The 72089-nt window shown below is 43.8% G+C and overlaps 3 protein-coding genes across 3 annotated transcripts in view; all 3 read right to left on the bottom strand.

Moving 5' to 3' along the window:
• Positions 1-920, bottom strand: part of LOC136958705 (very-long-chain enoyl-CoA reductase-like) — a 3683-nt gene extending 2763 nt beyond the window's left edge. Inside the window, exons 1-3 of the mRNA XM_067252781.1 lie at positions 707-920; positions 564-615; positions 316-360 (exon numbers count right to left, since the gene is read on the bottom strand). Coding sequence (XP_067108882.1) covers positions 316-360; positions 564-615; positions 707-868 — 259 coding nt within the window. The 5' untranslated portion in view covers positions 869-920. The remainder of the gene's footprint in view (positions 1-315; positions 361-563; positions 616-706) is intronic.
• Positions 921-7386: 6466 nt separating this feature from the next.
• LOC136958516 (noelin-3-like) lies at positions 7387-9098 on the bottom strand. Its single transcript, XM_067252486.1, has 4 exons — positions 8943-9098; positions 8596-8815; positions 8184-8290; positions 7387-8064 (listed from the first exon to the last, which is right to left on the bottom strand). Exons 1-4 carry the CDS (start codon positions 9087-9089, stop codon positions 7387-7389), a joined length of 1152 nt encoding a protein of 383 aa, XP_067108587.1. The 5' UTR covers positions 9090-9098.
• A 7162-nt stretch (positions 9099-16260) lies between these two features.
• On the bottom strand, positions 16261-70326 carry LOC136958515 (collagen alpha-1(XI) chain-like). Its single transcript, XM_067252485.1, has 67 exons — positions 70095-70326; positions 64248-64412; positions 62934-63147; positions 61689-61851; positions 54651-54776; positions 52283-52384; positions 51825-51926; positions 51467-51568; positions 49775-50056; positions 48572-48637; positions 47959-48000; positions 47569-47631; positions 45729-45803; positions 45091-45174; positions 44527-44583; positions 44022-44075; positions 43867-43920; positions 43469-43522; positions 43295-43348; positions 42504-42557; positions 42344-42388; positions 41549-41602; positions 41419-41463; positions 40591-40644; positions 39785-39829; positions 39352-39405; positions 39065-39109; positions 38902-38955; positions 38769-38813; positions 37636-37689; positions 37428-37535; positions 37033-37086; positions 35049-35102; positions 34434-34478; positions 34268-34321; positions 34095-34139; positions 33876-33929; positions 33706-33759; positions 33388-33549; positions 32680-32769; positions 31228-31281; positions 29360-29467; positions 29102-29209; positions 28559-28612; positions 28287-28340; positions 27140-27247; positions 24849-24902; positions 24649-24702; positions 24512-24565; positions 24339-24392; positions 23358-23465; positions 23189-23242; positions 22814-22867; positions 22424-22477; positions 20653-20706; positions 20109-20216; positions 19935-19988; positions 19779-19832; positions 19009-19116; positions 18845-18898; positions 18714-18749; positions 18552-18605; positions 18174-18429; positions 17907-18019; positions 17725-17793; positions 17328-17561; positions 16261-16818 (listed from the first exon to the last, which is right to left on the bottom strand). Exons 1-67 carry the CDS (start codon positions 70207-70209, stop codon positions 16672-16674), a joined length of 5556 nt encoding a protein of 1851 aa, XP_067108586.1. The 5' UTR covers positions 70210-70326; the 3' UTR covers positions 16261-16671.
• Positions 70327-72089: the final 1763 nt, after the last annotated feature.

The following is a 72089-nucleotide window of genomic DNA, read 5'->3' as shown; positions in this document are numbered from 1 at the left end:
TGCCATTCACTTCTATGTGAACTGCTGCCCCCTGCACTGGCACAGAATCTGCACACACAAACCCAGCTGTTGCAGCTCTTTGGTTGCATCAAAACATCTTCGTGTTACAATGTGAAGCTTGCTGGTGGTCAAGTTGCAATTGCTATGACCAAATGCATTTGCCAAGTATTCAAATCGACTTATGACCACAACAACAGAAAACTGGAATCAAATAACTGGAACAATAGAATACATAACTGCTGATGAGCCCCCAGAAATCAGTTATTTACCATTAAAGAGACTCTGTACATTGATTTGGTGAATCCAAGTACTTACTAGGGTGAAGGGTGAGGGCCTGTCTGGCTGGATACCATTTAGGATCTGTGAAAACCACATCAAACTGAAGTTCAATGAAACTGACCTAACAAAGATGCCTCTGTGAATACTTTTGGGAAAGCTAAGATACTAAAATAGCAATGTTTATTTATTTATTTTTGACAGCTGTGGAATGTAACTTCTTTAAAACTGTGTAATTTATTTACAGTATTACAGTTTTTACACATATTACATGACAGAGCACTTACAATTCTTGTGTAACAGACACTTGATCTCTCCTATGGTAGCATTGGGTTCCACCTGCAAGAATAAGCAAGTTTCCCGACAAGAAATGAACATGAATGGACTTTCACACTGATCTGAATGAAAGATGGCAAGTGAAATCCCTCACCTTGTCTAGAAAGCAAAGCTGTAACTTCTTTGAATCCAGAATCTCCACCTCAAAGAAAACATAGTTTTTATCCTTTTTGACCTCTGCAGCCTTTAATCCATCGCCACACCTGGACTTTATAAACTGAGCTACAGTGTATAGATCTCGTAGGTTAAAACCCATAGTGAGAAAGAGAGAAAGTGCGTGTGAGAAAGAGTGTGTATGAGGGAGTGTGTGTGCGAGAGTCAAGGCGTAGTTGAATGCTTGCTTGCTATAGGTTTGACTGGAGCTCAATATGTCTGGCCTGAGGTAAGAGGCTGGTATTCATTCGATGACCTCACTGGCCTATTTTATTTTGCAACTTGAGGGGATGGAAGACCTCTGACTATGTTTCACTATCAGTTACAACGTGTTTGAACAGAAATGATATAATCCACACCCAGTGTGACGCTTTCGACGAAAAAATCCTTTATCAAATGTAAATCAAATGACATGGTGTCAAATGTGACAAACATAAGCCATGTTGTTTATCTATAACACCCCCCTGTGGCGAGCACCAACACCACATCTCCTATGACTTCCTGACATTCTTGGTCTTTGAATCTGCTAGTCGGCATGGTGCCAAGGGATCACTGCTGCAGCCAGCGTTATGCTGGCAACATGTCATTCGATAACATGGGATCCAACACGCTGAAAGCAACTCTACTGGAGTTTCACACCTGCAGTAACTTTACAGATGTCTTTACTATCTACAGTAATTCATCTGAATCAGTTGATGATGTGAATCCTCTGCAAAATGCATTTGCATGGCATGCATCCAAAACAGATGAGTTACCCAAACCAGACCTGTCTTACCTCAAAGAAAGAAACTCTGTTCATCATCCTGGTCCTCCTGTTTCGTTGGCTCCTTGTTGATCCCTTCATCCAACTTCAGAATCTGCACTCCACCTCAGTCACTATTCTGCTGCTGTTCACCTGGCCGCATAGAGATCTCCAACTGGAAAGAATCTAAGCAGTTTTTGCCAGTGTGTAAAAATGTGCCTATCACACCACAGTCGAACTGATCACATGATCAGCGTTTCCCTGGCCCAACATAATGGTAGGCGGCCTCCCCTGGGGACGGCTTGACGGCTCAGTTGTCAAGCATCCATCTTGTCTAATTGACTGAATCAAAGGTGGTATGCCAACTCAACTAAACGGGATACTTTCTACTGAACAAAAAGATTGATGTATATTGTTCCATGCTCTGTTGTGGTAAAAATAAATAAATATATATATATATTTATCCTATGGGTACTATCCATAGAATACGTGTGATATTTGTAGTCAATTCAGCAAATGTTATGTTACTTGCATCTAGTCCGAAAACATTTTTTATATCTCCCTCTAACACCACTAGAGGGCAGTGACATTACTTTCTGCAAAATTTACTGAAAGTAAAAAATGGGCAATAGCTAAAATAATAATGAACTTGTTCAATGAACTTGTTTTTCAAAAAAAAATAGAATGTCAATGTATGTCTGTATGAGTCATAAACACATTATCAATGTCATATTCCATGCAATCCATACATTTACATTTACATTTAGTCATTTAGCAGACGCTCTTATCCAGAGCGACTTACAGTAAGTACAGGGACATTCCCCCGAGGCAAGTTGGGTGAAGTGCCTTGCCCAAGGACACAACGTCAGTTGGCATGACTGGGAATCGAACTGGCAACCTTCGGATTACTAGTCTGACTCCCTCACCGCTCAGCCACCTGACTCCCATACACAATGGTGATTCCACTTAAACATCTAAGCACAGTATACAAATCTTTTGGAAAACAAATTCCTGTCCATTTTGACCGTCTCTGAAAACCTTTCTCCAAGACTCCAAGAAGCTGCATGTCTGTGTGGGCCCACATAAAGAATCATTGATCAAATGTGTGTTATACTGCTTGAGGCTACGTCAACCAGACTGGATGTTCTCCAGGGTCGGTATCTTTCACATCTTCGCAGTGGAGAATCAACCTCACATATATCTTCTTCTCAGCTTACACACCCCCTCACCATTATTAATCGTTCATAAAAACAAAGTGAAATAAAGTAAATTAAAAACACCATCCTGCCTAAATCCCACTTAGCCATGCTTTACTGAGTGCAACACCCCCAGGAGTCACTCAACAAGCGAGAAGTTGAATTTAAAATTCTTTGTTTGGGGTTTTAAAGTGATGCAAATTGCTGCTCCATGCTACTTCATGGCAGTGCTGACTACAGAGACAAAGAAGAAGAAATAAAAAAATCTGGAGACAAAGTATTTTGATTTCTTATGCCCATCTTAATAGACTTGCGGCAAATACTTGTCTTCATCATCCACTGTGTTCCATTCCCAAGGTGGGGTCATTTGCATTTAGAGTGCACAGATAAAAATACCACTGTCTCAATGTGAGGACACATGGGACTTATAGGAGACAGACAAAGTCTATTTATTGGGTTAGAGTCTTGTGGCAACGGTGAAGGCAGGTTTTAGATGGTGGTGAGATAGCTTCGGACAGCTCTGTCTGGCACGACAGACTGGGCTTGTGTTTCAGCCTGAGGGGATCAAACTAAGCCTAACTCTAATCCACACCTTTGTGTTCACTCATCATTAGTGTGCCCCATCTTCCGCTCCGTTCGGCAATTAACGAGTATTCTAAAACTCTTTGTGTGTGATGTTTCTAGAACTGGGCTCACCCATTAAACATGAAAGTTAGAGCTGTAATGAGCTTCCATGTGGAGAAGGTCCTTCTGATGGAAGAACGGAGGACGCAACTTGTGCATCTCACAGATGTCTAAAACTTTGCTCTCTCGGGCACTGTCGACCTGATGTCCTTCATCCTTCCTCCTTCGGTCATGGTAAACACCGACCCAGGGACTCCGTCACATCCTGATCCAAACACCCTTACTTGCTATTCCTAAGTGATAATCACCATCAATCACAGGCCCAAGGTGCAGGGATGATACAGCGAGCCATTAGAGAGATGACAAATACAGTCATTAGCATGCTCGCGTGGAACCCTGCCCTACTCATGAGTTTCTCATCTGTACATTGTTACTTTCAGGGGAGAATATGAATGACTTTGGTTTTGGCATCAATGGACTTGATATTGCTGTGATCTGATGGGAGGAAAGGGTTGACACAATGAGCACTCTGGGAGATATTCTCAATTAATTTCTAATGGCAAAAAATGACATACAGGCCCATTGTTGCATTCAAACATGTATACTCAATGGTAATAGAAGAAAAAAGTATTACTCTGTAGAGCATGAATAAGTAACAATGTCAGACACGTAGAATTTCAAAGTTCTTCATTTGAAATATGCTAATCAAAGTGAGAGCGAGAGAGGAAGAGAGAGAGGAAGTGGGGGAAGGGAGAGAGAGAGCACGGGGAGAGAGGGCGAGAGAGAGAGAGAGTCTTGAGACATCCTCAGCCTCTGAGCAGTGCTACATTTAGAAAGAGCTGATGTGCACCACAGCAAGTTCAATCTGTCAGCCCATTTAGAATAACCTGACCAGACTAAAGGGGCCCCACCTGAACAAGCTGAGCTCAGTGGAAGTACTAACTACATCTGACTTCAATATCTACAGACACCCTGTGTCAGGGGGAACCACCAACCAAGCCCAGTTTAATGCAGTAGAGACACAGAGACAAGTCTGCGGTTTTCTGTACAAAGCTAATAAAATACAAAGCCCCCAAGTATCACATTCAAGAAAGTATTTTTTTGAAGCTGGCTGATGTGTCATGTGTATCATATGAGTTGGCTGCTTGTGTGGGTTTGGCTTTTCTTCTATTTGAGCTCGCTATGAAAAAAACGTTCACCCATTTTGATCAATATTACGCCATGATTTGTGCTATCTTCTTCTCATCTCCTGTCTTTCAAATGAAGCAAAAACACAACGGTGAAACGACCACCAAGTGATGCACAACAGCATCTCCCCGCCAAGCCGGAGAGCCTTCCTCGAGTGAATCAGTTTAATCTGTTTCGCTCCAGCCCCATGCTATGGCCATGCCTGCCGCGGGCATGGATCAATCTGTGAGCCTCCAAAACACAAAGTTAATTTTAGACGAGAGGCCTGCTCCTCTATGCTCAGGCACTCTCAGCTGTCCGTCACAGTCCTCTTCCCCCCAGCTGACACCTGCTCGGCCAGCGATGGAGGCTGACAGACGGCCTGCCCTTCCCAGCCAGGATCTGTCAGGCATCAAACGGGACGTGGGCTTCACAAGCATCCTCAGGGCATGGAAATGATAACTCAGTGTGCCTACATAAGCACTGTCTAGTCTTAGGTCAGAGCCGGTAAATGCAATAATAAGTGGGGGAGAGCATTTGGCTCAATGTGGAGTGGGCCTTTGACTGTACGTACGCTCAACTGTTTGTCTTTAATGCACTGTGTTTTTTCAGCGAGATTGAGGAATGTAGCTAATGGATCTCTATGGTGGCAGTGGCCCTGCTACGCTATCAGGTTTATGGGACCCAATCACTGGCTGTCAGTGTAGCTCAGAGAAACCCTCACAAGAGAGAGAAACCCTCACACACACACACACACACACACAGACACACACACACACACACACACACACACAGACACACACACACACACACACACACACACACACACACTCACACACACACACACACACACACACAGACAGACAGATATAAATGATAACCTGCTGGGAATGAAAAATAAACAGCCTAGGTAATCAAACACAGTCTTTAGGACCGCTAATTACAAAATGTAAAAAATGCATTCAGCTTGGAAATTCTCCACCAGACAGACAGAGCCGAACTGTGTCTGATCCTGGCTGGTAACATGGTGACATTTCCACAGTTCATTAATTGCTACATTACTTTTGTCAATAAGAGCTGAAAGAGGGATTATGAAGTGATGTTTGGAAATGAGAGGAGGAGGAGGAGGAATTGGTAAAGTATGTGCTCTTCCATCTCAGCAAAGGGAAGACTAAAAATCACCTCGAGCAGGAAAAAAGGTTATGTGCTCATGTGATCGCCGCTATCCTCTAAAAGCACTGTCATCATCTACTTGAATGTACTTGTTCAATATTACGAGACTTTTCACTGTGGTCATGTCATTGACATGGTCCACACAGCTAGACCAAACCCAGAAGCCAACATTCAAGCTCCCATTTCCATGATTATTAATCTGGAAAAGAAAATCAATAATACAGAATGACATTTTTCAAGGATTTGGATTGAGTTCCCAGTTCTCTACAGTGGTCTACATCAAGTCTCTCTGCTAACACATTCCCTACATATCAGTTGTTTGGGAGCACCTGTCATTAGGGATTGAAAATGGGCTACTCATCTTAATACACAAACTGCATGTTGATTTAGTAAAGCATCCACTGACTTGAGTTGAAGACAGCTTTTTCAAAGAGTTTATGTTTTTCCTAATCTTGTTGTGTGAAGTGTAGAAGACTCTTCTAATATATACAACAGTCTTTGATCTCCTTGTTGAAGGATTAAGTCATACCATTCAAATATAGCATTCAGTCATGCTATATTTTCCAGGAGAATTACTAGAGAAAGTTCTGCAGTTGTTTACGCATGAAATGTTTTCTCTTTTTCAGGATTTGTTCAGACTTTGTTGTTATTTAGTGAAACGGAGCCATCGGATATAAATTACTCAAGATGTCCATGAAAATAGAGATGCCCTCAGTGTCTGACTTGATGTAGGATGGGTGATCTATGGACCAGCATCGATATACTACTGTAAGCTGGAGGAGGGGAGTGTGTACGGTGTGTGTGTGTGTGTCATCATGTAGCCTGTCAGTGGCTGGACCACCTGTGGGTGGCCAGATACCCTGCTGTGTAGTGTGTGTATCTGTAGGCTGACCTGCTCTCAGGGTACTCTTGGCTAACAGACCCCCAAGGATGTAGCGTGGGATTACTAAACAGCTGGAAGTCTTTTACTCGAATGCACACAAATGCACACACACACATACGCACACACATACGCACACACAGGCACACACTTGTTTGCTATCACTAGTTTCTCAGGAACTCTTTTTAATGAGAACCCTGCCACACACCGTGCAGCTGTTTCTCTTGCCTGCCTCGTTGTTAATCATTCTCAGGTCAAACCTCACATACATATGGCAACTTATTCGGCAGCTCATTTCTTTGGCTTTGAATATCTTAGGACAGTTCTTATGGAAATTACCATCATGAATAAACCAAGACTGTACACATGACTTAATCAAAACAATAATAAGTTTATTTCCTCAAGTGTATATTGATCATTTATGATAAATAGATACATTTTATGTTATGGATTTTAGAACTATAATGTTTTGCAATAAATTATGTTATATTTAAGAGAAATTTGATGGTTGACAATACAAAAGACACGGATACAGAGTTACAGTAGAAATGCTATCAGGATAGACATACATTCATGCACAAGAGTTGTTTTCCTTGGGCTTACAGAATATACTGCAATGAATAAGGCATACTCTCTCTCATCTGCAGCCATGGATGCAAAAGCCAAGGAACTGTGCAAGTACATGTCACCACCATCCCTCATCGTCCCTTACAAGTTCGAGTGCAAAACATGAGAAAGGGGAAGAGAAAGAGTCAGCGACGACAAGAAGACAGTTGTAGAAAAGAAACACACCAAACATAACACTCCACCACAAAGGAGAACACGGAGACCGTTTATCCTCAGGAGTCGTCGTCCGTCTTAAGGATGTGGAACAGTGTGACGTTGAAGAGCACCTGGTGGCCGTTGTTCCAGCCGTACAGGGCGCGGTCACGGGCGTTGTAGTCCAGCATGGACATGTGGAAGTACAGGTTGTGGAAGGGGATGTCCGTGTACTCATAGCTGGAGGTCTTAGTGGAGTAGGCGTAGTACACCTTGGCCCCCGTCAAGTGGGAGTTGGTGATGTAGAGGGTTCCACAGATCATGAAGGACTCCCCGGCGTTCCTCTTGGAGTACTCCGTGTTCCAGGTGCCGAGAACCTGCAGGGTGTCCGGGTTCAGCTGGCTGATGACGATGTTGCCTGCGTTCTGATTGGTGGCATACACGGCCCACAGGCCCAGCTCGTCCGCCATGAGGTCAATGTCGGAGAAGCCGCCCCACGTGTAGGGGTAAACGTTGTGAAAGCCGGCCGATTCCAAGGCCCTCTGGGTGGCCACTCGTCCGGTCTCAAAGCTGTAGCGGACCATGATGTTGCTCTGGAACTTGTTGTAGTACAATGAGCCGTTGTACACCACGTGGTTAGTACCGGCCCATTTGAACGGCAGGTTGTATGTTCGAGACTCAGCCCCGGAAACAAAGTCTGATATGGACTTGTACTCCTTAACAATACGGTTGTTGGTGTAGCTGTCCATGCACCAAACCTGAGGGAAATACAGGATGTCAGACAAAAACAGATCAGATAGAAGATGCAACGGCTTGGCTCTCTGCTTCTATTGCCACACAAATACAATGTCAAAAATGCCACTCCGGTTCCACACACCCTGTTGTTAGTCGGAGAGGCCAGTGGATCAGTCATCCAGGCTCCGAACCTGGTCCCTGATGTCTTCACTGTCACAGGCCCAGAGATCTTCATCAGCTTGCCACAGGCTGGGGACACAAGAGACTGATTAGATATGTTTCCATTCCTACATTCCAGCAGCCACTTCCCTGCCTCTGATACTGAGGCTGATCCCAGATCAGCTGATCAGATGGAATTTACATACCCTGTATCCTTTTTTGTAAACCACAGAAAAGAACACTCCAAACGTGCTAAATAAGGATCCCTATTTCCCCAAAAACAGCACCCAGTTAAGATGGACACCGTTCAGTAAATGGAGCTAGCTAGCTGAAGGCTCCACACACTATGCGTCAGAGTTAACAGTGGTTCTGGTAGATGGCCTTGGGTGACATACTGAGCTTGCTCATGCAGTTGCGGAGCTTGCTCTCCAGACTCAAAACCCTCTGCTGGAGCTCCTCATAGTCGTAGGCCCCCATCTCCTCCTGGATAGTGGTCAGCACCTCTGACAGGTTCCTGATCTCCTCTTTAAACTGGGAGACAAGTCTCGTGTCCATCTTGTACTGCTCCAGAACGGGGATCAGAGGCAGCAAAGCCTCCATCTTCCCCTTTAGCTCCTGCACGGTCCACAGATGAACAATACAGGCAGTAGTAACTAACTTCATTACTCATTGGCTCAATGTTTTGTTATTTATATTTGAATAAAATGTTATAGCAAACACCTGAAAGAAAACACAATTGCACCTGAAAGTTTTTGTCTGCTAAAGGTTTCCTGTCCGATTCAATTTGTCTGAACTTTGACCTCAGCCCTTTAATCTGACTCTCCATCCTCATGATGTACTGGAAGTCCCTCTGTGTTCGCAGGTTCAGGACCTCGATAGACTGGGACATGTTCTGCACCTTCACAAAAGAAAGATGTGACCACATAAATGATTGTATCTCCCATTTTTTTAATATTGTCATATTTCCATACTTACGGCACACTAAGATGTGTTTTATATCAAGTTCTGGAAAAATTATGGCTTACAGTCTTAATGATGATTCTCTTTAATTGATATGTCTCCACAGAAGCTCACCAGGAAGTGTACTATTAAATGGCCCACAGGGAAAATGGATCAATCTATCTCGTTTCCACTCTCACTCTCTCTCTCTGGTTGCTGTTATAATGCACATCATTGAATTTCTACCAGCAAAGTGGCATCACATACACTCTTTGTGTTCTCCATGCCTCTCAGGGTCCAGTGGAGGTGACCTGAAATGGCCTTACTGAAGCCCTAGGGCCACTTAGTACATTAGTGTCAGCTTAAAACCCTAGCGAATTACCGAGAATGCCCCATGGCATGCTGTAGGGATGAATACGTTGAAAAGTAGGCTAGCCTAATGTTTTAAAACAGACAATTACTATGGATAGATAAGCAGCAGTGGCCATGCTGGCTTCACACATTCTATAAGCTCAAAGTGTGATGAGGAAATACGTGTTATGTTGGTCTGACCCAGTATAATGAAGATAATGTGTGCCATCTATACGGCCATCCAACTAAGATCATTCATAATGGAGGTTCAAAGAAGAGCCGTCCGGAGTTATGGAACCTCAGTCTGTATGAGGATTAGTTCTCGAAAAAGACATTCAGAGTGTGTTTATTCTGTATGTGTGAGTATCAGACGTTTTGTACATTATTTGAAACTATGTAATTGATCAATTTTTGCTGAAAGTATAGGGACATGTTAACTACAAATATAAAACAATGAACCTGTTTAAAATGTGTCTCCTTTATGGCCCTTGTCTTGGCAGTGACAATTTGAACAATGAGGAAGTCCCTTACTAACCAGAGCTTGAATCCCATACACACGTATGCATCAATTAGGAGGGAGTCAGATGGCTGAGCGGTTAGGGAATCGGGCTAATACTGTTGCCTGTTCGATTCCCAGCCATAGCCAAAAATGACGTTGTGTCCTTGGGCAAGGCACTTCACCCTACTTGCCTCGGGGGGAATGTCCCTGTACTTACTGTAAGCCGCTCTGGATAAGAGCGTCTGCTAAATGACTAAATGTAAATGTATCAATTATTGAAGTACAAAGATCACGTTTCAATATCATGATGAGCGAGTTCGCAGAGTGTCCGTACCTTCTCCAGGAGTTGGCGGAGCTGTCTGCCCTTGGCGTCTTTGGAACAGAGATTCTGTTCAGGCGCCACCACTGTGCAGATACAGCGCCCGTCTGCATCCTGAGCTGAGCTGTACACCTGCCAACCCTCCTTCGGCCTGATGGTCTACATGCACACACGCATAAACACACACACAGACACACGCACACATAGACACTCACGCACACACACACACACACACACACACACACACACACACACACACACACACACACACACACACACACACACACACACACACACACACACACACACTGTTGAAAAATATCCCTTCCATCCAGACTCTTGCTCTCCTGGGTCATAAATTCTACAAGATGCTTTAACATTGACATAACCAATTTCACCAAGTTCTGAAGGTTCCTCTTTGGGGAACAAACTGCTTTCTGTAAAAAGAAAATGGCATATAGTGGATTTTATACCCACCAACAATAAATACTGCTTTCTCAGAATGAAGAATGACTTGACTTCAGTAGAGTCTTGCATCCCTCATAGAAAAAGTCTATTGGATGTGAGTTTGTATCTGCTTGGATTAGATGATATCCAGTAAACTGCATACATGAAAGCACTGGGAAATTAGCAACCTTAAAGCAGTAGCATTGAAAATAAAATATTGTTGCATTTCAAATCAACCAACACACTGCAACACAATCCAACTTATGGCACAAACACAATCTATTCAAATGTATGTCTATAAATTAAGCAAGCTTTTCTACTGTAAGGATAATCTCCTGTTTTCTCTTTCTTTCATTTTCTCGCACCCTCTTTCTCTCTCTGCTTTTACAGTTCACAGAGACTTTGAATCCTGACATGAAAGCAGGTCCCCCCTGAGCAGAGTGAGATGTCCTGCCTTCAGTGGAAGAAAGCTCAGGGTGAAGTGCTTCAGCTGCACGAGGAACGAGAGAAACTCTATTTCCTCTGTGTCTGTCGGTAGGTGTGCCATCTCCCTCACAGCAGGAATACTGGAGCACCACGTCTGCACGAAGGCTTGGCACTAAATATCGACATGGTGACCACTAGATTTTGCATGAGAACATGTTGCGAGATTTGGAGGCTACTGATCAGGAGAACAAATGGAGGACCTGGTCCGTCTTGAAGCTCTTTGTGAGCTCACACCACTGAGTGTAGAGTCAACACAAGCGGACAGAGCTTCTTGAATGGTCCATCGTAATTGTTGTTGAAATCACTGTCTCTGTCATGGCCGCAGGTCTTAATGGGCTTGAACCCCCCCCTCCCTTGAACCCCCCTCCCCCACACACACACACACACACACCTCCACAATACTTTAGAGGCTTGAAAGGCTTGTGACCGGGGACAGTTTATTCTGGTGCATCGTGGTGAAATGGTCCCTCTTTTCTCCCCCAGACACACATCCTGCTAACCCTCCACACTGTCATCTCCACATTCATTCTCCCCTGTACCTCAGCCAAGGCGGATGCTCTCTCCCAGCACCCTGCTTTGGGAATGGAGAGTTTTGTTGTTAAATTGTTGAGACAGCTGCTCTTTCTTTGTTTCCAACAGTAATTTAGACTCTTAGACCCAAGATGGTAATATGGCCTCCAAGTGCCTCATGTCATGAATAATCATAAAGAAACATGAATTCTTTACAGCACATTCAATTATGGGAAAGAGATTCCCCGCTCGGGCTAAGATGCACATTAAAACACTGCACACAAATATTTTACAGTGCAGGCATTGCATTGAATCAATCATGCTTCTTGTACAAATGTTTTGATCAATCTATCATTTTCCCTGATGATTTTCAGGGGAGAATAAATCAATTTCAAAGATTGTTTGGTGCACTTCATGATACTGTAATGTCAAAAGTGAAATATTTTAGGTATATTTTATATTTCAATGTTTGCTTTAAATGTTCCGATTTTCCAGGATATGCCACATTCACATTGTGCATAGATCATTTGGAAAGGGAATTTGGATCTTTATTTCCATTTTGGCATTTTAGGGCCAACGGGTCAATGTAATTGTTTCTTACAATGATTTAAGCCACCATTAAAAGTGAGTTACTTCCCTGGCAACCTTCCCAGATCAATATCAGCCCAATAGGTTGATGTGAGCAAAAGCAGGGCAGTCTGTGTGCGTTTGTATCTGTGTGTTTCTGTGTGTGAAATAGAGTGAGAGAGGTAGAGATGAAGCTAGAGAGAGAGAGAGAGATAGAGAGAGAGAGAGAGAGAGAGAGAGAGAGAGAGAGAGAGAATGATAATTCCCAACACAGTACTTTTGTTACAATTATCATTGATTACATAAATATGTTTGAAATTCACATTTCATCCGAAACCCCTTCTCGTAGCTGACTTGCTCTTTAGCATGTTTTCTGGAGAAAAAAACCCCTCTAATTCTAAGCAACAGTGCATCTTTCCAAAAAAACGTTTTTCTCATCACGTTTACGAACTTCAAACTCTTGTATGAAGCCGTCATGTGTGTGTCACATGTGTGTGCATGTGAAATAATTACGCAGTTCTTTATTCTAATCAGTGCCACCATAGTGCAACGAAGGCTGGCACTGATGAAAAGAGCACTGAAACTCACCGCTGAAGGGCAGTATCCGAAGAGGAGCAGAAACAGCAGCGGATTCAGCACCACGGACAGCGCCCGCATCCTATTAGCAAACTATTTGCCCACCTATTCCCAAAATGTTCACGCACGTCGTTTCGTTAGAGTCGCTGCGGTGCAAAGTAAACAATGGAGAAATGCCGGGCGTTTAGTTTCTGACGAAATAGACAGTGAAGGTAGATCCACATTCATCACCGCTTTACGCGCTATTGCCATGTGGGCAGAGAGAAATGCACCGCTAGTGACCGCGAGGGAGAAAAGTTTGTGGCAGCGTTGAAAAAACTGCGGGGTTAAGGACCTGCTTAACAACGGATATGACATCATCAAGTTGTTCTTTTGAAGACATCGCTCCCTCTGTCTCCTTTTCTTTCCCTGGCTGTCACTCTCTCTCTTGCTCTCTCTCTCTCTCTCTCTCTCTCTCTCTCTCTCTCTCTCTCTCTCTCTCTCTCTCTCTCTCTCTCTCTCTTGCACATACACACACGCACACACACAAAAGCAGTTAAAAATGTGAAAGGAAGCAGATTAGACTCAAAGTGTTAGTCAGTGTGTGTATGTTTGCAAGTGTGCATATAATAATGAGTAAGTGAATGATTTTGGTATTCATTAAACCCCTTTGTAGAAGAGTAGAGCTCTTAAATGAGACTTACACATTCATCCTATCTCTGCAGAACACTAAGTGCTGAGTGTGAACTGTCTGGGGGGCTGTCTCCTTCTATGCAGGAGTCACCTTCACCCCGGTGGGAGGGCTCGACACCTTGGCACTCCAATCAATGCCTGCAGGTCTTCCATCAGGCAGGGTCAGACTAGGAAATAAGACAGGAGTCAAGCGGTCTCTTCGACCCTCTCCAGACAAGGAGGCAGAATGGTACAGGGCTCCTCTGAAAAACGTAGGTAGACGACTTGAACTACTTGATAAATGTTGTTGCTGTTACTGAGAGACTGGAGGCCACTTGAATGACGTTTGTCATCCACTTTTCTCCTCATCCACCATCTTATTTGTCATGCACATTACATTTATCTTGAATTGATCAGTGAAATAGCAAACCAAAATTGTAGTCAGACATAGATGGATTACTAATAGATGAACTCATTCACCTGAAAAACCCTCTTTTACGTGCAATAACAATAATGATCTTGATGTAAGGTGAACAACAAGTAGGTAAACAATGACTATTTTACAAAAACAAGAACATCCTGATTATTGACCATGTTTTATTCACATTCAGTAGATATGAGATTCTGTGCTGTAATGTCTTCTCTCCACACTGATGATCAATGTGCCTCATTTGGAAGAGACTAACATTTGTGCAGCGTATCGTTATACCTAGAGCAGCGAGATTAATTATTATTAAGGAAGAACAGATTTGCCTTCAGAGAGTATTCTACACAGGTACAGATTATTATTTATTTTTTGTGTTGGATGGCTGGTGAACATAAGGTAAAATACCAAAATGTTATGTAAGATGCATCCTGAAAAACTGTACACTGATCAGAATCAGAATGCTTTTACTACAAACCTTATCAATTCACCACATGCAAGTTACTGTTTCTTGTGTGGCTGAAACTATGAACAGGACTGTTGAGTATGAGCAGTGATGTTCCCCTTAGAAAACAATACTACTGTTACTATGCATCCTCTGGTGACACAATGGAAACCAACTCAATGTAAATAATGTGGCGTAAACGTGACTTTGTGGCCACCCCTGATGTTTAGAAAACTAGCTTACTGTCCTCACTGTCTGGGAGGTGGAATGGAATGGTAGCCAGGAAAGTGTAGCTCGTAAGTGAATGCAAACTATTGCAATGTGCATTTGGAAAGGTAACAACATTTATTTCAGTCTTACATAGATTGTAAACACAGTTACACAGGTTGGAAAGCTCTTGTCTTGATGCTACTCCAGTCAGCCACACAGTGTGGATGCTAATTAAATGTAGATGTAGATAGAACATGATCCAAGTCACATCTGAGTCAGATGAAGAGAGAGAGCGAGAGAGGCTTGAAGAGATCAGACCACTTGTGGTTCAGCTTAGTTGTGACACATCATACTGTAATAATAATCACACCAATCTGAAGGGAATGAGAGGATAAAGACTCTGAAGACAGGAACAATCACAGAGCCACAGAATCACCAGGAAGTGGATTTCTGCACCAAAATAGGGAACAACACAGCCGTTCAGTCCAACATTGTTCTGAATCCAGTTTTAATATTTTGAAGGAACTGTCCAAAGTACATTGAAAATGTTTCTTTATTCTAACAGAAAGGGTACCGAGGGGGTGTTGTGTGCATTCACCAAGGCACTGGACAAAAAAAGGTACACAAATAAGTTTTTATCCTTTCCCTACCCAAATATATAAACTTAATTGTATAATCAAGATATATACAGGGCTTAATAGCCTAACATCTCAACATTTATCTAGAGCAATTGAGGTATACCATTGGGAGGAATAGAATCTATGTGGTAGAATAAGCCCATGAGTGGTGATATTGCATTGAAGCAATACTAAGACATCTTTACAAAACTACCCTTTATTTAATACTGGCTTTGATAATGGACACAAATAATATTAGATAAACTCTCAAATGACAATGAGTAAACATAGTTTGAAAAGGTAGTTTTGTTCAGTTTTGTGACCTTTTTATATTTTGAGGAAATGGAAAAGGATGACGTGCTCATGATGGTCAATATTTACAAAAAAGGGTCTCTTCATAATTACAATTAAGGGGATTTTTTAAACCGAATTGTTGATATTAACACTGCATTCAAAAACAACTTAGTATTACTTCGCAATTACTGTAGTTCTCAACAGACATTTAAAACAAACAAATATATTTATTGCAAATTTATTTCTATATAGTTACCACACATTTATTCAAACCTTACCAGCTTGGTACACATGCAAGTTTTGAAAGTGGATTCAGAAAGAACAGTATTGTACAAAATAATAATAATAATTACAGTTGGTCAAAATGCACTTTTGTAGCACCTTGGTGTTTTGTGTTCTGCACAAAAGCACCTCTGTGGTTTTATTTGGAGCAGCACCAGGAGCATTCAGACAGGGGGACTGGGGGCAGGTTGGGCGAGGTGGGGACTGGGGCTGGGGGCAGGCTGGGCGAGGTGGGGACTGGGGCTGGGGGAAGGCTGGGCGAGGTGGGGACTGGGGCTGGTGGCAGGGTGGGCGAGGTGGGGACTGGGGCTGGTGGCAGGGTGGGCGAGGTGGCTAGGAAGGGTGGGGGTCTGGAGTGTGAGGGTGGCTAGGGAGGGAGGGGGCTTTGGAATGAGAGTAGCAAGGGAGGGACGGGGGCTGGGGGTCGAGGGAAGGGGGCTGGGGGGTGAGGGGAGGGAAGGAGGTGCTGGGGGTGAGAGTAGGGAGGGAGGAGGGGCTGGGGCTGAGAGGAGGGAGGGAGGGGGAGCTGGGGGGTAAGTGGAGTCCTCCCTCTGTTGCTGAAAGTGCGCCTCTGTCCGCCACGGCATCAAATGTCCTTTTTTTTCTCCTGATGTCACTCGGATTACAAGTTAAAGTCATGTGATTCTGGCCCTACAAGGGCGAGGAGTATTATCCCCTGGACAATGCTTACACGACAGGGCGTGGGACACCTTCTCCGTGCTCAAGCTGATCTTATGGATAAAAATAAAACACAGGTTTGGCGCGAGGAGAGAAGGGGCGAGAGGATGGGGTTGTCAGGTCTCGGTATGCATGTTCCCCCTGCGGCCCTGTCCTTCAGCTGGGAGGGGGCTTGGTTAGCCGAGGAAACAGACTGGGCCGACCTCGAACCCGAACCTCTGCACGGGATCCCCAAAGTCATTCAGCATCACATCAATGATGGGCACTTGGTCGATGCGTGGAGTGTTGATCTCCATCACGGTCTTGGAGTAGCCCTGCTTCAGCTGGTGTGTGTGTGTGTATGTGGGGACAGGGGGGTGGGGTTGAGAGAGAGACAGAGAGAGCAGTTTTAATACAATGCAGTGAACACTGTTAAATCCGGAATCCCAGTCAACCATTCTCATTGTATCATCATGATATATTTGCTGAACCAAAATGGAACCAAACTATCGACCAAACTACTAGTTGTCTAACAGAGCTAACACCCCAGCTGGGTCTAGGTTAGTACTGCTGGGTCTAGGTTAGCACTGCTGGGTCTAGGTTAGTACTGCTGGGTCTAGGTTAGCATTGTTGGGTCTAGGTTAGCACTGCTGGGTCTAGGTTAGTCCTGCTGGGTCTAGGTTAGCACTGTTGGGTCTAGGTTAGCACTGCTGGGTCTAGGTTAGCACTGCTGGGTCTAGGTTAGTACTGCTGGGTCTAGGTTAGCACTGCTGGGTCTAGGTTAGCACTGTTGGGTTTACGTTAGCACTGCTGGGTCTAGGTTAGCACTGCTGGGTCTAGGTTAGCACTGTACCGAGCAGCCGTCCGACAGGGTCTTGATGAAGGGGTTGTTGTCGTAGGACATCTCCTCGTCGTTGGAGCCCAGGAAGCGCAGCGCCTTGTCGTAGTTGTCTGCCTTGGCATCGTACCAGGCCACTGACTGGTGGCAGATGTAGGTGAAGTTTTGCCTGGCAGAAGAGCTCAGCAGCTTGAGGAACGTCATCTGGACAGAGTTGATGGAGTTCTCCTCCACATCCACATAGTTCAACTGGTGGACAGAGATGAAAAGAGATGTGGGGCTAGGGGTGGGCTTCGGTATGGCAATAACAACACGCTTGGTACAGTACAGAAGTTGCTATGTGTTTGTTTGTTCTATGAAAGGATCATGCATAACACATAAGACTTGAGAGTGGATGTGTTGGTCTACTTACGATTTTACCACGTTTAAACTCACTGAACCATGAACCTGGAGTCTCCTTTGGCCAGTTGGATATTCTAACCTGTAACCACAGTCAATTTTCCTTAACCTGACGTAATATGACCTTATGTAATATATGTCATTTTGAATGTGGTTGTATAAATGGTTTCATAGTGAATAACTTCAGTTACTTACACCAACAGACCTGCTATCAGGGTAGATACAGGTCTCTCCTCCTCCGGTAAAGTTACAGAAGACCTTGAAGGAGTCTCCTGTGCAGCCCTGGTTGGGATCAATCCAGTATTCACCTGAGGATTACACACACACACATACAAAAGAAACATTAGTTGTTTAAAAAACACAACCTGCATCGGGGCCCTGTGGCCCTGTGGCCCAGTGTCATAACATAGACATTTTGTCTGCCGTCTAACTAAGGTCTGTTGTTTGAACCCCATTGCCCACCGTCAGGGAAGTCAGGCTGGCTCAGGTGGAGGTCGTTGCAGGTTCTGGCAGGGTTGTCCTGAGTGCCCATGGGGAACTTCATACGCTCGATGTCCTGCTTCAGGTTGTTGAGGGAACCGAAGACATCCTCCATACCCGTCATGGCATCCATGCCATAATCAGCCACGGGCTCGTCTCCCTGCTCGTCCACCTGCCGTCTGTTCTTCCTGGCGGCCTGCTGGATGGGCAGCGGCTGGATGAAGTCACCAGGGGGGCCCTGAGTCACAGAGGCGAGAGGTCAATGAGACTGGGAATCGGAATCCATCAGTGGGGCTGTGGCTATCCTAGGTGTGCTTTTCCATGTCAGTGAAATCTGTGCTGAAGGAGACTTTCGCTTACAGGAGGACCAGGAGGTCCAATCAGTCCGGTGTCTCCCTTCTGACCGACGGTACCCTAGAAGGGCGAAACACAGGAAGCCGTGAGGGACACAGCGATGACACGCAACACACAGGCAGGCAGATTGGGATCACGTGTGATAACAAAGAGAACATGTGAACTTACAGATGATCCCTTGGAGCCCTTGGATCCTTGAGGGCCCTGGTTGAGAAGAAGACAGACAGGAAATAAAGTGAGCGATGGTATTGACACTGATGCTGAGTGGATGCATGTATAGATTAAAGAGTTGATCTTACAGGGATTCCAGGAGGACCAGGGGGACCGAGAGGACCACCAGAACCACCGACACCCTGAGAACAAACAGTAGATGAAACAGTAGATCCAGCCAATGAAAACACTAGTCACAGGCAGGATTGACATGTTCTAAACCAATAGCATAGACCAGTTTGTGTGTACTTACAGCATCACCCTTGCCTCCGCCAGTGCCCTGAGGTCCGGGAAGACCTCGGTCTCCCTTCTCGCCATGCTCACCAGGGGGTCCAATCAGACCAATCAGACCAGGATGACCCTAAGGGGTGGATGGGGTGGGGGACACACAGACGGAAAAGCAATTCATTTCGGTCATTCATGGAAATCACACGACCATCTTTAAAATACATGAAGCCGTAACTGGGATTTTTAGTCATTTCCGGGATTTGAGTATCTTGTAAAACTTCTATCTGCATGCGTATCTTCTCAGAGCTAATCTAACAATGCATGTTGTGAAGTGTACTGTTATACAAAGCACAGTAAATACAAAAACCACCAGCAAGTTTATGAACAGTCCCTGGCAACAGGGCTGGACTAGTCTTTGATCTCCCAGTAAATAATTGTTAGTGGCTGTCATATTTTACTACGGTGGTCCGTCACAGCACCTGCTACACATAGTAATGGCCTTCCATTTTCCCATTGGACTACTGCAGGCTGGAAATAATCCAATGACCATAACAAATATAATATTATTATGTATACATATTAAATGACACAGTTAAATCCTTTTGGGAACTATCGTGCGATGTCTCCATTGTTAACAAAACTTTTTTGTTTTACTAATAAAGAGAGAGAGAGAGAGAGGCAGAGAAAAAATCAGGAGATGGAGATGGTAGGCCTGAGAATTAGCATTGCCTTTGGGCTTTGCCAAAAGATACAGCAATAAATAATCAAACCATTTGAATAAAACACTTCCTGTACCTTCTCTCCCTTTGAGCCAGGGTCTCCCTTCAAACCAGGAAGTCCAGGAGGTCCCTAGACAGAAACAAAAATGATTTGTCAAATAAAACGCTTCTGAATATCAATGATGCTCTGACTGGTCATTTGGTCAGAAGAGAGAGAGCTCCATTCTCCTACCATAGGTCCAGGGGGGCCGTCACGTCCAGCGGCACCAGGAAGTCCTTGTTCGCCCTCAAAAATACAAAGTAAATCACATTCGTTAATCACAGTTGTATTTTGCTGTACAGATAAGTGTTTTAAACACAATCAGGATTCTGATCATGAAACTTGGGTCCATTTAGTTCAACTCACAACAGGGCCAGGTATTCCGCGAAGACCATCAGGTCCAGGCTTTCCTGAAGGTCCCTGGGGTCCAACAGGTCCAGTCTTACCAGTAGGGCCCTCAGCTCCTGCCTCACCCTACAATCACACCACATTAACAACATATAGTCCCACAGAGCATACCAGAAAATGTATCAAATCGAATTAATTCCCCTCATACAGAACACGTTAAAAAGAGATGTCATCAGCACTGCATGGACCTATTTGTTTCAGAATCTCATCCGTTGTGGATGAGACGAGAGAGGCAGCTCTGAAGCGCATATGGAAGAGCTATAGATTTCATGTCAGTTTCGTTGACAGAAACTGAGGATTAAGCCTTTCTGACGTCCAATTAGGCCTTTGCTTTGACAATCCAAGATCTAAGAGAGGCTTCGCCTGTCTCTGTCAAATCAGCTGTAATCCTCGACTCCCTTTTGAATGGATAGGCATGCGTGTGTTTGAAAAGGTGCAGTGAAGCATGCATGGGGAATAGAGATGGAGCAGTAGCGGTATTAGAAAACAGACATTGCCTCACCTTGGAACCCTTCTCTCCTTGTCTGCCCTCAGTACCAGCTTGGCCAACAGGTCCCTGGGAAAAGACATGGAGGTCATGTGATTACCTTAACTGTTGATCTGATGAAAAAGCTGAAGGAAGCTGAGTGGATGTCAGTGTGTTACTCAAGCATACTGTACAAACAACATTTATCTGCCTCCAACTAGCACTAAAGTCCTGTTGACCTGGTGATGGTCCTCTGACATGTAGCAAAGAATGGGTCCCACAGGGACAGCCCAACACCAATGTGAGTAAATGGGACCAACATTCCTAACACACCGCACGGTAGCTAAAACCCACCAGATAGGCTGAAGAAAATGGCCTCTGGCGAAAGACATAAAAGCACCATTTTGTCACTTGGGACCATCATCTAATGGAACAAACAAAAGAAACTAGTCTTAAATGTGGCTTCTGTATATCAACAGGTGTGGAGTCAGGTGGCTGAGCGGTTAGGGAGTCGGGCTAGTAATCTGAAGGTTACCGGTTCGATTCCCGGCTCTGCCAAATGACGTTGTGTCCTTGGGCAAGGCACTTCATCCTACTTGCCTCGGGGGGAATGTCCCTGTACTTACTGTAAGTCGCTCTGGATAAGAGCGTCTGCTAAATGACTAAATGTAAATGTGTGGAGCCTCACCATGCTTTATTGACACACAGACCAAAGTCAATTTAGAACAGAGACTGACTTGACTGTCTAGTTAATTGCCCTGATGAGATATGAACTCAAATCTCCCGTCTATAAAATCATTTTAAGAGGACATGAAGGTATATTCTAATTTGTTCAGTAGCCTGTGCCACCAGTGCAGAATTAACCTACCGTTAAAAATGCTTGCCAGGCAGAAACATTCCCTCAAAAGCTTCCAACCCATAAATGCCTAATTTCTGCATTCAGGGCACAGAATGGCCTTAGACATGCAAGATTAATAAGTCTAATGCTTTAGAGCATTCTAAGCTACAGGCAATCAGAGAGCTATACCACTCCTGCTCTTGGAGATGGTACCTTTCAGAAATTATACATCTTCTGAGTCAACATGACAGAAAGTAAAGACTGCAGCTTTTGAACAGTCTGTGCTCCACATGTACTGGCCAACTCTGAGTCAGAGAAATGAGTCAAACCTATGAGTGGGAATTGGACTTCATTAGAGCACACATGTATTTACTTATGTGCTTATGTAGAACTGACATTTACATATCAAAGAATGCAAATAGACTAAATGAATGAAGTGAATTTTCGAGGTGGAATATCCTCTTCATTACTGATGTTTTCCAACATTTTCATTGGACTGTGTGGGTTTAGGCATTTATTGCTTGCCATAAAATGTAATTTGCTGCAAGTGAAGAAGGTCATAAATATGTTATATTGGTAGGACAAAAGAATCAGATTTGATTTGATTCAACAAGACTAGTGCATGGTGCCACAGCTTAAAGTGCCACAGCTAAAAGTGACCATATCCTAACTTTACTGCTTTATGTACAGTATTTGCAAGTCAAGCATACATACATATAGAATACTAGACCTATTTAAATGTTAGCTTAGGTAGATACTTGATTAGTCAAATGGAGAAAAAAAACATGTAGACGATATTGAACAAAGCGAAACATCATGCATATATGCTACTTCATGGTTGGTTTCATCGAAAATGTGTTGGCTTTGCTGAACTGCCGGGACCATTGACAAAATACAACCAAATGCAACACGTATAATAACAGAGAGACAAATCCTCTATGATGTAATTTCTTTGTGTACTGTACTCACCCTCTTTCCAGGAGGACCAGGTGGGCCGGCCTCTCCAGAAGGACCAGATGGGCCCTACAGAGGAAGAGGTGGAGGCAGACAAAGCCACTATTATCTAACATGGCTACAGACACATAAAGCCTTTTCTCTCTTTAAACATTTTATTCTACTCATCTTTGTTCATTTGACATTTACCGTAGCTGCTACTGAATATTAAAGACACTGATTATGCTCGACACCAAACACAAGCCGTGCATATATACATGCATGTATTAAGGATGACCAACTGTTGTATGTACAGTATAACGTCTTCACAGTATGTGTGGGTGGAAAGAGATTGGTCACATTTTCCATCTGTTTACACATGAATCTAGTCCTACATTCATAGACTATGAATAAGAGTGAACTCACCGGCTGTCCAGGCTCCCCGTCATCTCCTTTGTCTCCTGCCAAGCCGTCCACACCCTGACAGAACACAACACATGCAAACACAAGGTCACAGCATCCCTCTGATTCACCTGGAAACACTTCTGCTGGTGGGAAGTCTCAAACATATTACTGATGATGGGAGGCCTGGAACCTTTCATTCCAGACAATACAGAATTCATCCACCTTTTCAGCGCCGATCCTTACATATTCATGAGTGCATTTGATACTGCCTCCAAGACAGATTGCAGGACAGTACATCCACACCGAGCAGATTGCAGGACAGTACATCCACAGCGAGCTACAGCTCTGCAGATTTATTCAAGAATTTATTCAGATAAATTCTCCAGCAGCACTTACACCAACGCCTGGCTCTCCAGGGGGACCTGGGTCTCCAGGGAATCCGACTGGTCCCTGCAGAGGAAAACAACACATGTTCAAATCAGATCAGAGTAGACTCCAGCGTTAAAACAAGTGACAGTACTAATAATGGCATCAGGTGAGTTTCTGTCTAGGGGTTCTGACGTACAGGGTTGCCTTTGGGGCCATCGTCTCCAGGGGGTCCGCGGGCCCCAGCGGGTCCTGCAGCTCCTGGTGGGCCTGACTCTCCCTTCTCCCCTGTCTCTCCTCGTGGGCCCTGGAGACAGACAACACAGCTGTTATCACGCTGGCATCAGACCTGCCACAACACTGTCAACATCACACTGGGACCGGAGCATTCATAGCCATGACAACGGATCTGGCACTACAGTTTCTTCTGACTGTGCTAAATGTGTGGCTTTGTGTTTTTGAGATAATGTTTTGGCACATATTAACAGCTTTAGAAATAACTGAATTAAAATGTGGTCACAAAAAAAGTAGTATAATTAAAGTACACATCACAGTCATCATGTTGTCTTTATTGCCAAATGTACCACAGAAAAAACCCTTCCTAATCAGTCTAATAAACAGGCTTTTGGAAAGCACATGATGTAAATATGAATACAATTTCAGTGAGAAAGTGGAACATCATAACGCAACAGCTTAGCCATTGAAGGAGCAGGTGAGAATTTGTGGCTCAATCAAAATGTCTAAAATTATATTCAACGACCCCCTTAAAAGGGAGCACTCTTGGTTTGATTAACAGATTCAAACTGAATCTGTCCAAATATGACTGCGCTAATTATCTCTCGGAGTCTCCAGACTGCAGGCTGGACTGTGGATCATCCAAGATATGATGGGGCACGGTCAGGGGTAAACATCGCTACTGCTAAAAGTGACAAATGGCAAACAAACCTCCGCACTAACTGCACACTCAATTGTACGACCACATTAGGAAGTCCCATTTACATGAAGTAGAGCGATGCATTGTTGGATATGAACACCCCCGCAAATAAGCCTCACAAAACATACCTACATGAACACTTTGTCATCTTGGTCATCTGTTTTCACACTGCTAAAAACCAACCTACACTAATGCAGCCAAACTAAAACTTTCTAAATATGTGTAGCGCCAGATGGATGTACTTACTCCAGTACCAGATTCTCCAGGTGGTCCAGGATTACCAGCCTCACCAGTCTCACCCTATAGAAACACACAAACATCACCACGCTGAAGACCAGACCAAGTTCTCCAGTGGCCCCCAACAAACCAACGGTGTAAAAGGACAGACAGACAGAAAGGACAGTTTGGTTCATTCTTACCTTTTCCCCATTGCCTCCCTGGGAGCCTATTCCACCAGGAGGTCCAGGTGCACCCTGCAGAGAAAGCACGCCCTCAGTTATCTACCTCTCCATGGAACACACGTGCCATTATGGCCTGCCATTATAGTGACACTTACATCAGCTCCACTAGAGCCCTGAGGACCTCTGGGGCCAGGAGGACCAGGTGGACCCTGCCGACAGAGCAGAGAGCAGTGAGACCGAGATAAAGGAAATCTGTGGTTTCTCTATGAGTCATCCGGAGGTGGAATATTAGTGTAAGGTGTGTAAGGTGAACATGAACGATGTTAGGTGATAAAGTATAAATACGTTTTTTTACCATTGGACCGACATCACCGTTCTCTCCCTTCTCACCTGGGGGTCCAGGCAGTCCCTGGTGGAGAGAGTCAGCTCTTCAGTATTCATCAAGAAAACATCTTCAGTGTGACAGCCCTCGAAAAGAGCCATGAGTATAATACTGAGAGGAACTTGAATTCGATATGAACCCTGCTGTATAGGTCAACTACCACGTGTTTAGATGTAGTGTACCACTACAACATATTTAGCATGTTGTGGAAAAATAATTTCCATTGAAAAAAAGCGATTAAAAAGCCTGCTGATGAGGATGTGCTGTGAATGGAGAGTGGGGGTCCTGAAAGCACGATGGCGCTGAAAGCATTAGCACACCTAAATACGTCTAGGTAAAAACACCCAATTAGTCAAATTGAACCGGTAAATAATTAAGGGTTGGCTACAGGAGGCCTGGGCGTGAGTAAATCACTGACTGTGCTCCATCCATCATTGTCAAAAGAAAATGGAAAATAAAGGGGCGTATCTCAGCTGGGGCAGAGAGTTGTGTGATGGGCGTGCCTCTCCAGCCTGATTGACAATGTAACTGTAAGAACGAGGTACGTTCTCTGAATTAATATCCCCTGGTATAATTGCTGTGATTGTCTGTGTTATGGGTACTCTGTTGATCCAGGGAGTGGAGCATGCCTAATCGATAATTGAGCATGTGCAGCTGTAATAAGAAGTTACCATAAAACAAAACTGACAGGAATATCAGTCACTGGGATAATACATAAGGACTTTCAAGATATTTTCTTGATTTATGTCTGCTGGACAGAAGGCTAATTTAGAGACTGAAACATCAGTTACAGTCATAGTATGTAGTATATAATGTGTCGGATATGACACACACACACACACTCAGGTTTGTTTTACAATCTTAGTGAGGACCAACATTTCACTTTAATTCTAAATGGTGTGATCCCGAACCACTAGCCTCCAACCCCCGTAACCCTTTAAGTAATTGTAACACTAATTGTACTATTTGTACTCTAAACCCCTCAAAAGTAACACTTGAAGTTGTGTAACCCCAAAAACGTCTCCATAAGGTCATTTCTTTTGTGTTTACAGTCTTTGTGGGGACTAAATCATGAACATATATTTACTTATATGTTGGCATTTACTTACACTTCCAGCATTGTACATGAAATATGATAATATTCCATGAGCAATCGGATCTGACATTTACTTTCTGCTGTCCCTGAAAACCTCAATATGAGGCATACATCTGGTTGGGTGGAATTCTAATGTCACACTGTAATCACTCCAACCTTTGAAATGCTTTAAAGTAAGTGATCAAGTCAGTCAAAAAAAGCATTACTGCAACAGATAATTGGACTGAAAGGCTGAGCTCACAGTGTCTGCTGCCATGTATTGAAAGGACATCTTAGCCAAACATAATTAAAACAGTTCAGATGAAGTGCATTTTGCCCAATTTAAAGCCAATTCCACTAAATAACATTATCTGGTCTCATTGAACTGATGAGACTCACTCAAATCTCCTCCTTACTCAAGTCTTGGATAATTGAACGTCATGCTGAGTAGTGGGGTTTGACTTTTTCTTTTTCACTATGTTTAAATCTAGATTTATCTATGATCATAACCAGTGGGACTCTTAACAGGTGCTCTTAAATATGATCATTAATCAAGGTAATTGTCTAAATCGATCTTAGAGAGATAAATGTGCCTCAACTGGGAAAACAGAGTTTAGCTGGACTACATGGACCTCTGACAGGTAATCACAAATCAACGTTAACTGGCCCTCCAAGACTGTTCATGGTCCTGGTCCAAACTGGTCCTACACTTTATTTCCGTCTCTCCCGACTGTCTGTGCTGTTGGTCTTTCCTGAACACCTGATGAGGTCTGTCATGGCAGCTGAGATCCTGTCTGGATCTGGGAAAGCCCTAGGTGGGGTATGATAATGAGAAAAGATGACTGGAAACCAATGATGGGTTTCATTCCATTCGTAAAAGAGGAAAAAAGTCCAGAAAGCAATGTAGATGGATTTCCTGCATTTCCTGCTTTGGTCGAGTAGAGGGTGAAGGGATGCTTGAGGGATTTCTTTTGTTGCTTTGGGCTAAATCAGCTCAACAATGAAGCTGGGTTGGCATCCATGAAACATGTGAATGTTTCTGTCTGACTCTAATCTACATGATTCTGGACATATAAAATGTAGCACAGCAGTGTTCTGGGGTGTAACGGTTTTCCATACTGTGGGTGGGTGGCTGTGTGTATCTGTGTCTGTCTGTCTGGAAGTACGGTGAACATTGCCTTTAACTCACCTGCAGTCCGATAGGTCCAGGTAGGCCAGGGAATCCTCGGGAGCCTTCATCTCCCTTCTGGCCAAACATGCCCTGCTGTCCCCTGGGTCCTGCCTCACCATCACTGCCCTGTGTTGAAGAGGTCAGAGGTCACACACACAGGTCACAAACACCACTGAATTCCAGTAGCCCTCCAGCCAGAGTTCTTCAGTAAGGCCAGTGAGGGGTATCATGCTGTAGCCCGAGGCTCGATGGAGATGGAGCTTGAGACATTTGCTGAAGTAATCTCTCCCTGAGAAGCAGAGGTGCAGCACGGGGAAGTGATGGAAAGAGGAATGGAGAGATGTAGGCTGCAGGGAGTTTGAAGTGCTGACAAATAGGGGGTTTTCAGTTCAAACGCATGGCACATGTCAGCACTTGAAAGTGCTCCAGGGTTGTCAAGTTGTGCCCTGGGACCGTTCTGGTACCAGGGAGTTTGGAGGGCAGGTACAGTTTTGGGTGAGAATAAATCACATTTAAGAATTTGAATATATTCAGAGATCTAAAATAAAATGAAAACATATCCAGGCTTGAGGGATTATGTAAAGTTGTTGTTTTTTTTTTAACAGAAAAACACCCTCCATGGTTCCACTTTAACAACAAAGTCAGAATCTAAAAGCCCTGTGCCTTCAAAGACCATGTTGTGCTTTTCTTACAGCTCAACAAAAGAGTGATTTCCACTCCTCTCTACAGGTTCTACAGATACTGGAGTTGTTTTGGCAATATTACCAAACAGAGGCAATAAAGACAGAAGGCACATATGCTAACAGCTAGCTTTAGTGATGTGTTATAGTCAGCCTATGTGCGCCATCTAGCAGTAACCATGTATCCTACTAGGCAGGTCAGAACTTGATTGGAGCCCTGCAGATGGTGAAACAGAGCCCTGCCAGAGAAGCTAGTTACAGAGCCCTGCTAGCACTGAGCAGGGACATGGCCTCAGGCCACGAGATATTCCACAGACTGTGGATCGAGGTCTGAACTTTGTTCAGGTGCTGAGGAGAGCATGTTATCTTGTCCTGAGCTGCTTAATACTGTGGTACGTCAGGTCTGTGTGTCAAAGCCACAAAGGTATGGTTAGACTTTGAGCTTAAGGGCAAAAAAGTGCCCAAAGATTGGAAGCACGACTCACGGCTGGACCTGGAGCTCCGACCACACCCTGGATCCCCGCAGGACCGGGAGGACCCTGAAGAAGGACAGGCGGACGACAAGGACACAGTCAGCAGGGACAAACAGACACACCGTCCGCATTTAAAACAGGACGCTACTCGCAGACAGACAGTATATGCTGATGAGAACCACATACACAATGTCATAGCAGGGGCAGAATGCTGTTCTTATACTGTTTATAAATGTAAGATTTGAGTGTGGAGGAGGACTCAAGGAAAGAAGAAATGGACTCACTTGTTCCCCCTTGTCGGCCTTGCTTCCCTTTTGTCCTGGTTCACCCACTTCTCCCTGGAAAACAAGTCTCACCATCATCTCACATCTTTTTCATCTTCCAAAAAGTCTCTCCGCCTTGTTCAGTCTAGTGTCATCTTTTACAAATGTCACCTTTCCCCTGATTGCGTGGTAAATATTATTCCGGAGATTTTAATTAAATTGGCCAACAAAAAACCTTGCGAGGGTGTTGGCAATTAATTGATTACTTGGCTCTTAGCACCCACAACTGGCACCCTCATTGACAAAGGGAGGTGCTGGAGAACGTGACAGGGATGTCTGATGGTCACCACTCCACAATAGTTTATTAGCTTTAAACATCCAGTCGGCCTGAAGATAACTTGTCTGAACTTGTTTGTGTCTTCTTGGTGTGCGTATTGGTGTGCTGTTTTCATGGGTTTAAAACTAAATTCTTCCAAAACAAGCCTTATGTTTACACTTATGGTTAAAAAATTCACATGCAATGTATTTTAGAACAGGTTACAGGAACAGAAGTGGTTAACGCACCTTGTCACCATCCTCTCCCGGTGGGCCCTGGGGTCCGGCAGGACCAGGAAGACCAACCGGACCTTGGATGCCATCGCGACCTGCCGGGCCCATAGGACCTTTCTCTCCCTGGGTTTAATCACATGACAAACACTGGCTGTCAGCACACCTTCATTTACATTATCCTTACATTTCAAGCTCCGTGAGATTGTGTGTGAGCATATGTGTGTTTACTGTATGTGAAGTGTACTCAGGAAGAGTGTGTGTGTGTGTACTCACCGGGCCTCCCTTCTCTCCTGCTGGGCCAGGGGGCCCCTGAGGGCCGTTGCGTCCAGTCAGACCAATGGGACCACCAGGGCCGGCTGCTCCTCTCTCTCCTGGAGACCCCTGTCATACACCAACACAGCACCCCATTAGATTCACAATCAGTACCGGTCATAGCACATTTGGCGCCCTAGGCAAGATTTATCACGAGCACCCCCCACCCCCCCATATGATGTGGCACGGTTGACGCCCTTTGCTGGTAGTGCGGGAGGGTTAATTAGTGGATGCATTTCGGAAAATGCCACGCCCCTCTTCATGCCGCCCTAGTCGGCTGCCTATGTCGCCTATAGGAAGGACCGGCACTGCTCACAATCTCATAACACCTTCACTGAGAACTTCCCTTCCTTTATCCGATCTGTTCAAATTTCAAAGCCCGACCTCATAAAGGATTCTTACAATCACCCACCATTCATACTCTCATATGTAGGCCAGCTAGCCTGTGCTTTATATATGGGGACAGAATGAAAACATCTGTCAAGCACGGCCCATTAAAGACACGTTTTCTCTGAAGGTCTACCATGAAAGAGACAGCACTCAACTGCTCTGGGCCTGCATTCAGAGGCTCACTCAATTGAAAGTAAGAGCTTTTACAAACACTCATTGGGACCTGGTGCATTTTCCCCAAATACTGAACCAAACAATGACAGAGTGAGGCTGATTTTGCCATAGCAAAACAATTTTGCTATCAATAAGCACCTCTAGATCAACTCTAAGAGTCATGGTGATCATGAAGGTAATACATGTAAGGCAGAAAAATACTGTTAAGATACACACACCTGCACCTGCATCCAGCCATGCACACACATACACGCACACACAAACGCCCACCACACACAAACACAACACACATACACAAAATACACACACACGTAGTGATTCAGCTGAACATTTGAGCAGCCACCTGGCACCCTGGGGCCTGGTGTGTTTCATGGCAAACATCTCCTGACACACAGCCAGCCCCTGACTAAACACACACACAAACTTTCCGAAAACAACTATAGGCAACACACTCCTCTAAGCTGCTCAACTTGACTCATTCTCTGGCAGGAAATCGATTGAGGAGAATAGCAGATAGCTGGTGTGCGTGGGCACGACACCGAGTCAGACCTCACTCTTTTCGAGGGGATTTTCTGAAATCCTGCTCTACAAAACAATCACGTGTTCTCAGTGAATACCCCACTTCTAAACCAATCTCTCCCACTTCAGACAACTATCTCCCATAGCACTGGGATGAGGTGCTGAGGCAACATTCTCGATATTATGCATTCCGTGCACTGTCTGTCCTCCCTGGTCTAATCTAGTACTGCTCTGTCACTGCTGAGGCACAGCAATTAAAGGGAGCTTGTGTTTATCGCCTGAATAAAATGTCAGACAGTTCAAAGCTGCCTGTCAGTCAAACAGATTCATGCATTCCCTGCAACTCTGCATCTTTGTCACAACAGCCACCAATGGGTGAGATGTATTCAAACTAAACATTTCTGAGAAAAATGTTCCATTGTTAAATATCCTTGTGCCCTTACTGTAAACTCTCCCCCTAAAGAAAGAAATAAGGATTGCCTGTGCTTAGAAGACCCAGAGGTGATATTGAAAGGCATGTCCATAATGGAAAAAAAAGAGCCCTAGCCTGCAGCAGTCGATACATTTCTCCTGTAGACTCTCGACTTTTGCCCATCTAAAACACAAAAACATTATTTCAAGACCACCACCTGCTTGGGTTCAGTTTTTGAGAACCACGATAGTGGTTGTCTGTCTCAGAACAATTCTTGTTTCTTCTGCTCCTGTGGAGGAAAGTGAGGAGGTGGCCATGGTAACAGGATACTTACGATGGGACCAGGTGGACCCTGTGGACCTTCACCTCCCTTCAAGCCAGCTGGACCCTGAAACGACAGGAGAGGAGGACGTTTCTATCAAACTGACCGCTAGGCAGGGGACAGCTCCATCTTGGCACAGTAAACACAGCTGTCAAATGGGTTTTCAAACTGTGTGTGTGAGTGTTTTATTGTTTATACGAAGAATATGCAACCGCAAATATTGTATCTACATAAGACTGGGTGCTACATTGATTAATCTACAGTATAGTAACAATGGACAGGTTGAATACAGGAGTGCTAAACCGACAATAACTCTGTGAATAATTCATCATTAATAGTCCAACTGAGTGTAAAAGAATGGGAGGGCCCTAGTGGCCAGATGCTTGCCTGCAGTCGATCTATCTCTGGCCTCCTGTCATCCATGCCCAGACTGCCCATTATGGTGCTGGTGCTGAATCATAGCACCAGAAGCTAAGGTGGCATATGGTAAATGCTGCTCGCCAGAGGCAGTAAAGGCTTTCATTATAATGACTAATTTACAGGCGCACACAGAGCCTCAGACCGAGCCAGGGGGTCCTAAACCTGCCAGAAGCCTTCCCCCAGCCCTCATCTCTTCAGCTCCCCATTTTACCACAGAGTATTAGAAACCTGGAAGTAGCACACTTGCCTGGCACCAAAAGTTATTTATTGGCTCATATATTGCTCCTACTGTATGTGAGTGTGTGTGTGTCTGTGCAATGTGCTTGTTTGTCGATCTGTCTGTGGATGTGTCTGTGTGCATATGGAAGAGTGTGCGTGTGTGGGTGTATCTATGTGTGTTTCTGTGGAAGTGTGTATGTGTCAGTGAGTTTGAGTGGTACAGAGGAAGGTCAACCCTCTCTAACTCAAGGGGCAAACACATAACTGCAGTAATAAGTCTCTGTGGTGTTGTGGGCTGTTTTAATGACCCGCCATGAACAAAGTCAGGTCAGCAACCTCAGCCTGAATCCCCAGTCAATCAGTGTCACCTTGAACTACACTTCCTCTCTACTCAACAGTAGAAGAAGAAGACGTGTTTGAAGGATTCATGTAACATACCGTAACCACATTAACATATGTCATTATTTCACTACATTGCATGTCCTTTACTCTGATTAACTTAAAGAGAGACGATGGCTTGAAAAGCAAACATGACAAAAAATGTTATTGCCCCTTCCAAATGAATTTCACTTCAATGAAAATGCATTTAAGGTCAAGTCATCACTACGGTTGCAAGAGGACAAATGATGATAAAGCAGGACAATACGGTGGCCATAATAGTATGTGAGTCTCACAACCTCTCTCTTCAAAAAGACTCAAGACCACTGCGCTTGATTGAACAGCTGGTACTTAGCCTATCACATGCTGTTTGGAGCATGTGATAGGCTGTAGGTGTTGTGGAGGAACGTTGCTGGGTGTTTGTTTGAAGGGGTTGCTGGGTCTTACCATGGCCCCAGGAAGACCTCTCTGTCCTGAGAAGCCCCTCAGACCTGCAGGGCCCACTTTTCCAGGCCCCCCCTGGGGACCTGGGTCACCCTACAGAGAGAGAGAGAGAGAGAGAGAGAGAGAGAGAGAGAGAGAGAGAGAGAGAGAGAGAGAGGGGAAGGGGGAGATAGAACACAATGTCGCATGCCTTTAATTGCAAACAAATAAAAGATGACTTGCCCTTGATGTTCTAGAGCCCTGTTGACTTTCACTTTCACTTAAGTAATCACTTGAGATCTTTAACCAATCAATTCAAGAAGACCTTCTTTCCCATTCTGTTTGGCTCTTTGCCTAAATTCCAAGGCGGTGTTTGTGCTTACATTCAGCGACTTTAAATGAGCCAACTAGATTCTAGCTAAACCTCCAGCTTTCACGTATTAAGTCTGTTTCACCTGCACACATCTAAAAACTATAGAGACTGTAGACCCTCATCAAAATACTACAATATTTACGAGCTCATAACTAGTTAGTGTACATGCAAGATTTGATTAAGGCATTGACGTCAGTGCACTGATGTAATCAAAATTTCTCCATGACAACAATAACATTTGTTCGTTCTTAATCTCGCAGCTCAGTAGTAGACTACCAAGCCCCCTATTTACTACATAGTGTTCAGGCAATGTGATGAAGCCCAGGGATGTCTGGTTCAGAATCTAGATGCTAGTTTACCTTCCCTCCCTCCTTCCCAGCAGATCCAGGAAGACCTTGCTCTCCAGGGGGACCAGGAGAACCTGGGTGTCCTCTCTCTCCGATGGGGCCTGTCTCACCAGTTGGTCCCTGAGGGCCTACGACTCCTCCTGGGCCTGGAGGGCCAGTCTTGCCTTGGAAACCCTGGAGAGGAGAACACATGGAGAACAGTTTCAACATCAAATCTAGCATGTTTGCTTGTTAGTTTGTTTAGTATATTTCAGGCAAACATAATTCCATGACAGGTATTAACAGCCTTGTCTAGTTCAAATCGAAGTCAAAAGCCTCTGGAAAACTCACAGTCTCTCCTCTCTGTCCAGGGTGTCCAGGCAGGCCATCTTTCCCAGGTGGTCCCTGATGGTGAACAAGTAGTTAGTTAGCAACGGTGGCCAGAAGCCTTGAATAATATACTTAAACCATAGCTTGTTAGATACAATACTGAATGACCCATAGGCCCCTCCAATACTTACATTGGGGCCTTTAGGTCCAGGGAAGCCGACTGGGCCCTGAGGGCCTTGAGGCCCCTGAAAGAGAAAGATAGAAGTGACCACATTAATATACGGATTCCAAAAACAACAATACAAAACCATCATGGAACTTCCCAAAAAATACAAACCATAATGGAGTACAAGACCACAAACTGTGTCTCATGAAACTGAATACAAACCAAAACATGGGCTGGCACTCACTCTTTCTCCGGGTCCACCTGGGGGCCCATCATTTCCTGATGTGCCCTGAGGAGGAACAGCAGAGGTACAGTTGAGATTTATACAGGATTAAAGACGGGATTATTGCAGTACTGTGGCAGCTGAGTGAATGGGAAGCAGAGGTAGGTACATGCTAAAGTTAGAGTTACACTAACCTTAGCGCCCGGCTTTCCTGTTGGGCCTCTAGCACCACGACCACCACGGGGACCCTACATATTTGACAATACACACACAAACACACCCACAAAGGCATTTGTTTAGAATGGCAATTTTTTTTATACAACTTCTGATTTGCAGGTGAATTGTTAGACAGATGTCTACCGTAGGACCACGTTGACCTCTTGGACCAGATTTGCCAGCGATACCCTATAAAAGAAAAAAACATTCAAAAGTCTGTCAACAGAACTTTTCAGACTAGTGAAAGAGCACAGCTGTATTTTATTTTGTAAAAATCCTATCCAAGTTGTGAGTTGAAGACATTTAAACACAGCAAAGCCTATCAAAGACCGACAGTTAAGCAAAGGGGGTTGAGTCATGGTTGAAATAGAATCCTCCGGAACATTTTTTAGAAAATAAATGATTTCATCCCTGTGGTAAGCACATACCCAGAGGCCCTTGACAGCTTAAACTACCTGTCAGATCTGGCATTTTGGGTCCTGAGGTGTCTACTCTTGATTGTCTGTCTGAGAGAGGATAATAACATAAAGCCCACCTCCTCTCCTCCAATGCTCATCACTCCTTGCACCTGATACCCCTCTCTACTGGATCCCTGTGTGCTGGGACCTTGAGTCCTTCAACTGCCTTGATGACATCAGCTCAACTTCCATGTCTTTTGTGTTGGTGGTGAGTTGTATCTTATGGTTGAACTTCATTCTTTGTAGGCTAAAAACTGGATGCACTTATGGAGTAGAGTGTGGAATAATTTAATTTCCTTACCCTCCCTCCTTTCTCTCCATTTGATCCAGGGAATCCGACAAAGCCATTGGAGCCCTGTGAAGAAAGAGAGAGAGAGGGAGAGAAAGAGAGAGAGAGAGAGAGAGTGTGTGAGAGATAGAAAGTTAGAATTGGAGAACAAAGAAGAGTGCTATCTGTCCAGTCTTTAACGTCCAGTAGCGTTCCACAGAAAATAATTAAGAGATGCTTGCCCTTCAATGGCCCAGCACAGGAAATGAAACTGAAGAGTATGAGACTCAGCGGTCATGTAATTTAAGTCCTGTATGGAGCTGTCCATGAATCACACTGTTGGACTAGTGGAATATCAGGCATCTACTGGTTATGGATGCTATCAATAGTTGTTGCCATTGAAAAGGCCATGAGACCAGGACCTCAACAGAAACTTCCCATCTCACCAACAAGCTACCTGGCAGTTGGAGGCAAGGTAGCTTGTTTGCACAGTTAGGGGACAAACTAGGAAGATAAATTAGGCGTGTAGAAACAAATAGAGACAATGGGATGAAAAACACCACCTCCTATTTTAAAGACATCAGCAATTTAGCTGCTGTGCTATCACAGACAATGTCCTCTAGGGCTGATTACCGTGCCAGTCAAACAAATAGCCTGGCAGAAACTCCAGACACTGCAGAATGACAGTCACCGAGTGTATGAAGAATGTAAGATAAAGCAGCTTACCCACACAGCCTTCCTTCACGCAGCATAAAAAATAATAGCAAATAAACCTTTTTTTTTCTTCAAGTTTGCTTTTCTATTTCTGATCGATTTTGCCAAGTGCAGAGCAATGAGACCCCCTTGTAATAAGGTTTGCTCATTGCACTGGAACCAGATAATCCAGGGCCATGTTCTGTAAGTATGGCTATACTAGTTTGTATAACTATCATGCAAATCATTGCTGTGAGGAGAGAAGCATGGTGAAACATGAATTCTATAAATGGTAGAATTGGTAATCAGTAATAGATGGTAAAATCACTGTATTTCTCTCTTCTACTGTGTGTGAGGATATGTATTCTGCTTGTGTGAATGGGTTATAATGTGCAGTGGCATGGGCTGGTGGTATGAAGGACAACTTCATCCCAGGCAAAGTAGAAACAGTGGAGACAGCAAGGAGAGGGATCTTTGCTACTTAATCGTTTTTCCCCCCCACACTGCAGTCCTGCTAAACTGAATGGTGAGGAGATAGGGCAGACGAACAAGCCTGACTCGCAGCATGGAGATAAGACAGTCGGAGCAATAGAAAAACGGCTCCCAGAACGAACATGGGAGAAAACTGTTAACCGAGGCCGCCAGAGTGAGGCTGCCAAGGAACAGTGGGAGAGATACCTCATGCATTCCTGAGGTTGGAGAGAGGAGAGAACGGCAGGTCCGAACTGTCATTGTTGTGATGACCGTTTCCCCTCACCTTTGTCAAAGGCAGATACATCACACCAGTCTATTTGCTTATCATGTTGACTTGGTGGAATTGTCACAGCGGGGAAAGTTGAGCACGCTTACACACACAGAGCTTTTCTTGCGTCATCATTAACTCCAAACTCGGAATCCTTGCCTCTGTTCTATATCTGAAGGATTGGGGTGCTGGGACAACTGTGAGGCAGATCCCCCCGGGGGAAACTGAGGGCTGCCTCTCTGGCTGTGCGTGTCTGATGTTTCACTCTGAAATTCTGCCTGAAGCAGGTACAGAAACAGCTGCTACAGCACATCCTCCTTATAGCCTCACAGCCTCAACACTGCACGCTTGGACCTGGGCCTGGGCCTGGGCCTGGGTGACACAGCATGTGTTGTATCTATATCTAGGCCAGCAGCAGAGATGAGGAGCTGGGAGTAGCTGCTGAGTCTAAAACATGTACATGACCTCATCTTCAGGGGAGCACACTGAGGGGAGTGGTGAGAAGGGGGAGGTGTCTGGGGATGGGCCAGTGATGTACATCAAGACACACACACACACACATTCATAGTTTTTATTATGCACCTTAGGGCCTTGTCTTCCTGGGTAGCCAGGTAATCCCGGGACTCCGAGTTTGCCCTAAAAAGAACATAACATTAACAACATCACAAGAAGTTCTGGCTCGCTTTAGGGCTGACTTTGCAGGCACTGAAAATACATTAATATTTAAGCACTGTAAAATTGTTGAACAAACTTCTTTAAAATATTTTTTTGTTAAATTGTCAACTCCTTTTGGTTTATAGCGCTTACATGTGTTCTATGTATTTAGTCATTCAATTAATTATTGAGCTAACGTAACAATGATGGTCTTTTTGATGCACATATATATATAACTATACTGTTCATTTTCAGAGCAAGACACAGTTTTGATGTTTGCTGAGTTGAATCTAATAATGAGTGGATCCCATCAGATCAGGTACCTTCTCTCCAGCAGAGCCGATTGGTCCAGCTTCCCCGTTGGGGCCAGATCGACCCTTCGGGCCCTCAGGACCATCCTCTCCTCGGATGCCCAGCACACCCACCTCACCCTGGACACACACACACACACACACACAGACACGTATATATTATTCTCTCCTCTGACAATGGGGAGGGGGATTTTCTTGAGCGTTAACTACAAACAGTCACCTTGTCTCCCTTGAGACCCATGTCGCCTTTGAAGCCGGGAAAACCATCTTCTCCCTATAGAAAGAGAATAGATATATTGGTTGATCCATCAATGGAATTGTGTTCTACCATGTACACTTGACAAAGATAAAGCTAACATGTTCTTTACAATTCAATAGATAAGTACTGACACCTGCTGGTCACAAAACCTAAAATAGTTACATTCTAAAAACAGATTGTTTGCCGTTTCTGTAAATGATTTGCCAATAAAAATTATTTATAGTATTTTTATATTATTTTCACATACGGTGAGAACGTATACAGTACAATAAAATGTGATAGTGACAATAAAATACAATAAAATGTCTAGATCAAGTGCTTGCAAGCAGTTCTGACACCTGCTGGTGAAACATCAGAATGCAGTTCACCAATGTTTGTGGTGGTTTGTCTGTCAAATAAGATAGTATGGTGAAAATGGCATTACGATGTGTTATAAAAAAAATATATACACAGAGATAGGATGATGAACTACACAGCTTTAGGACTGCCTCTGTGTCGGTTCACACTTCTGTGGAAGTAACAGATGACCACTAACTGAAATATCGATAAAATCAAAATATTTATAAAATCAAATCCACATTTATACTGTAATCTAAACCCAGAGGGGTCCCTTTTTTGCTGACTCAGTGGAATAACTCATAAACAGAGCGAGAGGTAAATATTCAAAGCATTTCCACATGGACTAGCAGAAAACAATGGCTCCAGATCAGCCAGCAGTCGGATCGCAGTAAAAACAACCTCATTCCAGATGAATGTGATGCACTCCATTACCCCTCAATGGTGTGTGCTTCTAACAAGCCTTATAGGCTCTTAATGGGGTTTCTACTTAATCCCATATCAGTGGATGGCTCAAACCCACCAGGAAGATGCATAGCTATATGCTTGAATAGTATTTCAGTTCACTTATACACACGAATCCTCCCCGAGCACACACTCACAGGAAATACACACAAACAGTCTAACACACACATGAACAAACTAATCCATCCTAAATGGCCGTTATGTTACGTATGCATTAAGAACCTTAAGAACCACCGTTTTGTAATGAGCTTGTCGGGGAGGGGGGGGGGGGGGGGTCAGAGGGGCTCGCTTACCTTCTCTCCTCTTCCACCTTTAAGACCTCTGATGCCCTCAGCACCCTGTGGAGAGACAAAGCATGTCAGACAGGAAGGAAGAGGGGGCAATCAACAGAGTTCAAAGGTCAAGACAGAAGGTCTTATATGGTACCTTCACACCACGAGGCCCAGGGTAGCCGATGGAGCCCATTGGCCCAGCATGACCCTAGGAACCCGGCAGGAGAGAGTGAAAACAGCTTAGTCAACTGTCACTCCATGGAGTTGTTTTGATGGAATTGTTTCAAATGATCCGGTTTAGACAGTAAGACACTTACAACACCCCCTTTCTCTCCTGGAGGACCCTCCTTCCCAGGGTGACCCTGAAAGAGAGATTTTGGGATAAAGTCTGTTACAAAATGCATCAGCGCTCTCCAGAGTTCAAGTATGAGGATCAAGATCAAGCCCACAGTAGTGGCAAGTGCAGGTGGAAGCAACAGTGGCAAGTAACACACAGTGACACCTGTTAGATCTAGACAGCACTTTTCACATGATTTGACTTGAAACAGAGGGACAGGCGATTATGGTTGTGACAAACTGCGAAAGGAAGTGAAGAAGTACTCACCGGAGGGCCGTCAGCACCGCCCAAGCCAGCCAGACCCTGGCGACCTTGAGGTCCCTACATGTGGCAAAACAGACAGAGGAAGGCAAAGAGGTGAACAGGATGAGACATAATAAAAAAAAGAGGGATAGAGACATTCATGTGTAAACACCACTAACCCACAGTTTTAGCTAAAAGAGTTTCCCCAACGAAATAGCTAACCAAAACCCCTAATGAAATGGTTTTCAGTATGTGAGCTATATTACGTAAGTGTACAGTACAGTATATGGAAGAGCCGGTTCCAAGTCTTTTCATGGGTGTTCTTCCTATTTGTGTGCAGAGAGCCTGGAGAAGTATATGGCGTAGAGAGCCTAGACTCTGTTGGATCACTTATGAAACCTATCTCTAACAGAAGAGCAGGAGGAGTGTGGGGTCGACTGTGTGCTTTCAGACTTACTTTTTCACCAGGAGGACCAATAGGGCCTTGAGGTCCGACCAGACCCTGGAAGACAACAGAAAATGACTTGAAATTTTAGCGACCTGTTGTTTTATAGTCACATACCTGAACTTACTAACAAGCTGAAGTAACTTGTCTTACAGCTAGGTTTGGAAATCAGGACTTTTCGATGACCTCTATGGCTAAGGATACTTGATACACTACTACCATGAGGCAAGCTGTTTCATGTTAGATATGAATCCAAAATCGAATTTCCTCCAATGAGCTGTCAAGTTGACAGTGACATGGGGTAGACAGCACCAAATCCATCCAAGATGTGTGTCCATTACTTATACTAACAGAACACATTATAAAGATGACAGCCAACTGTTCTGAGTAGCTAACAAATCCTGGAAGTCCTGAAAAACATCCCACAGTGTGCCCTACGTTCAAGAAACGAGGGAGTGAGGGACGAGGGAAAGTTAAACACAGGAAGATCTGAGTGATTAAAGAAACATGAGTGTGACCATCTGAGGTCAAAGTACTCCCCGCCGTGCCATAGATATAGCTGAGAGGCTTGAGGAGGACAGAGAGAGAGAGAGAGAACAAGCGAGCAAGGGAGAGAGAGAGACAGAAAGAGAGAGAGAGAGAGAGAGAGAGAGAGAGGGAGAGAGACAGAGAGAGAGAGAGAGAGAGAGAGAGAGAGAGAGAGAGAGAGAGAGAGAGAGAGAGAGAGAGAGAGAGAGAGAGAGAGAGAGAGAGAGAGAGAGAGAGAGAGAGAGAGAGAGAGAGAGAGAGAGGGGAAGAGAGACAGAGAAAAGACTTACTTGTGGTCCGGGGATACCTTGCTGGCCAGGAGGCCCTCCTTCTCCTTGTGGACCCTGTGGAAAGAGAGAGGAAGCCCGTGTCTCTTTAACAATATCGTTTTAATGTAATCACATCTTTCCCTTAAGATTTGTGAATTCATCCTCATTCTATGTATGTGCTACCATGGCAGCAGTGAAGTTAATCCTAAAGATCTACAGTTACACATAAGGGAGTGGGATTTCTTCGGTAAAACCATTTCAACTGTGTGAATCAAAGACACAGTAATTCAAACCCACTGTCTCACTGCCCTCAGTGTGAATATTGTTTTTATCCTTCCCATGCCATGCTCGGATCCTATGTTTGCCTGAACAGACCCCTACATTAGATGGCTTTCACTCTGAGTTATAACCTTGTGCAACGGTTTTCTCTCTGTGTGGCAGCGCATCCATCTGGTTGTGGGTTCAAAATAATAGCACTGACTGGAAGCGATGTGTTGTTTCACATCCCTGCTGACGGCTCACACAGACTTATTGTGTCACAGCCTTTAAACACAACTGTTACAAGGCCTCTGGGAGCAACTGTGTGTACAGCTGTAAAAGGCAGATCCCCAACCTGGATGATTCACTGGGCTTATAATAACGTTTCAGTGCCTATGGGTGAGGGGGTTCTAGGCTTGCTGGAAATGAGGCAAGAAGTCCATGTGTGAGGGAGTTCCTTTTGGGAGTTTTTTCTTTCTTTAGCTCATCTTTATCTCATCTGCAGGCACAGTACAATCTGTATGAATAGTTCACTAGATGTTCACCTAACTCTACCGGTCTGTAGTTCCAACTTAGTTACTAAACACTCACCATATTCCCTTTAGGTCCTGATTGGCCATCAAGTCCAGGTAGACCCTGTAAATAGGACAACTTGTTAGTATTGTGACAGAACTGTGTCTTTCAATTGTAGTAGTCTGACGTTGATGCGAGGAGAACATACACGCTGTCCTGAAGGTCCAGCAGATCCTCTGGGACCCAGTAGCCCTCTAGGACCCTACAGCGCCATGGAAAGAAGTGTTACACCAAATACAGATACATATGTAGTAAGTAAGATAGATAAGTGTTATTCTTGAAACGTTATTAACTATGGTGGTGGCAGTTACTAGACACTTCACTGAAGGCATTAGCAACCGCTGTGGCTTTTTAATGATGAAGTACATGAAATACTGAACTCTGGTGGTCAGATATGGTAACTACAGATGGTAGTAAGTAGGGTAGAGAGAGGGGAAAACTGAGCCTCTTTTTCACTATGTTCTATATCTACTACCTTCAATTGTAATTTAGTGAAAAGAATGGTGTGCAAGTATTTGGGTTGAGTGAGCCTTAATAAGATGCACGGAGCAGCGACCAAGGTCTTTTCTCACACAACGCCATGGTCCGTTTCCAGAAGGCAAGGAGAATGTTGCCTTTTCTCATGGGTAATGTGAGAACAGCTAATTCTCCTTCCTGACAGCATGACCCTCCCCTAGTCTGTACGGACAGAAGTTCCATGTCTGATAGGATGGCTCTAACAGACAGGAATGCAACTGAGTGGAGAGGAGGAGGGGCTCTTCTGCTGAAGTAATTGCCTCTAATAGATGTGGAGGGGAGGATGCAGGCATGTGGCCTGGAACCAATGTTGTTCTGAGGACAGAGACGGGGGCGTGAAGGTAAGCTAGTCATCACTACGCTGCGGTTATGGGAGCTGGTGCTCTGTTAGTCTGTCTGACCGCAACTTTAGGGCGTGTAGGCTTACGCTCTCTCCAGCCACGCCCCTCTGCCCGATCTCTCCATCTTCTCCCTGGAGATACGGAGGAGGAGAAGTGGGTCAGGGAGGAACACAGGGTAGAGGGAGAAAAGGTATGGGGCCGAGAAGCCGTTAGGGTGGGATGGTTGGTGGGTCCGGGGTCACTTACTCTGGGGCCATCCTCTCCTGGTGGTCCTGGGGGGCCGGTGGAACCATGCTCTCCCTAGAGACAGAGAGAGAAACAGAGAGACAGAGGGGACATAGGGTGAAAGGGTGCAAGAGAGAGAGAAAGAGAGAGGGAGAGAGAGAGAGAGAGAGAGAGAGAGAGAGAGAGAGAGAGAGAGAGAGAGAGAGAGAGAGAGAGAGAGAGAAAAGGAGAAAAAGAGCCAAAAAAGAATATAGAAACAAATCAGAATCACAAGTATGGCCAACACCCTCACATTGTTTCCACTATATATATAGAGAGAGTTCTGGGACGCCTATAGGCCGGCAGGGCTGCCTCTGGGTGCCCTGTAATTACCTGGGACAGGATTAGGAATAAGAGCCCAGCGCTGGGTCTACAAATACACCCTCTGTGATCGTTGGCCCTTTAGTTCCAAACTCAGCAAAGGCCCGCATTCCACAAACTCCAAACTCAGCAGAGTTCTGCTAAGGCGTTCTCCTCCACAGGCCCGGTTCAAAGGCAGCTGAGTGGTTCTGGAGGCAAGGAGCGGCCCACTGTAATTGGGTTGCTGTTCTAACGAGGCCTAATGGTTGAGGGTGCGTGTCGCCTGGCCCCGGAGGGCAAAACCTACTGAGCCGGGGAGGATAGACTTAACTGATTGGTAGCTTGACTTGTTTTTTCTTTGAGAGTATTTTAAGGCTCAGTTTAGGCCTAAGTCTGATGTGGCTTGGCGAGTCAATGGCCCCAACGGTAATGGACAGGGAGATAAACGAGGTGAGTCCGAGGACACTTCTTACCCTGTGTCCTTTCTCTCCAGGGAGACCCGGCAGGCCATCGAAACCACGGTCACCCTGTGATAGCAGATACAAGAACACACAGGTTGACAGGAGTTGGACTTGTTGCCGTAGATCACAGATTGCGCCGTGTTTGATGACTTGGGGGTTGTGAGAGAAGAGATCTCCAGTATTTACCTTGCCTCCAGCCTCCCCTGGCATTCCTCTGGCACCATCAGCTCCATTACGGCCCTGTGGGTCAGGCACACACACACACACACACACACGTCAGGTTCCAAACTAGTTACATTAAAAAGAACATCTGTACAAATAATTGAGAACTTCATGTTTTTAGGACACCATTGTCACACTGTAGCTATTTAAATTGCACAGACAGTAAATAATTGAATGGAAGGTTGCTGGTTTATCCTAGCCAAGGAGAACACAGTGTGATCTTCTTAACTACAAACACTCAGAATATTCCCTGCAAAGACAGGCCACACTGCCAAATGGATGTTGGCTAGGAAGAACGTGAAATACTATTATAGTATAAACACATACTGGCAGGGTTTACCAAGAGGGACAGTCATTCTTACCCGCTTTCCTCCTTTCCCTGGTGGACCGGTAGGACCCTGAAGACCCCTTGGGCCCTGAAGAGATCACAGAGTTGTTACCGTTTGTTGTTATCAAAGGAAAACATACAATACTGGTCAAGAGATCATTGAAAGCCAAGTGAGGAGGAAGATGTAACCTGAGGTCCAGAGTCGCCACCTTCACCCTTATGTCCGGGAGATCCAGGTCCACCCTATACGACACACACACACACACACACCATTACTGGTTGCCTGTGATACATTTCTGTTTGATGTTAAACTAAACTAGAGAAATACATCATCCTGAATAAATACTCTTCTGCCATTTTGAAAATAACCTGAATTACAGTACACACTTTTTATTCTACGGTGGTGCTATATAAAGACATTAGTGGTAATGAGGACATGCAGCTGCCAAAATGAGTCTCAGGGATTCAACTGGTATTAAATAATACTGTGTGTGTATGTGTGTGTGAATTTGTGTGTTCGTGAGTTACTGTATAGTCGATAGTTTGTGGCAGGCTAAAGAAAAGTGCTCTCATCAGCCTATTTTTCTGCCTGGTGAGGAATGAGGGGATGATATGTATACTGTGCTGGTGTGTCTCAGCACGTGTGCATGTTTGCGTGTTTGTTTGTATGGGTGTGTACGAGAAGGTGACTCACCACTGGGCCGGACCTTCCTGACATGCCCATTGGCCCTGGAGATCCTCTCATGGTCAGCTGTGGATCAAACCAAATCAGGGACAAAAAACAATCACGACAAAGCTTTTGCTTGTACTGTAAATCAGCCGGGTGAATTTGGGCTGCAGTAAAATCTGCAGATGTGAACGTTATTAGAAACAGCCAGTTACAGAGAGGTGATAAGTGCTTTCTCTACGGAAACGATGCACCTGCTACTCCATAGACTCTGCTCAGCATTCTGTACCGGGCTTGGGTGACGTACAGTCTAAATGTGCTCCATGTGTCCATATAACACACCTTGCTGAGCGTGACCTGTTTTCACCACAGTTCCTGAGACCCCAGAGTGTGTGAGCACTCACTCTGGCCCTGTATTCACGACATCATCAAAGCTTGTAAAATGAGGAATGACTGGGCCAAGAGTTCCATAGCCGTAATGAATGTTTAGAACACAGGTGGGACACTCTTGCTAACGATTCGCAAAGAATACCCAGCAGTCGTTAGCTCATAATACAGCAAACTCTCCAAGTGTTGCTCAGTGGCACTCACCCTGGCTTGGGCTAGGATGGCCTGGGCCTGAGCCTCCTGTGCTGAAACCACAGGTCCCTTCTGGGCCTCACCTCCAGCACGGAACTGTCAGAGAGATGGGGGGAGAGAGACAAAGAGAGAGAGAGAGCGAGAGAGAGAGAGGGTGAGAGAGAGAGCGAGAGAGAGAGAGAGAGAGAGAGAGAGAGAGAGAGAGAGAGAGAGAGAGAGAGAGAGAGAGAGAGAGAGAGAGAGAGAGAGAGAGAGAGAGAGAGAGAGCAAACACTTGTTCATGAAAGGAGAAGTCTTCTTTTACACAGTCGGCCCGCTAATGGGTCTCCCCGTCGTGTGTGTGTGTAGAGCAGTACCTGTAAAGCTGTCAAACTCTGCCACACAGACAGACTGTGCTCTGCCATTGAGCAGCCCAGGGACTCAGTCACTGGTTCTACTCCATTACACTGCCTGACATTTACAAGATAAGTGATTTGCCGCTCTGTGAGTGGATGTTGGTTAAAATACTTTGAGTTAATGGTGATGCAATGAGGTATACTGTTAAATGACTGGAGTTTACTGCCCTGATACTGCAGGAGCCACACAGTTTAGAGACATTTATGTGTGACAAGGAGGATTAGGTGGGCGTGTGACGGGTGGGCGGGACTTACAGGCAGCATCAGAATGGTACCTGGAGGACCAGGAACCCCATCCGAACCAGGAATTCCTGCACGGCCAGGTGGACCCTGGACAATAGAGGAGGGAAGGAGAGAGGGAGACAGAAAGAGAGAGAGAGAAAGAGAGAGAGAGGCAGTCAGAAAATACATAGGATGAATACCAAAAAGCGTTTGCTTTGTGACAATGAACAGAGTACACTCTCTTGGTGTATTTATCTGACCTGTGACAATAAGCATTGAGGCTGGTCAGCGTGTTAAGCCTTTACAGTGGGTCAATTAACCACCAATGTGGATCTATCATTGTCCAACTTTATCACATGACTAAAGAGTCAACTTGAACACATTCTATAAAATATCCCAACTTTAAACACCCACCCTGTCGTTTACATACAAACATCAGCTTGGCTATGGTATACTTTGCTGGTGGTGAGATCAAATAGGCCAGATGCTGAACTGATTATATACAGTTTTTTCCAACAAATAAAGAAGCAGGCTACAGTTGAGAGTCGTCATAAATAACATGGACGGAGTTTCCAGAGCTCAGATCTCTTTAGCAGGCTCGTCACGCGCCCAACTTTCAGACTGATGCTTCAAATCGTTCCCATGTGTGAATGACTGACTGCCTCCACTGCCTCCACTGCCACCACTGCCTCTGCTCATCCAGGGGGGGAAAGCACATTCCTCGATGGCTCACAGAAAACACTGCGCCATCTAGTGTTCACAGGGACACTGCAACGCTGGACTGGTGGGGATGGGATGGATGAAGGGGGGGGGGGATGTGTGAGAAATGTGCTGATCAAACGTGGAATCTAGGGGACCCCGGCTTTCCGAAACCCCACAATACCACACGGATGCGTCACTTTTAATCACCCTTTAGCTTTTCAGTGAAAAGCCTCCTCTGGGGAGGAAACGGAGGGGAATTGAGGATCAGCTAAATATTTTCGGACTATTTTGACCTTTCGAAACAAAAAGACTTTTGTATCGAAGGAGGCCACGTGAGCGATGAGGTGGGTGTGTCTGACTCTCTCCAAGGAGGTATTCCTAGGGTTAACCCCTCTAGCTTGTGAGTGTGTGTGTGTGTGTGTGTGGGGGGGGGGGGTTCACCACATATGGGAAAACAAGTGGGGATCAAGAGTGGGACGTCCACTTACACTCTGTCTACCAATCAATCAGCGTAATGGGTCGGATCCCGCAGTCCTGAGAAAAGGATGTTGACACGCTGAGGATCTGGCCTCTTCATGTACTTCAAGTCGTGTCTCCATAATGCTTTGCTATGCGAGCCACCAACGAAACTGTGTGTCTCACCACTCACAAAATGCCGGGCATAATGAGAGCTGGGTTTACAGGCATATCTGGTTTCTCTATCCCCATGTGTCTTCCTCACCTAGCCCACTCCCTCACTCCCCCCCTCACTCGCTTCCTCTGCAGCAGAAAACTGTGTCCAATTATCCCTCCCCCACCCCCCCATCCTGTACAAGATTGTACAGAAAGCTAGCCAAAAGAGTATTAAAGTCAGAAACAAATAAAAAATTAACTATTACTGTTTATTTGCTGATGTTTTCTTTTCTTTTTTTTTTAACTAAGGCAGAATGGGTCATTATTATCTTACCAATTCTTACAATGTTTTTTTGTATGTTTTATTTTTCAGCCAATATGAACTCAATTTGGATCACACGGCTTTTTAAATTATTTACTGCAATTGTTGCTTTGTGGTTTAGAAGGGCGTGATAGTTAAGGTGCCATGCGGTAACTTCCATGGACAAACCAAAAGAGTTTCACTGTGGAGCATATGGAACATTCTAGAATCCCTGCATGACGGCAGCTCTCAACTTACCCTCTCACCATGATCTCCATGGGGGCCTGGGGGACCCTGCAAGCCTGGGGTACCAGGAAGACCCTGGAAAGACACACACACACTTAAGCCATACATATCACAAACCACAGCACACCAGCTTACCACTGCAGACTAGCTACAGGAACCAGCACTACCACCACCACATTTAATCTCTCAACCGTAGACACAGACATACACACATGCACACACACAAACACACACACACACACACACGCGAACACACACGCACACACACACACACTTCCCACTGTCTTGCTGCTCTCTCTTTACAGGCTAGCAGGACTCAAGTTTTTTCCAGTCAGACATTTTCCCCTGCTTTAACGGTTCTCCATGTGTGGAAGCAGACGGGGAGGAGAATGTGATACTCACTGCCTGGCCGGGGACTCCTTGGGGTCCTTCTATAAGCATCCCCTGGATGAGGAAAAAAAATGGATACAGTAGCTTTTAAAGCAGGCAGTAAACCTACAGGCAGTGCAGTATAGAAGAAAATAGAGGGGATTCCAAGGAGAAGAGACTCAAAGAAGATGTCTAGGGGCTTATTTCACTAGCTAACCAGCTGAGTAATCACTTTCTTTCAACTATAGGGGAATACACAGTGGATAATTTCACTGTAGCCACCCTGTTAGTTCAGTGAATCTGGAGATTCATCCCTGGTAGCTATGACACAGTTTGTAAGAGGCATACAGTATGTAAAAACAATCACTTCATCCACTTGAAAAGATTGTGAACTTAGCAGACTGGAAAACAAGGTCCTCAGACTAAGACCATCTTTTTGTGTTAGACCCTTGACATCGTATTCACTATCATTGTATATTGTAACAGACTCGTATAGAGAAATGCTTCATGCTGCTAAGGAGATGTACAGTATATGACTAAATGAATATTCCATTGGGACAGAGTTTACACACAACAGGGAGAAGATGGGGAAGAATATAGAAAAATTGCATGAATAGGACAACAGTGACTGTGGGGGTACACATACCGGCTCAATGACGGCTGGCTCGCCCTTCTCTCCCTTCTCTCCAAGATAGCTGGTACCGCCAGACACCTGCAAACACAACAAAGACAAGATGAACTCCTCTGAAAGTGATGAGCTTGTGTTTACCCCAGTACAAAGGCAGGCCCAGGGTGCAGCTTCTGAGGCAACATCAAAGACTGACAATGGCACCAAAGTTCTGCGTTAAAACCAATAAACCAGGGACCCAACTGAGTGTCCTCACTTTAACAGGGGACAGTGTCCAATACAGCATATTTAACATGTAAAAAGAGCTTGTCAGAATTCTGAGTAGTGCTACTGTTGAATTAAATAGTTTTAATAGCTGTTTCTCCCATACTTGTTCCATCAGTAGGAACAGTTAACCACAATAATTGGTAAGTAGAGTAAGGCTCTATAATTTGGGCTTTGGTCTGACTCCTATGTATTAATCTTTTTTCAACCACAGACAGAAATAAACCCTGCACATAAAGTTAGGGGAGCTACCTGACACTATTCACACAGTGACTTCATGCAAGAGGAACTTAGAAACCACCTAGTGACTACAGGCCTGGAGAATGTGCACTGTCTACATTCAGGAGGGGCAAAACAGAACACCCAGAAAACAAAATGGAGTTTGGTCCAGTGGAAAGGACCCATATGAGGCCAGATACAAGATGAATGCCTGGGCAGACACAGACTGAGCTTGTGTTCAGACAGGGATCATGTCACTTCCTGTCTCGGAGACAGCAACGCTGTCAGGGAGAGAGTTGACCACCCTGGTGAGAGCTGCGGGGGAATTGTCCACTCTTGTGGTGTGGTGTTTGAGAAAACAGAACTGCTGACAAACCACTTGGTCATCTGTGTGTTAAGTTTCAGATAAACATGCTGGATAAGATGGTGAAATAAAAGGGGTTGACAGGAAGTCACGGGCCAGGGGCTCAAGGGGTGGGACGTGCATTTCTGAACACTAGGTCAACACGTGTGTAAAATGAGATGGAGAAGGTATGCGTGCGTCTACCTTAGAGAAAGAAAGCGTCGGCATGAGAGTATCACACACGGTCTAGTGTGTGACCATTTTTGGGAGTAAGCAAACCATTGAAAAACAAGTGGAGAGTACAGTAGGTGTTCCCAACCTTGGAAGGAAAATTTTAGACCTTTCTGAGCCACGGAGCCACCTCAGCAGCCCACCACATCAAGAACCCTACTTACACTGCTCTCTGTGATGTCCGTCTGAGCAGGGACCCCGGGCCCAAACTCATCCTCGCTTGTAGGTTTGGTTTCTCTGGGGTTCACATAATCGCCATAGGCGTCATAGTCATACTGAGGATTGTCCAGCTCTTTGGTGTCTTCCTCCTTCACGTAGTATTCCTTGAAATCATACGAGTCAGCTTCAGGGTCCGCGCTATCTATAGATTTCCCGGGTGCGGGCGTTTCCACGACAACAGTTGGTTCCACCCCCACTTGCCTCACTCCGATTTCCTCTTCGTAGTTCTGAACCAATACAGGCCGACCATGGTGTCAGGTGGATGAGGGGAGGGAACATGGAGGGGGGGGGGGGGGGGTTAGTGCAATTATAAAGCATGTGAATAGATTAAACCTTCACTTGATTTCACAGTTCAAGCATTCATACTGATGCTTCAGCTGTCTCAAAGTTAGACCTCAAGAGTATTTTTGGACACAATGTTATGTCCAAAAATATAAAGTTTCATAGTAAATAAGAAAGCAACCAGTAATATAATGTATATTACAGTATTTACATCACATGTGACATGGGACATGATGAGGGCATTTAGAACAATTTTATTTCAAATCAATAAAAGGCGAACATCATACATGTTTAGAAACAAACATGGTTAATGACTTTGGTTAATTAAAAGTTTGTCTAAAGATTGAAAGACATAATTCAAGAATAATGTGGTAGTGATAGGACTAAGAGTTTAGCAGGGGAACATCCACGTTGGCTCATGATATTGTTCTTGTTCCCTTGTAACAGTAGACGTTTGAACCAAAACCCCACTTCTGGCATGGACCCAACAACCTCTAGGAGGTCAGATGTGCCTCCCTGATGTGTTCCCCTCTGAATAGGGATGAGTATTGATAAGATTTTAACAATTGCGATTCCTTATCAATTCCTGCTTGTGCAGTGCTTGTTCTAAACAAGAACCGGTTCTCGATACCCATCCCTACCTCTGAACATTCCTATCTCTCTACCCAGGGGGGATGGACCAGAACCATGGCTGCTCACACAGGTAAGACTCCAATCACTATAGGCTTTGTTCCATCACAGTACATATTTGTACCTGGGGGAACAAACATGTTTCACAATGGACTGGCCGTGCTTTGTCTTCACGAGGCAATCCTGCTGCTTGTCTAATGAGCATCTTGTCCTGGTATATGTTACCCCCTAAAGGGATATGATGAAACACAGACATTTGGCAGGCGGATGCCTGCCTGCATATTGTTTCAGTTTAAACCCGGATGTTCTTTATTATGCCACGTTTTATGTGATGGTTTAGCACAAATTAAGAAAAGATCTGCCAAGTTCTGGGTAGGAGACAACATGGGAGATGAGAGATGCGCTCGCTCGTTTTCCATTGGTCACAGTTCATGAGTTTTCTTTTATCTATATCACCATCAAGATAAGACTTATTTGTTTAAACAGTAAGCTGCTAACTTGGTTCAACCTCCAAGGAAGCAAATGTCAACAGTAGATTTGTTCAAACCTTTTCCATGTGTACTTTATTGTAATTATCAAGTGCATATGCTTTAATTTTGTTCTGGGTTTATCATTTTATATGAACTGCATCCTTTTGGTATACCATTTTTGGTCTTTCTCCTATTTTTATTAAAACTGTTGAGTTAAAGTGTGCTGAGCGTTTTGTGGTAGTGTTCAGACAGTACCTTGGCTGGGCTGGCTGTGTCAGTGGGGTTCTCAGGTTGACTGTCGTCCACTGCTCCGTAGTCTAACCCACCACCATAGTACTCTTCATCTACAATAGCCTCCTGGAGAGAGAGTGGGAGACAGAGAAGATATTTTTTTAAGAATTTCTCAAATAATGACATTCCCCTTAAAACACAAACTTTCCGTAGATGCTAACTCTAATGGTGTGCTAATGCTGACAGAGTGAGAAGGTTTATCATTTTATATGAACTGAATCCTTTTGGTATACCATTTTTGGTGTTTCTCCTATTTTTATTAAAACTGTTGAGTTAAAGACTAAAGTGTGCTGAGCATTTTGTGGTAGTGTTCAGACAGTACCTTGGCTGGGCTGGCTGTGTCAGTGGGGTTCTCAGGTTGACTGTTGTCCACTGCTCCGTAGTCTAACCCACCACCATAGTACTCTTCATCTACAATAGCCTCCTGGAGAGAGAGTGGGAGACAGAGAAGATATTTCTCAAATAATGACATTCCTCTTAAAACACAAACTTTCCTTAGATGCTAACTCTAATGGTGTGCTAATACTGAAAGAGTGAGAAGGTGGGTTGGGGGAAAAAGGAGTTTGGGAGGCTTAAGATGAAAGGTGCTGGGGGGGTGAAAAAGAGACAGGCTGCCTATGATGGGAGGAGCTGTGATAGACAAGGTAATGAAAGATGGCCACACTGCCTGAGACAGGGGCAGGCTAGGGGTCGACATCAATGACAGGAAGAGACCACATGACAAAACAATGTGTGTGTGTTTGTGTGGGGGGGGGGGTCGTCTGTGGGTGTATATTTTACCTCTTTTTCAGGTTTGGTTGCGTCAGTTGTGGCAGTTTCAGTGCCTACCTCTCCCTCAGCGTAGTCATAGAACTCATTGTACTCTAAGTCATAGGAATTGTACTAGACATGAAAGGAAGAGTCAGAGCAAGCAAAGAGTTAGTTCACACATGTAAATAAAGTCCTTTTTCAACTCAAAAGGATTATACTATGTCAGTCAGACATAACATTTACATGGCTAAAGGAGGTCAACTTGAAGTCACTTCCAGAAAAACAGTTAAAAAAAACATTTAATCCATTATGAGTGAAATAAAAAACATACATACTGAATATTTCACATAATGGATGAAATGAACTGGTTAACCCCGTTTTGTTTTATATAACCTTTTGAGAGGTTCATGTCTGTAACCATGAGAATTGCAGTAAAGTCTCTGTTTGCATAAAACAGGATGTTAGCGGGTTAATGTGGTGCCAATGAAAATGTATACTCCTCCACTATTTCTCGTACAACAAATGATAGCCTCTGGCCCATTCTAATGGGCTCTCTTAAACGGCGACCATCTAGTGCATGTGTGTTTTGTGGGTAAAACTGTATACCGTAGTAAAGTGTTGACTTACAGATGAAAGGTTGCTATAGAGCCTCATGCTGAAAAAGTCCACATTTTCAAACTTGTCTTTTGATCCAAGCATAGGTGTGTTGAATGAAACAACAGATCAAACATCACAGATTGTAAAACATAATGAATGAACCAACGTTGTCCAACTGCTCATTGAGGTCTCTTTAACCTTAATTTCCTTCCATAAAAAAGGCAAGGGCAGTCAAAACAAAGGCAAGGCAGATTAAGTTAACAGGCGAGCCCCTGATATCTCTCTGTCTATCAGAGGGGGATAAATATTAGTCCCAGTACAACTGCTGAGCTCGTAAAAATAATAAAAGACCCAAGGCCTGATGGGTTGGCTGTCTTCCACTGGCTGTGGAAGAGAGGCCAGAGAGAACAACTGGCCAGTCAAAGACAGAGCATGAGACAGAGAGAGAGACAGAGCATGAGACAGAGAGAGAGACAGAGAGAGAGACAGAGAGAGAGAGACAGAGCATGAGACAGAGAGAGAGCCAGAGAAAAAGAGAGAGTTGAGTGGACAAGAGTAGATTTATGGACCTGAAGTGCTTGGCCAAGCCTAAGGCCGTTGCCACCACAGGCGAGAGAGCTGGATGAAAGGCATAAATATTGAAGTGTGCTCATAAAAAAGCCCCGCCCCCCTTCTCCTCTACTGTTCCTCTAGACATGTGGCTGTCTACTGCAAAGGATTATGGGGTAGGGGTCAGGGGCATATTTGATTGAGGCCGGGGTCAAAGTCATGCTCTACATATTTCCATGACTTTTCTTCAGAATGGTCCCTCCCCTGGTCAGAAATACTTATTTAGAGATAAATACAACTGGCATTACTGTCTAACATACTCATTATTGTTGGTTTAGTCATGTCAGGTTTTGTGTCTTGGATTCCAGCAGAGAATGAGCAATGAAGCATCATTTTACATGACCTCTCTAGGAGCTTCTAGCTACCAATCTTTGGACATATTTTCATACACAGAACTGTGTTTTTTGCCTGATTTACCATTGTGTTGTAATTGAAATGTACCTTTAGCTGCCCAAAGATATAACTCTGCTTTTCCAGGTATTGGGAACTTTCACTGTGGAAGGAAAAGCTGATATTTCCCCAAGAGAGGAGGCAGAGCCTGGAGAACTCATTAGTGATATAAATCACAAGACCACTCCAAAGTAGGCTCAGACTTCATGGCAGGGAAGAAGGAAAGTTTCCAGTGTGAGCTCATCAGTTATTTAGTGAAATACTGTCGGAAAATGTCAGGCAGAAAGAGGAATTGAAATAGTGAATAAAAAGCCTCAGACTTGAGTTTGAGTTAGAAGGATTGGTTAAAGAGTCTTTGTAAGATTCTATGATTGGTCCAGTGGAGACAGTTAACCATAAAACTTAAATTGGCCAGATGAGTAAAAACACAAGGGTTGCTTTGAAATACAAGTGCATCTTGTACCAGTAGCAGATTCACTGGATTGAGAAATGGCAACAAATACATGGAACACATTCATTTTCTGTGAGAACTTGGAGGAGATGATCTCTGTGACGTAAGCCTTGCCAGATTGGAAGTCCCTGAAACATCCCCTCAATAAGCCCTGTTACCTACCTCCACACACTAGAGTTTAATACTATGTTTGCAAAGTGACAAAAGTACAAGCCTTGTAGCCTTGTGACCTATGCCACTGAACTATGTGAAGAGTCACATGACCAAAGAACCCCCAAATGCCCCTTCCAACCTCTGTAACCCACCACAACCCACATTTACCCTCCCTCCCTCCCCTCCCAAGACACTGACCTCATCCTCAGGTTCCTGGGCCTGTGGGATGTCCTGGTGGGGGGTTTCACAGTCCGGGCTGTAGTGTTCACAGTAGTCATAGGCCGCCCTGGGGTCCGCTACAATCAGCAGCTGCTGGATGTCACCCTGGAGGAACATGAGGAAGAGAGCATGTCAACACAGGTCACTGTTACCTTGAGGAGCTCTGAGGCTACTGGGATGTGAGCTGAGCACACCTCTTCTCTGAATAGACCCCCAGTAGCTCTACTGTACTGGTAGGAGAAGGTGAAAGGATGACAAAATGTGTTTCTGGTCTCGACTGGCTAAGGGTGGTGAAGGGTCCTTCATTCGAAAAGTATTCAAAGAAAGTGGGTCATTTGAACCTAGATGGCTCGTATTGCTAAAATCCAAATGTATACACGCGGTACAGTATAGAAATTGCGAAACGTAACACATTTTCTTACAAGGGTGGAAAACAAACAAGCAATTGTCCGAATACGTTCGAGATCCATGTGTGGAACAACAGCCACAGTAGCCCGGGAAGATCAAATGCATTCATGGGCCCTTAAGACTAAACCGGGCGCTGTCATCAGAATATCTAGCAGCGGTTTTCCTCCTGGTCTGAGACCACTCACACGCTCTCTGACAGACTGAGTGAAAGAAAGAAAGAATGCAGACTGGGCGCTCAGCTAAGAAAACAAGAAAGGGCGAGGGGAGATTGTGTCAGACTGGTGTGTGCACATGTTGAATAGGGCGGGTGTCTGCAACCGTTTCTAAAACCCTCTTGTCCAGTCCCTCGCCTGGCCATTAGGAAGGGAGAGTCCCGTTTCACAGCATCATCCTGCTTTACTGCACGAGGAATGGGAAGATAAATAACCAAGTCTGTACTTATGTGAAAATATCTGAGGCCGCCTGTTTTTCATGAGCATTTGGAAAAGGAAATTTGATCCCCACTCCCACCCTACTGGAGGCCAAGGGCCCTTTGTTGCATGATCGTATCCCAAGGAATTTCTCCACCAGGAACTTTCTTAGCGGCTGCTGTGGAGAATGTTAACTACCATCACCCGACCAGACCACAGAGAACCTCAACTGACCTAGCTTGACCTGGCCTGCTGCCAAGGGTATCGAGGGGTTTCTGGACGAACACACATCGTAGCATTAATAAGTAAGGGGATGAACCATCAGGTAAATACTCTAAGTGGCTAGGCCAGGCTGATATGCAGTCAAAGGAGGGCCCATGCCCAGGCGAGCAGGGTGGCCTCTTTAGAGGAAACACATCAATGCAGATTACATTCAATTACAGGGGCTCCATCTGTATGGACTTAACCCTCTGGAACACATTATATATTCACAACCCTGTGCTTCCATCATGCGTGGCCAGTAAACTTCAACAGCTAGCCTTCCTTGGGTAGTTGACAACCCCCTGAATGACAGCCAGTCCACATAAACAGACATGATTTTTATGGACATGCTCTACCTATGGAGTCACAAACACCCAGACCGGCTCCTACTGTACCTTTCCACAATTCTGTTCTCTACAAGTCTTTTGTATGAAAGGAAAAAGCTATCAATCTTACGGAGAGATAGCTGCATCTCATTTGTGATGGCAAGGCATCTCTTTTTCCATCTGCCTGTCTGTCCCCATTCCCTCCCCTGTCTCAGTCTCTCCGTCTTCCTGTGTCTGTCTGTCTGTCTGTCTGTCTGTCTGTCTGCCTGCCTGTGTTTGTCTGTCACTGCCTGTCTGTCTGTCTATCAGTCACTCTGCCTGTCTGTTTGTCTTGTAATTGTCTGGGTTATGCATCTGTCTGGCACCTCCTCCAGACGGCTAAGAATGCAAGTGAAAATATGGGGTGCTGTCCTGGCACTGGACAGAGGCTTGGCAGAGATACACAGACAGATGGATCGACTGTCAGATCTACAGTAGCTAGTCCCTGCACTGTGTAGAGCGTGTGTAAACTCACAACACAGCAAGTCAGTGCAGTGTTTCCCCTCGACTGAGTGATGTTTTCATCCATTCTAAAGTATTGCAACATTGTTTAAATCCCCTGGGAACAAGAAAAGCCAATATCTGGCAATCTGCCACCTCAGCTGGTCACCCACAAGTGGGACATATTAAAAGGCCTCAGCAGACCATGAAATCCCGCCCTGGCACGACCTTTCTAGTATGACATGAAAAGTGGGCTCCAAAACGCTGCTCAGAAAAGGGCACTTTGAGTGAGATCAAAGAGCAGAGAGGTTGACCAGACGGCATTACCTCATAGCCACCCTTCTCACCCCCCTTCAAGAGCTTGACCCCAAACTGGAGTCATCTGTGGTCCACAGCTGTTTGCTACTGCTCTGCCAAGCAAAAGGTCAACAAGTTATTGTTATGTTTTTCAGCGGTGGAGGTAACTTTGTGACAATTCTGCCATACAATCATGGTATTGAGAAGCAACAGATATCTGGTGTGTTTATGTTAGATTCACAACTATCTCATGCCACTGCAATGGATATAAGTATGAATGATTATACCACAGGTTAGAAGGTTCTTAATGTTGTACCAAAAAGTGTCATGTACTGAACTGGGTTTTAAGAAGAAACTGAACAAGATACTGTACATGCCTTTAGGTTCGGGGTCCAGGTGCATATTATAGCAAAAGTAAAGGTAAACAGTCTAGTAAAGACGTAGTGAAATTAAAGCATCTGTAAAGTCTGGAAATATGCTCAAGGCATCATGGGCCACGGAAAAACAAGCACACTCACTCGAAAAGGAGGTGTTGGATTTGGTGAGTTTGCCCAAAACAAATCAGTTCATTTGACATAAATACTACCTTACAACACCCGCACTCAATTCATCCTTGTGTTCTCTGTATTGACATGTTAGTTGAGACCTTTGTTCACCTGGCCTGACCAAGACTCCTCAAACTCTGTAATTACGGCCCAAGAAGAAGGCCAGGTACTTCGGCCTGTCATCTACCTGACCTGGCCGTGACTCTCTTCCCATGCAACATGGGGCCTGCTAGACAGTTCAGAGGCAGCACTTAGAGTTACACATCCACGCACTCCTCTTACACACATCCACCCCTTTCCCCACACCTACAGTATGGCCATTTTCCTTTTTTTCTTCTCTTCTCTGCAGTCAAGCACCTGAGTCATTTGGACATGCATCTGTTTTCTCTCTCAGTCCTTCCCCTTCTCCCTTCCCCCCTAACCATCCACCCACCCCTGAACTCAATGTTCCAAACACCTAGCCTGACTGCTCCCTGGGAAGTGAACAAGCTCCATCAGAACCCTAGACAGGCAAGGACAACTATTGACCAAGAAATAGAAAAAGACAAAGAAGGAGTCTAATAATCTCCAGATTTTTCCCAGCCTTCATCAAATGCAGCCTTTGTGGTCAAAGCTAGGTTTAATGTTTCTTTTTAAGTATTGGAAACAGACCGATGCCATGTGCAGATTTCATATTCATGCCCTTTCCCGGGTAGTAGCTCACAAAAAACATCCTTCCAATTACTTTTTTGGACTTTTGTAGCTGGCCACCTCCACACTCACATTTGACATGCTCTCTCCCATCAGCAGCAGGAAGTCATGAGCACCATAGAGCTCGACTTGCAGCCTCTGCACTTTGTACTGGGACGCTCACTGGGACGGTTTGGCTGAGTCAAGAGGCTCCGGGAGGGGGGGAGGGGGGGGCAGAGCTGAGATTTAGAGACAAGAGGACGGTACATCAGAGGGAGGAATGGGGTGGTGGTGGCTGTAACATCTTATGAGGCATGTCCAGGTGCATGATGAATGGTCAGTAATCTAGCTGGGGATCAACAGGAGGTTCTCCTCTCTGAGGAGGCGGCGGGGGGGGGGGGGGGGGGGGGGCACAGAGACCAGAGCAGAAATGCAAAAGAATGTCATTCACCAAACTCTAACTTTCAACTTGCACTTGAATTGATCATTTGATAGCAAGGTTGATGATTGCAAGTCACATGAATCAACTCTTTGTTAAATAAAGAAGCTTGATTGCAACCACAGTGAACATGTAGTCGTAATTTAGGGTCCACGAGGCATGGGTGCAGTCTGTCTACAAAAATATAATCTTTATACAGTGATACTAATTAAAACAAGGATGTCTAAGTGCATATGCCAACAGTCTCACTGACATGGAATGTGACAACTCAGGGAGAGCTGTCATATTCCATGGAACAAGATGTTCCTGCCAGGACAACAACTTTCAATCCACCTGCTAGGAAACTTTCTCACTCTCTTTCTCGTTTTCTCTCTTCCCTTTAATTTCCTCTCTTGGTCTTTGTCTCAACTTTTATCTTTCTTTCTCTTTCATCATTCTATTTCATCTTTCTCGATTACTTTCTCTCATCTTTGTTTCTCTCTCTAACCTTCTCGCTTCCCCTGTCTCTACTATCAACAACTCCAGACCGACAACAATTAAGTAGCCTTTGTCCCTACTAAAGGACAGAGAGAACGAGACAGAAGGGTGCAGATGATTTCAGCTTGCACATTTCGTGGCTTTGGTTTGAAAGAGGAGAAAACTTTTAGGGGCCCAGTCAGAGGCCATATCTTTTAAACAGCTGTGAGGATTGAGCCAAGACAAAGCGCACACTGATCATATTTTCCCCTAGCCTTCACTCTTCCTTCTGCTTCCAGACCTAACACCTGGTTATGCAATCTGCAGCAGTAAGGTAACCACATGCTCGTGGCCACAGCTACAAAAGAGGCATATTCTGGAAGTCTAATCAATGTTTTCACAGTTTACCCTACAAGGCTCTAATGCTCATGTTTCCTTTCCCCTTAATCTGATAAACACCTTTACAGTGAGCCATGATTTGTTATTGATTTCTCATTAGCTAAACAATTCTCTTGTATTTGACTAAACTGTGCATGGTAGTTACATAATATCAGTTAAGTAACAAGCTGACAGACACAAAACAAGATACTGTAGGGTTCCTATCAAGGGGCCAATGTCATTTCCTAAACAGACTTTGTCACACAAGGGCTGTTAAAACCAATTCATCATCTTATACAGTGTACCAAAAAAACATAATGTGTAGAAATGTGATCCTTACAAAAATAAATCAAATCCGTTTTCATGTTCTGTTGCCTAAAAAAATACATCACAAGGACAATACCCTGATTACAGTGAGTTGATAATAGCCTGTTCTGGGTGATCTTGACTGATTGCCACACCACAGAATGTCTAACACATTTACATTTAGTCATTTAGCAGACGCTCTTATCCAGAGCGACTTACAGTAAGTACAGGGACATTCCCCCGAGGCAAGTAGGGTGAAGTGCCTTGCCCAAGGACACAACGTCATTTTGGCACGGCCGGGAATCGAACTGGCAACCTTCTGATTACTAGCCCGCTTCCCTAACCGCTCAGCCACCTGACTCCCCATGTTGAGTGATAATTGGTATCAATTGGGAAGCAAGGAACTATTAATTATCTGCCAGCACAAACTATTTTGCCAAATGTCCCAGAGAAAGTGAGACTGCCCACACTTGACAAGAGATTAATCATTTTCATTAATTAATCATGATAAAACTTGAACACCTTCAAAAATGCATCGAATTTCAACTGTGTACTATGTGTTCATACAAAGTATGTTTACAAAATTGTAACATTGTACATTTGTAATACTAATGGAGTGCGTAATAGCAACACATGCTTGGTCTTAATATATAACATTTCTAACATCTTAATTGATTTACAAAGCTACAGCATATTTAATCCATGCTGTTGGACCTCCTTCAAAATGTGCTTAAAGGATTAAGGTTACTATTTGGCTGCTCTCAACATCTGCATTTGCAAGCACTTAGTATACCATGGAGACTGTGCAAGACATTGGCAAAAGACAGGCCACAGTGACTGGATGGCTAACACATTTCAGATCCTTCTACACAACTATAACCAGATATTAGTAGATATTTCTGTGTATGCAAGTTTTTTTCTGGGTTGTTCATTAGTGTGTCGTTTGCTTACAAATAGCCAGATTGCAATCAACAAACCCAAGGCTATTAAAGTTGAAGTGGAAATAATTACAGTTTAAGAAATAGCTCCACAGCCTGCACTATGGTCACCACAGCTACCACTGGCTGATTTGCTCTGTCATAAACCACTTACAAACGTGCGAACACATCTACCCCTGGGACAAACAAAATCATGTTCCCCTCTCCTTGTTTCTAAACAGAGAAAATGCTCAAATTGCTTTGTAATTCCACTCCATTTGTCTTAATTTATGTTCAAACACAGAACACCCAAACAAGACCAACATTGGCCTCAAACCAGAATTAAAACTATCTGTGGTCAAATCTAATTGAGTAAAAGTGAACAATTTTACATGCTTACCCTTGGTTCTCATGCCAATATAGTCACTACAATGTGCACAAACAGTAGAAAACCATGAAAAAAATTCATATTGGATATTAAGAGCCGTGAACCCTGTTAATGGTCTCTGACCTCTCAGTTATAGGGTCAGTATTAAGTAGCATTACAATACCACCCTGAACTAAGTGAGGAAGTAAAGGATCCTTTTTCAAATGGCTCAACTGTTCAAAGACATCTCTGACCTGCAGGCAAGTATTTAGCAGGCTGTTCTTGTTAGCAAGCATTCCAGGAGCACACATCAAAGTTAGAGCCATTGTCTTTTTTAGAGAACATCCAGCTCACATTTTCCATAGTGCTCAAAGCTACAGTACTTGTGATAAAACTGACTTAACCATTTTGATCTTTACAAAAATTATAATCTGCAACTGACGGAATTTGTTATCCTTTATATTTCAAGCCATTTAGGCGTTTGTCTCAAATCCTATTCGATTCCCAAAAAATTGGCAAATAAACGTACAATTCGATAATGAAATAACTATGGGACGTCCAACAATGAACATATCCAAAAAAAGTATGTTTATAGAACTCCAACTCTACATAATTCCAAGCCTCCAAAGAAAAATATCTGTGGAATCAACTGAACTAAAGCAGGAACAATGACTTAGGGTGAGCCAGACTCTCAACTGAGGCTAGTATTGGAAAAACATGCAGTATCAATGAGAAAGAGGAACCACAGAGGGCTTTACCTCAAAGACATCTTCATCAAGGATTCTCGTTCCAAAGACAGTGATGCCCTCTGTGTTGATGACAGCTCGGTCACTCCTGCCAAGTGGCCTGGTGAGCTTCTTCTTACAGTCCACAATGAGGGTCACACTTTTCTTCTCCACACTGATTGCTACACGATGCCACCTACATAGTTCAAACAATAAGAGATTATCAGGAAGATCCACAGTATACTGTAAGATGAAAAAAAGCTAATTAATCAACAATGGGTAAACTAATAGGAAGAAATGTACTTGACTCTCATTTACGCAAGCAAAGCAGAGAAATTGTCCATTTATAAATATATATTTTTTATCACCCATGAGGATCACATTTCATTCTGCTTCAGACAATAGCATCAGACATGTTTTAACCAAGTGTTTCATATTAGCTCCACTGTCTCATTGTCAGGATAGTCATTTTATGGTTATGCAATTTATGATGGTTGAGCCCATAGTTTTATTGCAAATCAAAAACCACACTGTGAATCATTTTGGAAAAAGACAGACTATTACCCAGACTATTTTGGGAGGACTGACTGATGATTTGATTACTTTTTTTCAGCTACATTATTGTTTGTTTGACTGATAATGCTTAATGTTTTCAATGTAGGGGGGGTCAGATGGCTGAGCGGTTAGGGAGTCGGGCCATTAATCAGAAGGTTGTTGGTTCAATTCCCGGCCATGCTAAATGACGTTGTGTCCTTGGGCAAGGCACTTCACCCTACTTGCCTCGAGGAGAATGTCCCTGTACTTACTGTAAGTCGCTCTGGTTAAGAACTTCTGCTAAATGACTAAATGTAATGTAAATGTAAATACAATAACACATATATTGGTATAATAGCTGGTATAATATAATACTGAACTACGTAATGAAACTATTGCACAGTATTTGCACTGTAGTATTATTGTAGTATCATAGTACATCGCAGTATTGGTTTTGTTCACCACGACTGTTAGCTGAGATGTGGTTACTTTGCAATGCGCCAAGTAAATGCAGACTGTTCCTTGACTCTGACCACTGAAATACTGTAGGCTAAAGTCCTAGTATTGTAAAGTAAGCACAACCTCGCCATCTTCAGAAGTTACCATAAAACATGTCTGTGCAACATTCAGTGGTTTATACAGTATGTCTAAAACAGTCTAATACAGTAGTTCACATGTACACATCAGACACCAATAAACAAAGTGATCACCAATATCATCCCTCACCACATCATCGTCACTTACTTTCCGTCCGCGAGGTTGATTGTGCGGAAAAGGGGGTACTCCTCGGGTGCGGGTTTGCCATGCTGGTCCTCATACAGGAAGACAGGTGCGCGGCCCACTTCCACACCCAGCTGCTGGATGCCCTGCTGGTTGTACACAGACAGCAGGAAGGACTGGATGCCAGCCTTTGGCTTGATGGTGAACAGGATAGAGAAATCCTCAGGGAATACTCCTCCTGGTCCAGGGAAACAGTACAGGGTGAAGTCAGATTGGTCTCTGGTAAGATCTGCAGTCATAGACCCAAGAGCTAATACAGTAGATGGCTCATACAAGCACTGCAAAATTTATAAGTATTCATGGTAAAGTGTTCTATTTATAAGTGAGAGAAGTAGTGTTATGTAACAATTATCCAATTTTAGCTCAAGAGTAGTCTTTGATGAGGCATACTAAAACTAAACCACAGTTTGTGTACCGTTGAAGAAAGTATTTTGTTTGAAAATAACCTTGGTTTAACCTGAAAAGAATTAGAAGTTAAGGCAGCGTTACATTTACTAGGTGTGTGAAAAAGATCAATTTTACAAATGTAATCATTAATAAAGTTCACTGATAAAATAATAGGCTACAGATGATTTATAAGACGAATTGCACTATTCAGACTGAGAACACTATGACAGCTTGTTTTCCAGTCCTAAAAGCATATGGTTTGCTAGCAGGATTTGCTGCCAAAAATCACAGAAATCTAATTGTTAATTTACTCTTAAATGTTGTGCCTTTTTGTCTTTGTAATTGAGCCAGTTTGGAAGATGACCAGCGCACACAGACTGGGAACATTTATTTAACGAGACCCTGTTCCCAGTAAATGTGTATACAGTATTCATATTTTATAGGCCAAGTGGGCAACTTTATCTGCCATACCTGCCTTTCCAACAATAAAAGATTGCAGACACAAATTTACATTCAATGAAGTCCTCTTTCCCCATTCATTCTTAACCTAAGACCATTCTACTGGGAACATTGCCGAAGGGGATGACAACTGGATATATGACTGAACACAAGGAATGAATTGATATGTGTCCAAGTTATACAGCTAGATTGTTTGCTTGAGTCATGATCGCTTCACCTCTGTAATTTATCATTGTCACATTATTGGATCACAAAGTACAGTTTGAACCAGTAGCCAACTCAATGAAAACATTGGCAAATAGATGTAGATGTGTGTACAGTAGTCACAAAATATCGCTGCAGGCAGGATCCACCTACAAATGTCAGTCTTGATAAAAGTGTAAAGTCAACAGCCTGCCATGGTGATGACATGTTGGTGAGGTGAGATGTTACCTGGGAAGAGTTGCTTGGTGGGAGCGCTTATCTGTGCCTGCTTCCTCACTCGGAAGGCTACGTCGGGTTTGGACCCTCTCCGGACTGTACAGAATCCTGCTGTTTTCTCGACACCCTCAGGAGAGCTGTGAAAGTCCAGAGCCTTGAGTACATCCACAGGGTCAGCTGTAAGAGAAAACAGATCAGTACTGAAGGAGTTTCCCTGTAAATGCTGTGGTAACACGCAGGAGGAGGAACAGTGCAGCAACGTTGTCTTAAAAGAAACATTTGTTTTATTTTGTATTATCTATTGCCTGACACTGCAGAGAACATACAAAACACAAAACACAATAGTCTCAATTCGAAAAGTAGAACAAACACTAAGATTGTAATATATGTATATTTTTACCACACCCATTCCCTAGCTACTGCCAGTTTGCCAAATCTGTCAATTCATCCAATCAGTTTTTTATTAGAAACTTGAGCAGTGTCGCAGTAAAAGTCTTAGGAGCCGTCATCAAGCCCCTTGTCCTGGTTCTATCTACAAAGCTCCAGGGTCTCGTGATAAAACCCTGTGGTGCTGCTCAATGGGCCTTTGGTAGAGAGGCAAACACAGTGGGGGGTGACTTTTACAGGCAGTTTAACTCTGCAGCCAGGCTCATGATGGAACAGAAACTGGAAGACTACAGTTCAGATCTCGCATCCAGTTCCACAGGAGAATATGTTCAGTCTCACTTTCTACTCTCTCTTTCTCTTGAACTGTTTAAACTGTCACTCTCGTCTCGGTTATTCTCGCTCCCTCTTCCTTTCCGCCCTCGTTCTTTCTCTCTTTGTATCTCTCGGTCCTTCATCCTCTAGCACAAGTAGATTTACGGTGTGATTATGGGGAATTTAAGGAAGCCTAATAGGATACGTTTAAAAGGAGGGTACACACACAGGGTCTTAACTAACATGACAACATCCCAGTTACCCACTGATTTATGTAGCACCGTCTTGCGTTCACCTTTGCAGTCGTTAAAAAAGCAAAGAGGGACAGTGTGCTATTTTTTAGAAGGTCATGACTGCAGCTATAGATAATACTTAAAGTACAGGGATGTAGAGCATTTAAGGTTTACATTTAAGTTGGGGTTTGAAAAAATCCTTTCAAGCTAAGTCTGTTCCTTGACAGTAGTAGTTAGTTCTTGCACCGTGCCTATGCACACCACTGCCGTCCCCATCAATCAGTGTCAATCTGTTTAAACTTCCAACATCTGAACAACATATCTGCTACACATAACCATCCTTTAACCATGACTAATAGTTCCTTGGGAGCTATGTTTGAATACGCTGCCAATGGTTTTGGAGAAATATCTTTAGGAGGTGTTTGGAGTTTTTTTTTTTTTGGTAACATGTAGTGTGTAGAATATAAAGCAGCCGCACTTATACTTGGGTGATGAGGACTACATTAAACTCCATTATGAAATTGGGGATGAATTTCAGAGGACAGGGATACATGCCATAACAAACTATAAAACACTTAGCAGCACTACAAACTAAGCATCCTTTCTGACTGCATTCCACATTCAGACTTAGCTTTGTGAATAACTTGTTTGATTTTAACATTAGCAGCCCTGTTTTGTTTTACGAACCACTAAAACAGCACAGCTATAAAACAATCTAAAACAATCTAACAAATGAAGCCAGAGAAACACACACATGGCAATTGTGTTGTCAAATCTCAGATGTCCCATCAAACAACCATCAATTGATCTCAGTTTCAGGAAAGCTTTCTCACATGCTGCATAAGATCATGCACTGCAATATTCTGTCCTAACAATACCTAATAACACAAAAGCTAAGGCTAAGATCATCTTGTCTGGACATCCATCCCAGCCCTGGGTCACGAGACAGGATGCAGATTCTTCAAAGACTCAGTGACAACAAACAATGGCTCAACAGTCTTCTCATCGCCCCACTGGGAACTATTTTGCAGAAAAGATGTGATCTGGAATTGTTGTGGAATCTCCCTGATCACCAAACGGTGGAAATCTTTTTTGATCTCACTCTTAATTTACACTCCTGAGATCCTTTAAACAAGCCATGATGAAGCCTCTTTATGGTCCATGACACAGTAAGCCTCAGTCTTTCCTCTAATACCACAAAAAAAAAAGAATTTGGCTCCAACAAAAACTGCATAGGGAACAGAAATGGAACCGATTAGAGATGTCTAGAGAAGGCTGACATTGTATTAAACACTGCAGAAGCTGTGCATACAGTACATGGAAAATATATACTTTAAATTGACTTTAACCTGCTATCAGTTCAATTAATGTCACATGCTATGTTTTTTTTTGTTCTTTTAAAAAGCTTTTTAAGTAAATATTTAACTGATATAGTTTAATTATTTTCCAAACATCTGGTTTGTGAAGCCAGGAAGTGCTGATCCGACAGTTCCTGTTCCATTTCTGTCGCCAGGTGGGGGTCTAAGAGGCGGAGTCAGTTAGCATGTTGAACACATTATGGTACCGGCACCCCTCCACTTAAAAACACATGGGGCCAAACCAAGAATGTCCAAATCTTCACAGTTCACACGTGACCAAACAACACTTGAATGATTCATCAAGCATCCTTTGTTCAACAAGTTTTTCTTGAATGTGGGTCTATTTAATTTAAAAAAATTATTTTCATTGGAAATTGATTGGATTTTCACATTATTAGCAATGGACAGCGGCAAGTGATTTTAGTGATTCCCAAATATATATATTTTTATCTAAATAAAATATACATTTGAATATATATAAAGACTCTTGAGAAAGACATTTAGCAAAAGTAGCTGTGATAAATCTGTGCTACTTGAGTAATTGCATATCATTTGAAATTGTACACAATGTACAAATACAGGATCTAATGTTTTGTGATCCCTGATGATAAATTTAGAAAGGATGATTCGTCTGTCTTATTTTGTACTGTGGACAGCAGTGGATTTAGCGTTTCTAGTGTACGTGCTGGGTAGAGGCAACTGCAAATGTTGGGCAAAATGTATCTCAAAATGCCCCATAACGCGGGGAGTAGCTCTTCTGTACACTGTCCAGAATACAGAGCTACTGGTTCCTCAAAAAAGAGTCTGAACTAAAGGTCTCTTTGTGAGTTTCAGAATGCCTTTCTGCATTACTGCATACCTCAAGGCCTCATATATTCCAGATGTGCTGAATTGGCCAGGAATTGCCCTCCCCCCCACCCCCACTACCACCACCCCTCCCCACCTCCTCCACTCCCCTCTTCCATCCCAACCACCTCCTCACAGAAGCACTCCAAAAGCAGGCGTTATCCAAAAACCATTAAAGACTCTAAATGAGCATGCAAAGCGTATTAAAAGCATTTCATCTTCAAGACGTAGAGTTATACGACTGTTCTCGACATCTTTATAATGCTTCTCCTTCCGTTTCCCCTCTCTCCCTCCCCACACTATTCTAATAGTAAAGGCTGTACCCACTTTCGAAGCTTAAATAACTTCACTTGTCCAAATGCTGAGTCCCTCAGTAGTTATACTGTCTCCACCAGCATGTTTGAGAAGTAAACTTCAACAATCCCGCACCTCACAATAGCGCATTTCAGTGACACTTCAGCATGACTTTTCTAGGAGACAGTGATATATGTCCTGCCATGTTAACAAGCCACTAACACAGCCGAGGAGCATACTTCCTCTGAGGGAGCGCTGCACGTACTGACACGTGACACTTCTGTTAAAACCATCTGAGCAAAGGCATTCCCAAGAAAGCAACAGAACTTAGACTACCTAAACAAGACAAGAAAGTCACAGTTAACTAAAATTCTGGCATTTTAAACTTGAAGCTTTTCCCCCTCAAATAGTTACACAGATCTTTTGAAGATAAGTTCAGCACCCATGTAGTAGTCATCTCAGTTAATATTTTTTTGGTAGGCACTACTGATAAGCTTTTGCCTGACTCCTTGAGACATTTGTCTCCCTGGGACATTTGTTGTCACTGCCATCTACTGAGAGTTGGCAGCATGAGTAGCAATTACAGTACACTGGAAAGCCTGTAAATGTTTGCTTGCACATCATGCAATTATGGTTATTTTAAATATCAGATGCAGGAAAGTAGGAGGGCACTATAGGCAAGCCATGCCACTGTGGTGTTTGGTTCATTTTGGATTGTTTCTCGTCAATAATCAATTTTCAATACGACTGACAATAAACAAATACATGATGCATTCATTTTAAATTAATTTGTGGGGAGGTGGTGGAAGTGGTACTATCCAGAGGGAATTGCATCATGGTAGCAGGTTATGGCACATAGTCAAAGATGGCAACCCACTGTATGTAACATTGTAACAGCTTTGCAATATACAGTGTGCTCATTAATAAAGCATGAAGTAATTCAACATAAGAACCGGCAAGGATAACTGAAGACAATATTCTGGGCTGCCAGAGCAATATCATGTATATAGACTTGAAGTCTATAGTAAATTCAAAATGAGCATTGATATATCTTTCAGATCCTTTTAGTTCTCTTGTGTTTTGGCGGATAAACAGCCTAACAAAAATAAATACATAAGTACAAATACATGCAATTTATTTATTCTCAAAAGGATCTGTAGTCACTAGAAAGAAGCAGCTGGTCTGACCTACATATTGTAAGTAGGCAACTTAAAAGTGGGGAAATACACCAGAGATTTTTTTTCCATCAACGCCCCTTATTGGACTTAGTGGGAACCAGGATAGTGTGGAGAAACGGTGATCGTTCAGGACAGTATATGTACTTCACTTCCAGAAGATAACGTCCATGCCTCCTTGTCGCATGTCACATTATCTTGTACTGTATGTCATATGGATTATACCACATCACCAGATTAGTGCAAATAGATCGTAAAATTGTGAAGGTAGAGCATGGAGTGTTATCTGACATCGAAGAGTGTTGACAGCTGTCAGTTTAGTGCAGAAGTCCGCAAATGGCAAGCACCACCATAATTTACAGCCAAGTCATTACAAATATCAAGCAAATAAACGGGCAGTTTTAAAGCAACACAGTTTTCAAATAACGAATCAGAAAGCCCATACGTTTCAAGGAAAGAGTTTCAACATAAGTTTCAAAGAGTCAAGAAAAAGACAGCCAATACTGATGCGTAAAACGATCTATATTCGATGGATTGTACAGAGGAAACAGATAGCAGATTGTTAAGCAAGTGGCTGCTCAACTTTATTGGCTACAGAATTCTGAGGTAGCCTGATGTGTAACAGCTATCTTGACCCAATGAAATCCCTCTTTCAATGCCCATCCACACACACCTACCGGACCACCAAGCGCAAACAAAGAATATTTGTTTGGCAAAACCCTTTAAAACTGTCGCCCGAGAGAGCTCTGGGCGCAGTTTTATTTCTGCCCCATCACATCAATCTGCCACGTACCGCGAGTCACGCTGTGAGCTCGCTCAATTGGAGATGACTGCACCTGAATGGGTGCCTACGACAGAAGTACTAGGCTACTGAGAGGGTGCATCATTTGTTTGAAAATTGCCATTTCTCCCTTTTGGAAAATGTTTTATCTTCAAAATGGAATACAACAACTTCACTTGTCTATGTTCAAATACTTTCCCATAACCAATTAAACCAGGTATGGGAAGATTATTTGATTTGCCCAGCTAAAAATGTTTTAGAAACTAAATTCAACTTAAAATTCAACTTAATCATTTTTCCATGTTGGCTGTCAGTGAGTGATGTAATTGTGGCTCTATAGATGCAATACCGTGAGTTGATAGGTAGAATATGATATTCTACCTATTCTACCTATGATATTCCTGTATATGATAAGGATGCACTCAAGGTGGATGATGCGGCGCAGAAATGTGTCCTTCCCTGACACTTCTTACCTGCTCTGACATTGGCGGTCTGCAGAATTAAAGATAGAGTGACGAAAGTGGTTAGACTGGAGTTCCAAAGCCACCTTTTCGTTTTCCACCTTGTGGACCACCTTTGCATTTCCATCGTGAACGCCCACAGTTGTACAAAACGGACTTTATACAAAATTTGGTCCTTTCCACAATCCACAAAAATATGTGATAAATTTGTACTAGAGAGCCATAAGTGAAACAGTATTGATTTCTTCGTACAGTCAAACTGGGCCCTTCTGATCCGCTCCCCCTAAGCCCAGCCCTCAGACTGAAGTTGTATGGGCTTTCATGAAAAAGCGGAGACCATTCGATTCCCCGCGAGCCGTGCGCCGTTGGGAGGCTGGGCATGCGTCTCGAACCTGAACCGCGACTAGAGGAAACAGACACCGGAAAATCTTTCGTTCAGCAAATCACCATGCTTGAAAGTGGTCAGGGCCCGCCCATTATCTCCTGTAAGATAAATCACTGAAGGTCCTTAGTTACGGCATCCGTTCTCATCTGATGTTAGATATAGGCTAAGAGATGTTCAAATGTAGATTGCAGTTAAAAAAAAAAAAAAACTTAAAAAGGCTTTTTGGAAACAAATGCTTCCTTTATTGTTTTGCTTTAACCAACATCATCTTGCAATAGATGGAGCTGAATCTAAAGGACCTGGCACCTAATGCAGCATGATTGGAGGGGTGGAGCAGCTATTTCAGAAATGTCCTGAATTCATGAGCACTATGGAAAAAAGGGATTGACTACTAGTATATAATTCTTCCATACTGTAATATGAATGCTTTATTGGCTAAGATGAAATGCTTTCCAGATCTGAATAGTTTCCTGAAATATTTTTTGGGTGGAAGCACTTTTGTGAGGAAATCTGAAAACAATTAATGTTAAGATCACTGGAACAAAGAGTGAAGGCACAGGTGGCAGCTAGGGCTATAGGCCCTGCCATTTTTCTTAGAGTGATGTTGAAAGACTGTCTGTTGATAGTGTAATGGCAGTCAGTTTTTTTCAAATGAAAACCAGATTGTGATTTTCAATCACAGTCGCACTGTAAGAATACTAGATGCTATGTTTTCATCTAGGTCTGTCTTAAACAGATGCCATGTGTTTGAACCAATACACTTACTTCCTGCACTCTGGTGATGTGCCTTTAGCTCTGTAGACATAATGAAACTGTTTGATTTCCAACAATGTTTGAATGATCTGAAGGCTTCTTGTACAGTAAATCCTCTTTTTCATAAGTGGTCGACATTTTCAGCAAGACTGAATTCTGGCACATTTATCTGTAGTTGAAACCACATGATTATACCCAAGGTATTTACTGCCTACATGTACCAAAAGATTCTACAATAAATTGTAATTATTCTATAATAAGTATCCATACTAAACATGGATCAAACCAGAATTGCTATATAAACATAAATGTCTTGAAAACATTGTCCACAATCCAATTTTGCTACATGAGCCAACTTTAATTTGAGTCCTTTCTTCAAAATATACATTTACTTCTTGCCAAGCACACAATTGATGTACTGTAAAAGATGAAGTGGTATATTTCCACAGTAGTTCTTCATGTGCATGCATACCCTCTTTTAGAATGGATGGAACCCTTCCCATGTCCCATGTTGAATGTGAAGTAACACCACCCTAAATCTGTAATGCCGTTGAAAAGAGTAATAATTTGTTTCACAGGACCTGTTGAAATCCATTGGTTGTCCTCACAAAAACTCAAGTTAATTGACAAGTCACTAAATTGTATTTCTCCTTTTTTTCAAATAAAATAAGTATTTTTAAGATCATTTATGGCAGACAAGAGTTGTAAAACTAAATAGATAGCAGCCGTACACTAAGATATTACTCAGACAACCATCACCTCCGATCACAAGCAGACATTACTGTACCTCTAAAAGTCCTGTTCTGAGGGATTTTATCCAGTTAGAGCAGTGTGTGTTTGGTCATGGGGGGATACATACTAGACACCGA

This window comes from Osmerus mordax, chromosome 16 (assembly GCF_038355195.1).
Source record: "Osmerus mordax isolate fOsmMor3 chromosome 16, fOsmMor3.pri, whole genome shotgun sequence".
Lineage (NCBI taxonomy): Eukaryota > Metazoa > Chordata > Actinopteri > Osmeriformes > Osmeridae > Osmerus > Osmerus mordax.
The sequence above is the reverse complement of the archived record's forward strand: the minus strand, read 5'-3'. Positions and strand labels throughout refer to the sequence as shown.

Bases quoted from the DNA above. Each gene is read 5' to 3' on its own strand.
- LOC136958516 (XM_067252486.1), bottom strand. From the start codon at position 9,089: ATGTCCCAGTCTATCGAGGTCCTGAACCTGCGAACACAGAGGGACTTC. The intron at 8,816-8,942 runs GTGCAATTGTGT...TGGACCGTGCAG, and splicing joins TAGCAGACAAAAACTTTCAG to GAGCTAAAGGGGAAGATGGA. The intron at 8,065-8,183 runs GTGTGTGGAACC...TATTTCCCTCAG, and splicing joins CCTCTCCGACTAACAACAGG to GTTTGGTGCATGGACAGCTA.
- LOC136958515 (XM_067252485.1), bottom strand. From the start codon at position 70,209: ATGGAAATGCAAAGGTGGTCCACAAGGTGGAAAACGAAAAGGTGGCTT. The intron at 24,903-27,139 runs GTGAGTTAAAGG...TCTCTCCACCAG, and splicing joins CTGGACCTATCGGACTGCAG to GGACTGCCTGGACCCCCAGG. The intron at 24,393-24,511 runs GTAAGAATGAAC...GTGTTTCTATAG, and splicing joins AGGGAGGCAATGGGGAAAAG to GGTGAGACTGGTGAGGCTGG.